Source organism: Homalodisca vitripennis, chromosome 6 (assembly GCF_021130785.1).
Source record: "Homalodisca vitripennis isolate AUS2020 chromosome 6, UT_GWSS_2.1, whole genome shotgun sequence".
NCBI classification, from domain to species: domain Eukaryota; kingdom Metazoa; phylum Arthropoda; class Insecta; order Hemiptera; family Cicadellidae; genus Homalodisca; species Homalodisca vitripennis.
In genome coordinates, this window is record NC_060212.1 from 152,168,955 (window position 1) to 152,241,043 (window position 72,089).

The 72,089-nt window shown below is 32.9% G+C and overlaps 1 protein-coding gene and 1 pseudogene across 1 annotated transcript in view; both read left to right on the forward strand.

Annotated features, from left to right (window-relative positions):
• Nucleotides 1-26,965: 26,965 nt before the first annotated feature.
• On the forward strand, nt 26,966-49,317 carry LOC124365024 (annotated as a pseudogene).
• Nucleotides 49,318-61,629: 12,312 nt separating this feature from the next.
• LOC124365600 (protein l(2)37Cc-like) overlaps nt 61,630-72,089 on the forward strand; it is a 19,452-nt gene continuing 8,992 nt past the window's right edge. Inside the window, 3 exon segments of the mRNA XM_046821590.1 lie at nt 61,630-61,648; nt 61,753-61,772; nt 61,774-61,924. Coding sequence (XP_046677546.1) covers nt 61,630-61,648; nt 61,753-61,772; nt 61,774-61,924 — 190 coding nt within the window.

Sequence of the window (72,089 nt, forward strand, 5' to 3'; positions counted from 1 at the left end):
CACACAAATTATTATTTATAATGAATGTTAAATAGATTACTTTCTATCTAAATTAGAACATTACCATTTTTATTGAGTGCACAAACAAACTTTAAAGATGTTGAAACATGGTTTTCTATATTACCAATATAATGTACAGCTGAGGTCTACGATAAAACAATTGGCATTTTAACTGAAAAAAATATAACAGATTCTTAAAGAAGGTGGAATAAATATTTGAATCACAGCACTTTTAATCTCCATAATATTTGGTATTTTTATTTTATAGCAAAACCTTTGGGTTCTCTGCAGATCAGTCATGTTTTTTTTTACTACAAATAAATACAAAATATTTGCCATGGTATCCGTATCAAGCTTATAAAGGATTGATAAGGTTCCAAAAGATACAAAAATTTTTTACTTTGCCCTTGATGAAATAACAAATACGTTCTGACAAGGTCCTTGAATTTGATATGTCCAATGGGTAAATTGAGACATTTTAAAATGTTATTAGGTTGTTAAAAACAAATATGTGACCACTTTACAGAATTTAAGTTAGGGTGTTCCTAACCAAAGTCAGCCATTGCCATTGTGTACTACATAAAAAGTGAAAATAGAATATTCATATCACATGTAAGGTTTTCCCTACCTATTAATTAAAGAGATTAAATGTAACGGATGAGTTGTTTTAAAAGTGAAGAACATTTCATTACTTGTTTCATAAATATTTATGTGAAGGTGGAAAATCCCAGAATTATAATGAAGATAACATAACAAATCATGAAATCATTATTTTTCATTATTAGCTTATATGTAAATTTAGCATTCAGGAAATTGTAATACAATGAGTTTTTAGAGCATGTCCAGCCAAATCGTTATCTGGTAGGGCCTCTAGTCTAAAAGTAGCGTTCAAATAGTCTGCTTGAGCTTCAAGTTCTCTTATACACATAAAAATAAAGTTAACTGTTTGTATCTGGAGTTGTAAAAAATGGAAAATATTAAATTCTGGAAATCTGTTTGTATTAAAGAAAAACTTCCCACCTACAAATAGGGGTTGTAACCACTACTTGCAAATTATTTCAACCACTAGTCACTTGGATTTTTTCTTCACAAAATCATTACAACTTCCCTTTATTTTGCAAGTTTGTACATCCTTTATTGTTTATTGCTAAAAGTATACAAAGTTGAATAGTTAGCATTTAAAAATTATAATTTTTCATATGACAAAGAAATATTTTTGTTTCTAAAAAGTTGTTAATTAAACATATTATTCATTAGGCATAATCTGTTTGCAAAAGACATTTCAGAAGTTACAAATAAACCAAAGTACAAAGATTAGAGACCCTAATTAATTACAGATTTCATAACCCTTTTTATGTGTAGCCTATAACTTGTAATTATATTTATATAGATAAGAGTGTACATTTTTATTGATATACTAGTAATATAGTTTAAGAATTGTTTTAATACCTCTGCAATTTCATTTTACTATTACCATTTTGGAAGTACTTGTCTCCTTTGATACACAAATATTGAAAACGTTTTTGTGTTAATAAATGGGTGTTGATTATTTATTATTAATCCTTTCCACCCATACACCACACAAATTATTATTTATAATGAATGTTAAATAGATACTTTCTATCTAAATTAGAACATTACCATTTTTTTTTGAGTGCACAAACAAACTTTAAAGATGTTTGAAACATGGTTTTCTATATTAACAATATATGTACAGCTGAGGTCTACGATAAAACAATTGGCATTTTAACTGAAAAAAATATAACAGATTCTTAAAGAAGGTGGAATAAATATTTGAGAATCACAGCACTTTTAATCTCATAATATTTGGTATTTTTATTTTATAGCAAAACCTTTGGGTTCTCTGCAGATCAGTCATGTTTTTTTACTACAAATTAAATACAAAAATTATTTTGCCATGGTATCCGTATCAAGCTTATAAAGGATTGATAAGGTTCCAAAATATACAAAAATGTTTTACTTTGCCTTGATGAAATAACAAATACGTTCTGACAAGGTCCTTGAATTTGATATGTCCAATGGGTAAATTGAGACATTTTAAAATGTTATTAGGTTGTAAAAACAAATATGTGACCACTTTACAGAATTTAAGTTAGGGTGTTCCTAACCAAAGTCAGCCATTGCCATTGTGTACTACATAAAAAGTGAAAATAGAATATTCATATCACATGTAAGGTTTTCCCCTACCTATTAATTAAAGAGAATTAAATGTAACGGATGAGTTGTTTTAAAGTGAAGAACATTTCATTACTTGTTTCATAAATATTTATGTGAAGGTGGAAATCCCAGAATTATAATGAAGAATACATAACAAAATCATGAAATCGCATAAATTTTCATTGAGAAATTTCTTAACTATATTATTACAAAAAACCAATTAGAAATGTAATATATATTACAATATATATATATATATATATATATATTATATATATATATATATATATATATTATATATACCGGGTGAGTTTTTTTAAAGTGATCCAATAGCTAACTTTTTAATTACACGACTTAGCACCACACTTTTAAATTTGGAACTTGCTCAAATTTTAAGTTTCACTCAGAGATACACTTTCAAATTTTTTTGAAGATGGCCCGCCATTTTCCAATTATGGCAGCCTTTAACTTTAAAATCTTTTTTATGGAACACCCTGTATTTTATGTTGTTTTTAGATTTTACTCTACACAATAAGACATTTTTGCTTTTGAGAGTTTTTCAATATCTCTAATGGTTCAGAAGCTAACGTGGACTGGAAGTTTTCATCATCAGTCCGAAAAAAATCCGAAAAATTCCAGTACCACGTAGTTCCTGAACCATTAGAGATATAGTAAAACTTAAGTACTCAATAAAGAATATTCTTGTAAAGCTTTATTAGTTATGAAATTCTGTATTCCTCACCCAAGGCCACAAACATTTCAAATGGAGAACTGGCAACTCTACACTCTACACCAAACGCTTCAACTCAATTTGCCTAACAGTTTTTATCTAAACATTCAAATTGGACTAATTCACCAGGTTTATCTTCTTCTGACTGTTGTTCTCCAAAATCAAACATATACGAATGAAAGTTAAGATGTTATTGTTACACAATGTTTCAAATCAACTTTCAGCTCCTCCAAAGAATGACTTCAAATCATTTGATGAATGAAAACAGTGTTTGATGAATGTATTAGAAGGGACTACTTAAAATATTGTGGCTCAGGGCGTTGTACATTTAGTCATTAATTTGTAGTAATATGAGTCCTTTTGTATTTCGAGTAGGATCTTGTACAAATAAATATATATTTGCTTAAATGAACATAGTTTGATAGGTGTTAATAGAAATATATTTTAAAACTGCAACGGAAATATTAAGTCTCTCATTTGAAAAAAGTAAACTAGTTTGAGATAATTGCAAAATAGAAGCATAGAACAAAAGTAACCTTCGGTGTTCATTAACATGACTATCCTTCTGTAAAACTATTAGGCATAATTTAAATTCCAGTTGCAAAGCTTCTATTACACAACTGATTAGTGTATCAGTTATGTAATAGTATTGTCACAGTTTTTTATAACAAAACAAGTGAATCACTTGTGTAACTAGTAGCCTTTTTTATGTCTTTCTTCATATGCATTAAATTCATTACATGGTGCAACTCTCTGAGGTAATCTGACTGTAGCAAGAACGTTTTAAAACTGCCAGAAGAGTTTTAAAACCTTATTAAAGTGTTTCTAATAATATTTCTTATGTTTTCTGTAATCATTAATATGTTTAAATCTTGTCTTCTATTTTACTGCATCTCAAAAACATTATACTGATTTTATTTTAAGAATGAGATATGTATTTAATATACCTTTAACACAAGAAACAAGGAGAGAATCCAACCAGATTAAGTTAAAAAATTAACTATTAGTTAATTATTAGTCTATTAGTTTTTTAATTTAATTAATTACAAATTAGGAATTATCTTATAATTTTATAACTTTTTAGTATCATACCTTACTGTACGTAAGTTTTGTTCTCAGGAAAAAATTGGTAAAGGTTTATTTACTGTGTGCACATAAGCTAAAAAACAGTTTTCACACACTTTTTCTGGTAATTTTATTTTCAGTTTAATATTACCTGCCTAGACCTAGGACCAACTCCAGCTGCCTGTTATTACTTGTTCCTTCCATTGTATTAAGTTGTTTAAAATTTGACATCCAGTGTCTGGCAAATTTGACCATCTTAAAGAGGTAACCAAAGCAGTTCACAATAATATTGAAAGATATCACTACAACAGACACTCTTCTGTTCCAGGAATCTCATAAAAAAAGGATACCTGTTTAATGGATTACATTAAAATTTACAATTTTTCAGTCCCTTTAAAGGCAAAAACTGTTATGGCATCTATTTACAAAAAAACATTTATAATAAATGAAATGGCACAATTATTACAAGGTAGGAATGCCACACCACATATTGCGTAATGGCTTCACTGAAGTTGCATGTAAAATGTCAGACCTATAGCTCATTTCATGCTCAAAATGTTCTGTGAACAGATATATAAACAATCATACTGAAAGTAAATGAGTAGATCCCCCAGCATACAAAAAGATATTGCAGCTTTACTAAAAATTGATAGTCCTACCTAAGTGCTTCAATGATGTTTAGCCAAATTCCATGGTTGGGTATGCACCATAACAGAACTCATTTTTGTCCATGTATAGATGAAGTTTCATGCAAAAATTTAAAACCTCCAGATAATCTTTATCAAAATATCTTGTCAAATGATATTCACTTTTTTGTGCTTAAATAAGTGCTTAAAAATAATAAAAGTTTCGGTGATGTAGAGGGGTATTTAAATGCAGGAGTGCACTAAAATGTGATATTGTCACCAACTTTTTTACATTAACTTTCACTATATTATTTTTTAAAGTAAATAAGCTACATGTATTAATGTCACATGTCATATGATTGTATTTAGCTTGTTTACTCTTCTATATTATTGTTGCCATCATGGTTACTTATAATACCAATGTAAAAATGCTCAGCCAAATCCCATGGAATTGCATACACCATCATCAAACTTAGTGTTCCTTTTATATATATATATATATATATATATATATATATATATATATATATATATATGCATATAAGTGAAGTTTCATGCAAAATTTAAATTTTACAGGTCACTTCGTTTTTGAGATATCATGCAGAGAGACTGATAGACAGAAATTAAATTTTTCCAGACCCATGAGTGATGAGTTTTGCTAAAGCTCAGCCAATGATAGCTCAGTAAATTCTGTTACGGCTGAAGCTTGCGGGAGTGGATGGGCTCTAGAATCATCCTAAAAAGGAATTAAAGGCAGACCAGAGTTTCTTGTAAGATCATTCAATTGGAGATAGTAAACATGAAAAACGGACCTTTACTATATTGCAAAATATGTTCCAAAGATTGAAAAGTTATATTGGATAAAATATGTCTGTTCTCCCACACTAAATGTTAAAATTTAGGAAACTATTAAAATTCTATAAATACTATCCTAATGTGAGAATTATACCAATTTAAAATATATTTTACAAATTTTGTATAATATGATTACTAGTAACCACCTACCTATACAATCCCTCAGTCATATACATTCCAAAACATGGGCATATAAGATTTTTAATGACTCATCTGTGCAGAACCTGCAAAAAAACTGTGTAGACCATGTATTGATGTAACTAGAAATTTCATCGTCTCTAAGTCGATTTCAATGGGCTCAAGGTGTGAGCCTATGGATTGATGTAACTGAAAATTCCAGTAGTATTCGTCTCAGAAGCGTAAAGACCATGGATAAATGTGAGATTTTTAGCAACTCTGACAATGAGTCAGTTTCACAAGGCTGAAAATTCCAAGTCCGTACATTTTTTTTACAGATAATTTCAACGACTTTTGTACCAGTAGCCAGATTCCCTATGTTCATAAGTGCAAAAATAATGAATTTCGTAACTGACAAATTCAACAGTCCATGGATTGATGTAACAGGATTTTACCAACTCTTGTTCAGATATTCACTGATGTTGGAAAGTAAACCGAATTAAGGGACTGTTAGGAATTACAGGAATTTTTGGTCCAATCCTTTCTCTACTGTACTCTTTCTTGATGCCTTAATACCATCTCTGGACACCTTGAACCATAAGTGGCACATCTTCTAGATCCATTGAAATGGAAAATGGCTTCCACTTTCTAATGTCTTCTTTAGAAAGCTCATCTACACTCCTTATAAAAATACTGTACAGATCACAACTGCAATTCTATTTCACTAAATTGTGAATCATATGCATTGCTTCAATATTAAATTTAGGATAAAATTCTCATGGTGATAACATTCTGGTCAATTGTAATGAAATACTGATTGTCTATTTTTGAATATCACGCATCATCATTAAATACTAAAATATCCTTGATCATTTTTTTAAATATCGCCTAAGGGTATTTCCCAGATTATGAATCCCACTAATATTATAAATGCGAAAGTTTGAATGTTTGGAGGTTTGTCCTCGAATCACGCTGAAACTGTTATACGGATTGTGCTGAAATTTGGAACAGGTATAGCTTTTGGTCTGAATTAACATTTAGAGTGCTTTTTACCACCCATAACACATTCATTTCACCAAATAAAGTCGAATTCAAATTGAAAAATTAGTTTGTTTACATTTGAATGTTAAGATAAGAACGAAACGTATTTTAACAGCTGTTGACAGCTATAGTTCGACAAACTTTCTGAAACATCTGTTTACATTTGAATTTTATCAATAATAAGTAAACAGTGCTTGATCGGTAGTGTAATGCAGATAGTAAATAAAACATTAATATATAAATTTTACTCCCGATTGCGCCAGTGACGAATTAAAATCATCTAATGCATTAAATACTGTTATAAAACTAACCTTAATAAACAAAGTTATGAATGATTTCACATAAGTTGTTTTAAACTGACGGGCTTCCTTGACATAATGATATTACATTTTAACAATGGCTAATGGATAAACAGAGAAATGAATACTAACATGCCTCAACGATTCATTCTTTCCCTGGCTACAGTCCAAAAAACAAGTGCAACACAAAACTTTAATAACGATTATTTTGGAAAGTTGCAAAACCTTAATAAGAATTTCCCTCTTATACCGAAAGTACATAGTAAGTAGGTAGGACTCTCCCCTAGGTCGTAATAGGCTTTTCAGCGATACTTATGTGTGTATTTTCTTCATCAGGACAAGGTAAACTCAACTATGTCAACACGAATTTGACCAAAGTAGATTTCTGAGAACTAGATAATCGAACATATATAAAATTTGATCGAGGCAATATGGCAAGCTAAACTGTGACATAGTAGGTAAGTGAATTTAAATGGTCTTAAGTAGGCACTATTTAACTGAAGTAGGCATCTCGGTCCTACTTAAGTGTATATATATAAATTGGTAAAGGTTTATTTACTGTGTGCACATAAGCTAAAAAAACAGTTTTCACACACTTTTTCTGGTAATTTTATTTTCAGTTTAATATTACCTGCCTAGACCTAGGATCAACTCCAGCTGTTATTACTTGTTTCTTCCATTGTATTAAGTTGTTTAAAATTTGACATCCAGTGTCTGGCAAATTTGACCATCTTAAAGAGGTAACCAAAGCAGTTCACTATAATACTGAGAGATATCACTACAACAGACACTCTTCTGTTCCAGGAATCTCATAAAAAAAGGATACCTGTTTAATGGATTACATTAAAATTTACAATTTTTCAGTCTCTTTAAAGGCAAAAACTGTTTATGGCATCTATTTACAAAAAACATTTATAATAAATGAAATGGCACAATTATTACAAGGTAGGAATGCCACACCACATATTGTGTAATGGCTTCACTGAAGTTGCATGTAAAATGTCCAAACCTATAACTCATTTCATTTCAAGATGTTCTGTGAACAGATATATAAACAATCATACTGAAAGGAAATGTGTGCATTCCCACAGCATAAAAAAAACGATATTGCAGCTTTACTAAAAATTATAGTCCTACCCAAGTGCTTCAATGATGTTTAGCCAAATTCCATGGTTTGGGTATGCACCATAACAGAACTCATTTTTGTCCATGTATAGATGAAGTTTCATGCAAAAATTTAAAACCTCCAGATAATCTTTATCAAAATATCTTGTCAAATGATATTCACTTTTTTGTGCTTAAATAAGTGCTTAAAAATAATAAAAGTTTCGGTGATGTAGAGGGGTATGTAAATGCAAGGGTGCACTGAAATGAGATCTTGTCACCAACTTTTACATTAACTTTCACTATATTGTTTTTTAAAGTAAATAAGCTACATGTATTAATGTCACATGTCATATGATTGTATTTAGCTTGTTTACTCTTCTATATTATTGTTGCCATCATGGTTACTTTATAATACCAATGTAAAAATGCTCAGCCAAATCCCATGAATTGCATACACCATCATCAAACTTAGTGTTCCTTTTATATATATAATATATATATATATATATATATATATATATATATATATATTATATATATATCTATATATATATATGCATATAAGTGAAGTTTCATGCAAAATTTAAATTTTACAGGTCACTTCGTTTTTGAGATATCATGCGGAGAGACAGATAGACAGAAATTAAATTTTTCCAGACCATGAGTGATGAGTTTTGCTAAAGCTCAGCCAATGATAGCTCAGTAAATTCTGTTACGGCTGAAGCTTGCAGGAGTGGATGGGCTCTAGAATCATCCTAAAAAGGAATTAAAGGCAGACCAGAGTTTCTTGTAAGATCATTCAATGGAGATAGTAAACATGAAAAACGGACACTTTACTATATTGCAAAAATATGTTCCAAAGATTGGATAAAATGTGTCTGTTGTCCCACAGTAAATGTTAAAATTTAGGAAACTATTAAAATTCTATAAATACTATCCTAATGTGAGAATTATACCAATTTAAAATATATTTTACAAATTTTGTATAATATGATTACTAGTAACCACCTACCTATACAATCCCTCAGTCATATACATTCCAAAACATGGGCATATAAGATTTTTTAATAACCCATCTGTGCAGAACCTGCAACAAAAACTGTGTAGACTGTGTATTGATGTAACTAGGAATTTCATCATCTCTAAGTCGATTTCAATGGGCTCAAGGTGTGAGCCATGGACTGATGTAACTGAAAATTCCAGTAGCATTTGTCTCAGAAGCGTAAAGACCATGGATAAATGTGAGATTTTTAGTAACTCTGCCAATGAGTCAGTTTCACAAGGCTGAAAATTCCAAGTCCATAAATTTTTTTTCAGATAATTTCAACGACTTTGGTACCAGTAGCCAGATTCCCTATGTTCATAAGTGCAAAAATAATGAATTTCGTAACTGACAAATTCAACAGTCCATGGAGTGATGTAACAGGATTTTCCCAACTCTTGTTCAGATATTCACTGATGTTTGGAAAGTAAACCGAATTAAGGGACCGTTAGGAATTACAGGAATTTTTGGTCCAATCCCTTTCTCTACTGTACTCTTTCTTGATGCCTTAATACCATCTCTGGACACCTTGAACCATAAGTGGCACATCTTCTAGATCCATTTGAAATGGAAAATGGCTTCCACTTTCTAATGTCTTCTTTAGAAAGCTCATCTACACTCCTTATAAAAATACTGTACAGATCACAACTGCAATTCTATTTCACTAAATTGTGAATCATATGCATTGCTTCAATATTAAATTTAGGATAAAAATTCTCATGGTAATAACATTCTGGTCAATGGTAATGAAATACTTATTGTCTATTTTTGAATATCACGCATCATCATTAAATACTAAAATCTCCTTGATCATTTTTTTAAATATCGCCTAAGGGTATTTCCCAGATTATGAATCCCACTAATATTATAAATGCGAAAGTTTGAATGTTTGGAGGTTTGTCCTCGAATCACGCTGAAACTGTTATACGGATTGTGCTGAAATTTGGAACAGGTATAGCTTTTGGTCTGAATTAACATTTAGAGTGCTTTTTACCACCCATTAACACATTCATTTCACCAAATAAAGTCGAATTCAAATTGAAAAAATTAGTTTGTTTACATTTGAATGTTAAGATAAGAACGAAACGTATTTTAACAGCTGTTGACAGCTATAGTTCGACAAACTTTCTGAAACATCTGTTTACATTTGAATTTTATCAATAATAAGTAAACAGTGCTTGATCGGTAGTGTAATGCAGATAGTAAATAAAACATTAATATATAAATTTTACTCCGATTGCGCCAGTGACGAATTAAAATCGTCTAATGCATTAAAATACTGTTATAAAACTAACCTTAATAAACAAAGTTATGAATGTTTTTCACATAAGTTGTTTTAAACTGACGGGCTTCCTTGACATTATGATATTACATTTTAACAATGGCTAATGGATAAACAGAGAAATGAATACTAACATGCCTCAACGATTCATTCTTTCCCTGGCTACAGTCCAAGAAACAAGTGTAACACAAAACTGTAATAACGATTATTTTGGAAAGTTGCAAAACCTTAATAAGAATTTCCCTCTTATACCGAAAGTACATAGTAAGTAGGACTCTCCCCTAGGTCGTAATAGGCTTTTCAGTCCTACTTATGTGTGTATTTTCTTCATCAGGACAAGGTAAACTCAACTATGTCAACACGAATTTGACCAAAGTAGATTTCTGAGAACTAGATAATCGAACGTACATAAAATTTGATCGAGACAATATGGCAAGCTAAACTGTGACATAGTAGGTAAGTGAATTTAAATGGTCTTAAGTAGGCACTATTTAACGGAAGTAGGCATCTCGGTCCTACTTAAGTGTATATATATATATATATTTCTCCTTCATCAGAACAACAAGGAAAACTCTACTATAGTACTGGAAATATCTTAGACCTGAAATATATGACAAGGACTGGAAATATACGCTTTTTGACCGAAGTAAGTTTCCGAGACCTGTGTGATCTGAGATTTGTGTTTTCTTGATCGGGATGAAAAGGCAGATTCAGCTGTAACGTTATGTATATAATTAATTAGAACCAGAAATGCTCCTACACGTGCCAAACATGATATAATAATTAAGTTAAACTCTGATACTATTTACCACAAATTTAAATAATATCTACCTGATGTATGCCTACTTACGTTTTAAAATTTTTATAGGACTCCCATCATATTACATCATAATTGCTTTTACTAAGTAATTTATAAGGATTTTGGTTTTAAGATTGCGTGCGAAGCCGCGGTTAACAGCTAGTGTAGCAGTAAGTTAGTCCAGACTGAAGTAATTAAAAAAATTGTAATATTAAAGAATTAATTTTGAAGGTTACTAAGATTTTAAAACAAGACAAAAGCCTATATACCTGAAAAGTGTATCTAGAGAAATTATTTTAACAAGGTATAACACAAGAAGTTATATTTACTTCATAACATGAACCAAAATATCCTGTTAAGCAAAATATGTTTTAAAACATTAAGAACTATTTCAATATTATATCTGTTGTAGGAATATACATTATTATTTTGATTTAAAATATGACTAAAAATGCAGGTGAGTGAGGCAGCAGAATTCTATGACATGGAATTTCAAAGTTTATCCCCCACTATTATAAGTGCCTGGATTCGTATGGGGATTATGTAGAAAAGTAGTATTGTAGTCCCTCTTTAGATGTATATAAAACATTTTCTTCTTGTACTTGATGTTTTTATGGTTCCAAAGCGTTCCTTACTTTCTGAATGGCCCTCGTATTTTAATATTGTGAGTTTTATTAAATTTTATTAATTAAATTTTATTAATTAAATTTTAAAATTATTCATTTGAATTACTACTATTGTTGTTGAATAGTTTAATATGTTAAGTGAATACTTTTTAACAGTTATTTTCGGAGTTTATAAATAGGTTTTACGAAGTTCATGTAGCATAAACCAACTATAATAAAAAAGGCCCTCTCCTGTTTCCTCCTTTAAGATATATATACCTTTAAGGTAACAGATTTTAACATTGGTTGCAATATCTTCTCTTAGCGTTGCATAATCAAAGGTGTCACTATCAATTAGTTTTTATTAATAATTTGTTTATACTATCGTGTTAATATCATTCAGGTTCCTAAGTAACCAAGTCTAACATGGAGTTTCCACTTTTTCTGAGCATTAGCCTATCACGTAATCAAAGTTGTTCGTATCTGAAACATTAATAAATGAGTTGTGGAAAATGTTTATTATTTATCATAAGCATGATGGAGGGGTGAAAAACAATTGATCTAGATATTAGAATGTTCTAGTATTTGCAATCGAACAGTCTATTAATAGTTACGGTACTGTCAAGTTTTCTTTATCTTACAATTATTACGAGATAAGGAGATATGGGGCCACTCTGTTTGAATTTCTTTTTGCTTTACCCCTAATTTGAAACTCGGTGAAGGTGTTCACTCTGTCTTATCAATCATGATGACTAGAATAATACACAAAAGGCAAATTCATCATTTACATATTGGAGATTAGTAATGTGTCATATAGCTACATCAATTATAAATAATTTAATATAGTGTCTTCTTTCAGTGTTCCTCTTTTATAAATTCATCCATTGAGAAGACAGGTCTCTTCAGATGAAGGTCTTCTACTGTTCTGCAGATACAGTAGGTTTTGCAGTTCTTCTGGCAGTAGTTTGAACTGTTTATTGGTTTTTGCTGTACAGACTACTGTAAGGTGGTGGGGGATATGACAAGGTTTGAGGCATGTCTTATGTTATGGCGGTGAATGGTTGAATGTGTTGGTTGTAAAGTAGACACTGTGTCAAAGATATAAAAATGCACCACATCTATAAGACGTCTAACAGCTCTATTTTGAAAGGATAACAGGATTTCGGACATTTGCCATCGTTATAGGTTATAAAAGGTATAACAACGTTTCGAGGAGTGGAATCTATCCTCTTCGTCAGGTGGGGAAGATATTAATACATATAAAAATAAAGAACAGGAAGAAATAAAGAAGGGAATAGCATCCTGGACTGGACACCAAGCAACTTTTGGGTATGTTTGAACCCTTTTCTTTCCCTTCTTTACTTCTTTCTGTTCATTATTTTTTATGTATTAATACCTCCCCCACCTGACGAAGAGGATTGGAAGAGGATTGATTGGCCTCGAAACGTTGTGTTATACCTTTATAACCTATAACGAAATACTGTTATCTTTTCAAACCTTCGATCCAGTAACAAACTTTAAACAAAGAAGAAGGTCTATTTTGTTGAATAAGGTTTCTTTCTAGATTTGAGGAAGTTATTTCTCACCAAGAAGCTATATCACCGTAACTTACATGTACATGAGACTCTAGAAAACAGCCAGTTCTTGTTGCCTACAGACTGCTTCGCTCAGCTGCAGCGTGTCGCCTGTATTTGTTTGAGCTATTGCCCGCTGGACTCTCCTGCCCAGCTCGTAGCTGACTGCATTCATCAGGGTCTTTACCTCTCTCCAACGGCATCTTCGGGCCGCGCTGCGCCGTTATCTCTGAGATTAGGTTAACAGTTTTATCACAGACTATAGATATTTATTTATGTTCTATATCAATATCTATAGTCTATGGTTTTATAAAAAAGTAAGCTTAATCTCTGATAACAACTCCTACTCTATCACAAGGAAAATCACATAAATAATTGCAAAAAGATTTGTCCTTAGCCTATTCTGCCACAATCAACTTATTTTGAATACTGATTTTTTTACACTCGACGATAAATACAGTTGTGTGCACTGATCGGAAGTTAGAAAAAAGGATTTTTGGTTGTGCGTAAGTCTCTTAATAACATAACAAGTTTTGATGTCCTGCAAAATATAGCTGATTTTAGTACTTCAAACTAAAATAGTTCATAACGTGTATTGTACGATTCTCATATTTATTATCGGAAAAGCTTTCATGTTGCTAGCAATTCCAGATATTATATTTTTTACCGTACTTTGCCATTTGCAAGTTTTAAAAGAACAAATCTTTTTCTTGCTTTGGGCGTTTGCAGTTGAATAGGCGTCTTCGGTGATGTAGATGATTGCTGTCAGGCTTTGCTATTCAATTCCTTCTGCTATTTCATCCTGTCATCAGAGTTCAGCTGCTAGAGACCCTTATCAGTGAAAATGCTTAAACATCTATGGAACAGTAACAAAATAAAGTTTTTAAAAATAAAACATGAAGTTCAATTTTAATTTTGGAAATAGTCTGAATTCATCCACATCGCAAAACACATTTTTAGTAAAAATTATTTTGATTTAGCACTAAACGATCGAGAATTTTGTTCATTCTTAACGTTTTCAGGCAAAAAATTAAAAAGGACATCCTCCAGAATAAGAGGGGAGATTTTCATACACGTTCAGTCTATGATGATGTGGCCTAACATGTCCATTAAATCTGTTATTATGTGAATACACATCCCTGCCTGTTGTTAGCGTGTTGTAACGAGAAAACATAATTGTTTTCAATATGTCCAAAGAAGGCGGAGTGAGAATTCCAAAATGATGAAAAGCACCTTCTACATGATTCAATATTTTTAAGATAGGATATTACGTTCAAAGTTTTTTCTTTGTTATTAAAATAAACAATCTTTCTAATTCTCTTGCTGCCCATTTACTCCTTACCTCTATACTATATCATAGGCATGGGAAAATCATTCCATAATATACAGTTAATAAAATATTTGGATGGCAGATCTTTGATAGATGTGTGATAACATATATGTTACGAGGCACCTTGGAACATAGATAAGTAATTAATATTTTCATTCCAGGTCAGTTCCTTATCTAGGAATATTCCTAAGAACTTATTATCATTGACTACATTCATAATTTCATCATTACTGTTGGACCTATGTCATCAGTAGGACAATTACATTTTAATAGCAATGAGGATAGATTAAAAATTCAGTAGCCCAAGGTTTTGACACTATTTTGCGTGGTACTTAACTCAAGAAACAGCAAGAAATGAGAAACTAAATCATAAATTCCTAATATTGCTAAAATAAACCTTGATTGTTTTATGGTGATTTCAGGCAACTAAATCTACTGTTTAGTACATAATTAGTGTCAATCGAAAGCTCCTATCCTCTAGATTTGCCTTTTCTGGATCGATCTTATCCGTCATTATGAGTCCATGGGCCAACTCAATATCAGATGGTTAGTTAAAATTCACTAATTAATCACCTTATTCCTTTGTAATGGTTTACACTCATATCTTATATTTTGATAGGATGTATACACAGCTATATTTTGTTACACCCTTCTAACCAATTATCAAATCAACAGAAAAACATTTACATGACTTATTGACCATAACAATATACAGAAGACTTGACTTATTAATTTTAATTCTCCATTTTACTTTACACGGCAGTCTGTAACCAAAGTTTACAACTAGTATTAACTTTGTTCGCGACATTTAGTTTCAAACTTTTTATTTTTAAACTAATATGTTGCAAGCGAGCTATGTTTGTGCTTTAAAAGTGTTTGAAACACCTTTTTATTTGAATGGCTAGTATTGCGTATTTAAGATGAGTCAGAATGGATGACGTAATTGCAGCTATAAGTGTGTGTTATATTTTGGCTGCCTAACGAGCACAAAGAAGATATAGACAAGACTGTCACTAAAACGAGCAAAAACGAGAAATAGTGACACTGCACTTTTAGCAGATCTGAACAGGAATGACATTGATCTACTGTCAGGAGAACTGAGGACAGAAATTGGGGGACCTGTCTAATAAAGCAACAACAGCTGATTGGGAGACAGACGGCTAGACAATACGTCAGCAATACAACCAGCTGATCAACTGAAAAGCTGCGCAGGCGCAGAAAGGAATACAGCCGTTATGCAACTAAAAGATAGCAACGTTTGGTGCACTTTTGAGTTTTAAGCAAAGATCAAGGGAAGTTTCAGTATTGTACCCACTACTAGTGGAAACGCGAAATTCGGTTTGCAACGATAGGATTTTGTTCAATGCCAGAAAGGTTTGTAGCAAATTTACAAATTGCATTTAGAACAATTTCAAATTCTCTATAAAAGTTGCAAACTTACAGTATCACACTGCTATGTAAACTGCTCATCGTCCAGGACTAGATCAACTCGTATTATTTGTATCAAAACTAAATCTTAATAGTTAACGGAGGCATGCTAAGGATCATTATTATTTTGAATGTGTTAAATTATCACAAAAAGTTTAGACTGCTTGGTACAGAAAAGCCTCATTCATCATAGCCTACTGAAAGATGAATTAAAGCCGTAATCTTTGAATATGGCGCAGATTGTGTTTGAAGCTATAGAATTATATGGACAATGGTAAACATCTTCCTGGACGATAGAGCATTGTGTTCACGAGACTTATGGACAATGCCAGCAATTTCAACATCCTCAAAGAAGACCCTATCGAAGTATAGCCACAAACGATTCAGTAGTATGTCGTCAGAAAAAGATGATTGCGGAATTCCATAGAAGTATCCAGGGTGGGGGCGTTTGGGGTTTTAACCCCTCCCCATCGATACAAACATTCAAGGTGTGTTTATTGAACTTGCAATAAACTGAAGGTATACTCGTAATCGAACCATAGTAGTAACAAACAAAAGTACAAACCCTTTAGTTCGCTGATTTTACTATTTTAAAATATTTTATTTCTTAACATTAATTAAATGTTATCTTGTACACTGTTACTGTTTTACTTATCCAGTGTTGTGTTAACAAAAATTGTTCGAAACATATATATACTAAATTAGATGGTTAGCAAAACGTGTTTTACAGTTGACCTATATATAATACTGACTGTCAACTCTTCGGCGGTGACTTCTGGTGCAGTATGCAATAACCTATTTAATTGATCTTATTATATATTTTAATCAAATGTTCACAAAAACTTTTAGTCTACAACCAAAGCAAAACAATACCGTGATCTTTTAAATAATATCTGACTGGAGTTTGTATTTTCTAAATGTTTTATTTACACACTAGAAACATGTTTTGTTTACTATTTATTCCACGAATATAATAAAAATAATTAATAATGATAAATATAATTAGAAATTAAATGTTAAGCTCGTATTAAAATAAAAATCTAGAATTTATGCAAACAGTAAAATGCCTTTCCGACAAGATAACTTACTAATTTTGAAAAGTTACATAGTTTAGGACAAAAGTAAAGAATTGTATTCTTATAAATGTGTGACTTCAATGTCCTCTGTTTTTGGCTAATTTTATCTTCTATTGCTTGATTTATGTTCTGGAACTGTTGTAATTGAAAACAAAATCATTTCAATGATAAATCAATAAAAATAGGAGTGAATAGACGCTATCTGACAAAAAGTATTCTCTGGAACCTTCTCGCAGTCTGAGACTCCAAGTCTGCGGAATAAACATTCTATTAAAATTATGAAGAAATTAGTAAAATCTCCAGAAAACTATGCCATATCTAAAATATTCCAGGTTAAGTCGCTCTGAGGGTCTCGTGGTCAGCAAAGTTAAAAGCCTAAATTAAATAGTAAAAGAGAGTACAATTACTGCGAATAGCTGAAAAAACTAATTTTTACTAGTGAGAAAAAACCAATTGTAAGACTCTTTTTAAGAGATTGCATCCGGACTCTGAATTAACTGGACTTTGTGGAAACAAAATTGAATAAAATATATTAATAATAGAAAAGTTTAAATGTTTAGATTGAACAGTGGTAAGACTGCCCAAGTTTACTGGAATAAAAGGATTTAGATTTTACTGTGGCAGGGTCTTCGATAAAGTCAGTATATAAAACTATACAAATTTCTTGGAGATCTTGTGTGATAATCCCGTTAATTTTCAATTCACCCACCTCAAGTTTAGATTACGAAAGTTATACGTTTAAATTGGTGATAATGTTCCAGATTGCCCTCAAAGGGTTGCCACCGGAAACCATCAAGCCTTTGACATGGTCGAATTTTACTCTAGAAAGAAATTATATGTTATAATCATGTATATAAGTTAATAACTATTTAATTTTCGTCGGGCATTGATCTGTAAAATATCAACATCTAAAACTTATTTCTAATTTTACGATTAACAACTTTGGCTTCATGTTGCAATATTTTTTAATAGATACTATCACTTTTATTTTATAAGGTTCAAACTTGCTTCTAGGAAACTGCTAAATAAAAGGCTAATTTGATATGTGAAAGATGAACAAAAATGTGTATATCGTCCGTCCCGTCAGATCTCTGATTGATGCCTCTTATAGTTTGTCTAAAACTGTATCCAAAAGGATGTCTAATATGACATTGGAGTCTTTTTTATGAATAGTAGAATGACATTAAAATCACCAACAAACAAAATAGATTACATTTCGTCGATTTATATTCGTGTACATTCATTAATTCTTACAATAGTTATTTACCGATCACTATAACGTGTTCCTGTCGCTCTTTGTGAGTGAAAACCCAGAATTAGACAGTCAACGTTACGAAATATCGTGCCTTGTAAATTATATTTAACTGGAATTTCATATTTTCTATATCTATATTTGATCGCCGAGCGTCTGCGCATATATGCACAATGAACGCAGTGGACGTCATCCGCTCATTGGCAGTAAAAACGGTAAAAACACACAATTACTTTCATATCTCAAAATTTAATTAATTATGTACACAGTAAACATATCTTGTATAAAAATATATGAAGATTTATATCCCAGCATTTCTTATAAGGGACGGTATGGTTTGAATATAAAAAGCGTTGAAATATAAAATATATATTATTTACGTAACACTAAAATATACGCCATATTTTTAAGTAAAATATATGTATCCTGGAAGCCCATTTTAGAATGTGTAAATTCTAGGTAAAAGGTGGAGGGTGTGTCTTGTCGTTCGTCATTGCCAAAATCCTCATTATCCCATTGACAACACCTTATTATTTTGTAAGATTCAATATATTGTGCTGAAACGTATTTAAAAAAATTTTATTTGTATTTTCAACTGAAGTAAATAAGTACCTACGGATTTCCTTCCCGTAATTTCGTGATGTTTGAAGGTAAAGTTTATTTATTTTCATATACAGGGTGTCAATTAAGTCTGGAACCTCTTTTTTAATTTTTGAACCATAATATAAAAAAATACCAAAGTTCACACGTGCTTACTGGTGATAGTAACGCACACATCTGCCCAATTACCGAGCGGATAATCCCTTTGGGGGACGGTCCACAAGGAGTCAGACAAAATTCTTAAATAGCAGCATAGGTCAAGTGTGGTATCAAATTAAAGGTCTTACTTAGCAGAGTACAATGCCGCAAACCGAACTTAAAAAGGTGGATTCATTCAGTAGTTATAGCTATTTGAATTTTAAAACAATTGAACAATGTAAATTATTAAGTATTACAAGTAAACACCAATTTTTAAGTACCTGTGATCAAAGTAAGTGTTCAAAATGTTCCCCTACCATCGTTTGGCAATGTCCTAGGCGGTTGTAAAAGCCAACCACTGCATTTTGAAGGTAGTCACGAGGAATATCTTGAGCTTCTTGGACTATGAGATCACAGGTACTTAAAAATTGGTGTTTACTTGTAATACTTAATAATTTACATTGTTCAATTGTTTTAAAATTCAAATAGCTATAACTACTGAATGAATCCACCTTTTTAAGTTCGGTTTGCGGCATTGTACTCTGCTAAGTAAGACCTTTAATTTGATACCAAACTTGACCTATGCTGCTATTTAAGAATTTTGCCTGACTCCTTGTGGACCGTCCCCAAAGGGATTATCTGGTCGGTAATTGGGCAGATATGTGCGTTACTATCACCAGTAAGCACGTGTGAACTTTGGTATTTTTTTATATTGTGGTTTAAAAATTAAAAAAGAGGTTCCAGACTTAATTGACACCCTGTAGTTTCACGCATATATTCATATTCAAATATTTACCGCAACAAAAGCCACAAGAATCAATGTTGAAAGATTTAATTAGAGTGTGTTGAATGAACGTTTTAAATACAAATTTATTTTTTAACACGTCATCTTTCTACAAATTTGTAATATACAAATATCAGCTGAAACAGAGCTACAGCATTTGTTTTAGGGATTGGGACTAATGTCTAACCAATGTGTATTCTAGATGAAATTACATTAACAATACAATTATACCGCGCTGGTGCATATCAATATAGTAATACGTTCTTAAATGAACATAGTAGTACGTTCATAAAAATAAATAATTTTAACACTATTAATTTTGAAGTAATGTTTTAGCCAGTTTCCAATTTTAAGTTATTTCAGTATTGATTGGAGGTAACTTACGTACTTAGAAATTTATTTGTGTTTTTCTTGTATATCAAAAAGTATATATGAGCAAACTTTGAACTTTAGGTTGATCCAATATACTCGTTACTAAAGCGCAAAATTAAGTTTCTGCCTATGCATTTGTTTTAGTCGTACCCCCATTTCCTAACATGTACTAGATAAGAATAATGTTCTAGCTGAAAACTATTATTAGTTTTATATTAACCATACTTCAAGTACAATCTAACACATTTCTTACTTTACCTTATTTTAAAAATAAAAAAGGTAAAAAGGCAAGTATTGTGATATAATGGAATAACTATACGGTGTGAGTTAAAAGTACGGATATATTCTGTTTAGTTTTTTATGAATATAGATAGAGGGATGGAACTAGAGACACCTTTCTATGAAATAGAAGTGAACTTCTTAGTCAATGATGCAACTTTGCTCATTTCTCAAAAATGGAATTTGGGGGGCTCGAAATTTTTAAATGAAAAAACTTATTAAGTAACACCTCATTTGAAAAGTCTTGATAACAAAAGAACAGTGGAAACTAGAGCCTTCTATCACAAAGCAGTACAAAATGGCAGCTCATTTAAATTAATTAAGTTAACAGCATAAATAGAAAAATGAAACTCATGAAACTCCTCTAGGAAACCAAAGCGAACCGTATCCCCAAAATGGGCTTTTTGGGGAGCAGTTTAAAAGTAAAGTTACAATAGCATTATTATTTACAATGACGTTAAGCAATAAAACAGCAAAAACTTACTAACCTGTGTATATATCAGATGTTCAAGTTGCTGTTCTATTACAGTTTGATAATGTCCAAGCCGGTTGTAGGAACTTGAAACGGCAAGCTGTATGGATTCACGCGGGATTTTTTGGATTTCTACAACTATTCTGTCCCTAAGGTAATTTTAATGCACTCAAGGTAATGCACTGAGGTTTCGTTTTATAGACGTTTTTTAAGTGATCCCACACAAAGTGGTCAAGTGGAGATAGATCTGGCAATCTTGGTGGCCACTCAATACTTCCTCTTCTCCCTATCCAGCGATTTGGAAAAATATTATTTAAATACTCGCGGATATGCAAGCCATAGTGTGGAGGTGTTCCATTCTGCTGGAACCAAATTTCATTACAGCTTTTGGTTGCTACTTGGATAGCTAGATAAAACTGATTTTGTAACATTTCCTCATATACCTTGTCATTGAGGTTTCCATCAATAAAAATGGCCCAACAAACTGATCCCTTACAACTCCAAGCCAAACATTTAATTTTTCAGGGTGCTGGGTATGTTGCTCTCTCATTCAATGAGGGTTAACATCAGTCCAATAACCAGCATTGTGTCTGTTAACGTTACCGTTTAAGATAAAATTTACTTCATCTGAGAAAGCAATGTTTAATCTAATTGTATTATTATCAATGTTTTACATAATTATTTCACAAATTGTTAATCGACGCTCAAAATCGTCCGCACTTTGCTCATGAACTAAACGAATTTGGTACGCTTTATAACCACTGTCATGTAAAACTTTACAAACTGATGTTTGAGATATACCTAATATTTGAAAAACATTTTTTATTGAGGCATGAGGATCTTCTACAACAGACTGTATAACGTCAAGTGACAATGGTTTGCAGTCGATCTTGGTCGTCCAGGTTTGGTGCAGTCTTTAACGATGCCTGCTTCCTGGAAACGTTAGATTGTTTTTTAAACTCCTGATTTAGATACAGGGGTTTGATTGGGATGATTGTCATTAAATACATTCCATACTTCATCATAAGATCTTACCCGGTCTCCGCAGCCTCGCGTCATCAGGATCATAATACGTTCTTGTTTACTTAAACACTCCATTTTAACGTAAAGTATCACAAAACATGTCTTAACTTTGTTAATTCCAACTAGAGACTGAACATGATACTTGACTTCCTCAAAACTGATGAGATAAGGGAGGTCTGCCCTACAGCATGTAATAACTGTAAAACAGGTTTGAGTTTGTAAGGAAGGTGTTTGTCTATTGAAGTTATTTACCTTCAGGATGTGAATGTTCATTTTTGCCTCAGTTAATTTTTAATTAATTTTAATGAGCTTCCATTTTGTGCTGGATTGTGATAGTGGCTCTATCAATACCTGTCAATTGAGGTGACACGATGGGGTCTCTACATTTAAAACTTTTGATCCACCCCCCCAAAATCCCATTTTTGGGAAATGGGCAAAATTGTAACAGTGACTAAAAAGTGTACTTCTATTTACTAGAAAGGTGCCACGAGTTCAATCCCTCCATCTTTATCCACCAAAACCTAAACAGAGTGTATTCATATTTTCAACTCACACTCTATTATATTTTACTTGAATAAGTCTGCAACTGCTGACAACGTTTTAAGTGTCAACAAATTAAAAAGACTGTTTTTTTTCTAGTCTCATGGTTTCAACAATACACTATAATACGAGTTCTTTGATGTTGCATGTGCATGAAATGTGGCTGAGCGTAGTTAAAGCCTATCACCAGTAGGCAGATACAAAATCTTTGGGATTTAAAAATGCTTTTGCCGTATGATTGTTTGTCGTTCTGTCAATAATGGAATTAGCTATAGACTTACAATTTTGCATTGGACCTCAGAGGAGCCTGTCACGTGACACGATGGCGTGTACTTCTACCGTGTGTCACTCTACCATGTGTCACTCTACCTTGTGTCACTCTACCTTGTGTCACTCTACCATGTGTCACTCTACCTTGTGTCACTCTACCATGTGTCACTCTACCTTGTGTCACTCTACCTTGTGTCACTCTACCTTGTGTCACTCTACCTTGTGTCACTCTACCATGTGTCACTCTACCTTGTGTCACTCTACCTTGTGTCACTCTACCTTGTGTCACTCTACCATGTGTCACTCTACCTTGTGTCACTCTACCTTGTGTCACTCTACCTTGTGTCATTCTACCTTGTGTCACTCCACCTTGTTCACTATTAACAATGAATGCAAAAAACCTAGTATCAGATAGTAACCCAGCTTTTCGATATAGATATAGACACTAAAGTTGTACATGAAAAATATTGCGTTACAACTATTCCTGCCCCTTAGGTATCGTACGGGAAATACGCATTTGTAACAACACTGGCGTGTGGATATAGAACAAACAAGTAAACGAAAGTTGATTTTCTGACCAACCTGCACAAAAGTTTTGCTTGCACTCAGCTAAATTAAAAACTGTAAATCAAAATTACCTTAAATCAATAACTTTTGAGTAGATTATATCTACCACCATCTATTATTCATCTTGTCAAGTGAAGATAATCTGATTTGTTCGTTTATACGATGAGTATGGACTATGATTTGAAACAAGACTGTTTAACTAAGTTTCACAACTTTTATAAACTGCCTTGTTGTAACCCCGAAACAAATAATATTAAACTGATTCAGCCATATTCCACTATTTACTTCGAAATAAAATATGTACATCAAAATAAACCGAGCTGTATATATTTTAATGTTTTAATTACTTATACAGAGTAATCCAAAGTCAGTGGCCACCCCTTTTATTTCTAGAGGGTTTGACCAATAAAAATAAAAATATGGAAATCATTGTAGGTTAATACATACTTTTTGGCGTATCAAATAATTGTGCACACCAACACAAAATTTTAAAATATATCAACCCCCCCTAACATGTGACACAACGTTAGAAAAGGAATAAACAAAAAATAACAATAAATCAAATAAATAACAAAGAAAAATGTATTATAAAATATAATACGCATTTTGGTCCAACAGGAAGTCGCATCTATTACCGTATCAAGATAGTCGCTAAATCGCTAGACACGTATAAGTGATATCACAAGATGGTGGCATCAAACAAGGGGGAGAAAGGGGTTATCCTTTGTCCACCGGTTATTTTCGGTGTATTAGAATGAACATCGGTATCTGAGGGGGTTTTTCAGATCCAGAAGCACGAAATTTAAATCCGTTTTCAAGAATACCTACCTGTTTTCAAAGTAGAGGCGTTAGATTGGTATCGTCATTTTTTCTACAAGGACGTCTTTGTCCAGATAATTTAGTTTAGATTTAGTTTAGATTAACTATCTAATCAGTTAATTAATCATAGACTGGTTGCTGATTAAGGAATTGTAATTTATATATGTTTGTAATTGGCCAAACTACTTGTAAAATTGGCCAGTTTTTTTTTTCTCAATGGTTCAAATGATTGTATTGTGGAATTTCTATATGGGAAATAAATTCATTTATTCATTTAGTTCAATTCCGTCTTTTCAATGTTCATGCTACATCCATTAATTTTTAATTATTTTGATATATTTTTCTTTAAAATTGAAAACAAATTCTGCCATTAATTTTATTTTGTGTGTGTTTATGCTATCGTCACTATTGGAACCGAGTAAAGGCTCTCGTGAAGTTATGATATAAATTACCTTGCTCGAAAGTAACTTCATTTCCAGCACATTTATCCTGCGAAATATTTGACTTGAACTGTAAACCGTGTAATGTCCAAGTAATGTTTGTTCCCCTATGACTAGAATACCATTATGATTTTCATCAGATTTCAGAACTTCTCCAAGTGGTCCTCCATCAGCTCTCAAAACCTAAATTACACTACGAGAATTTGATTTTGGAATGTGCTAAATTTCCCAAGCTACAGAGCTTATAAGAGTTACGTCCACCTAAAATTTACTACTAATCCTAATCCTAATAATATTTTAAATGCAAAAGTGGCTGTTTGTTTGTTACGCCTTTAAGCATAAACTATTCAACCGATTGTACTGGAACTTTACATGGACATTCATAAGGTCCTTGGTATGCATATAGGCCTGCTCTTATATCGAAATTCCCTCTGGGCTACACCCACTGGTGTCTAAATTTATAAAAATACTATCTTGGCCTCTAAGTTGTATTAGAGCAAACAAATATTATTAATTGAAAGAGCCTATTGAGTTTATTAAATTTTGTTGTGGAAACAATGTTTTATAACAGCACAACAGCATGGTTATTAATTTAACCACTATATCTAATTTGTTTTCATTTATAGTTTTGAAAGCATAGAGTAAGCTTGATAATAACAACACGTCTTATTTCAATCTTTTCTGCAACCGCTGGTGTTCACATAGTAAGAAACTAACCGGAGAAGAAAACTAAAAGTTTTAGTAAAAATATACTTTTTAACTGTACGTTTTAGCAAATATTAAGTATGCAGTGCTCAGTCAGTACTGTAATGCAGATATAAAAGGCAAAGTTATTATCAAACGTTTATTGTGCATTAAGGCTGTTAAAACACCAATTTTTGTTGTCATTTGACAGAAGTAGGTTTCTCAGATATGTATATATGTATTTTTTGGTCGGGAAACAAGGCAAAAGCAACATTGGAGTTGGAATATAATTCACTCGAACCAGAAATGCTCATACGCGTGAAAAGCATACGAAATTGACGTTAGTCACACTATGTTTGATGAGGTTCAAAATGGGTAACGAAATTGAAAAAATACCAAATTATTAAATTTTTACGAGTACTATACTTGTTAGCTCGACACCCTTATGTCCGTCAGGCATAACAATAATAAATATATGCCACCAACCGACGAGTTATATAGATTGAAAATGTCACATTTAAGTGTCAAAATCCAAAATAGGATCTGTAAAAAAATTTATATTTTGGTATTTTATAACTCTTTTTCTAACCCCACACTTCATTAACTGTCCAAACTAGTGTGACTTATAAATTATCTTTATTTTATTGGAAGAAAAAGAATTTTTCTATTGATTTCTCGAAAACAAACTTTGCGTTCCTATAAAATTCAAGTTGGCTCAAGCTGCCCAGAGTATTATCTTTCAGAGATTGTGACAAAAAATATAATTCTACGTTTCGAGGATTGGCATTTATCCTCTTTGTCAGGTGGGGGAGGCATACTGCAGGGGTAAAACTTCCGTATTCAACAGCACAGGACTGCCACGTTCGAACGTTTACCATCCGAGATCGGTGTAAGGTTGATAAATAAGCTCCCTGATGAAATAAAAAATTTTAATGATCCTAAAAACTTCAAATCTCGATTGAGAAACCTATTGGTGTTGTGGATGTTCTACTCTGTTGAAGAGTTTACGATGCGCCGCTGAGATCAAACTTGAAGTTAATTGAAATGAATTGGTCAAGTCCTTCAGTTATGTTCTAAATTGTAATCAACATATCTGAAAACCTTTTTAAAAGTGAAATGACGTGTATTTAAATTGGTTTATACAGTTCAATTTATTTACTACATGTATATTGACGATTGTATACAATTTTCTTAAATTGTGAACGCAATAAAGATTTATTATTATACAAAAACAATACCTCCCACACCTGACGAAGAGGATGGATTCCAATCCTCGAAACGTTATATTATACCTTTTATAACCTATAACGATGGCAAATGTGCGAATCATGTTATCCTTTCAAACCTTACATCTTCAATAACAAACTTTAAACAAAGAACATATGATTCTTCCTAGCATTTTATTTATTTTGTAGAGCAGGGGATAGAGATGAACTTAAAAATAAAACTTTGTTTTGCAATAAAATAAATATTCCAGGTTAAGTCAGGTACTTGAGGAGAAGCTACAGTATACTGTACCAGCTGGAGTGGTGTCACCGCCATGTGACCGCAGGCACCTGTGGTTGCATATATACAGCGGGCGACCAGTTCTGCCCTCAGTAAGCAGCAGAACGCGAGATGCAGCAAAAGAAGCAGTGGTCGGTTGGCGCGTCCAGTATCGCGCGCAACACGCACAACCCCATCCGCGCCATAGTGGAGAACTTGCGCATAGAACCCAACCCAGACAAGCACATGATCGCGCTCTCTATAGGTAACTACTTATAACTTGTACACTTCACGTAGTATTGTTAGCATGTGATCCATCGACTACATAAATTGTTGAACATTCAGTGACAATATTTTGCAAATATATGCACAATATGTAAGTAAGGAAATTCAACTTCAACGGTAATTTGACTTTTGTACGTTTGCACATTTAAAGGAACCATATGTTGCTTAATTTGTCTTGTGAGATAAAATAAAATGATTCCTTATCTAATTTTATTCTACGATGGTTTACAATAGTCCCGTGCTTCTTCAACTCCCACCTACCGTTTCATGTGTTTTAATGTAAAATTGCAACTTAAAGCTAATTATGTTTGGGATTTTGTATCCCCAAACAAAGACATGAAAACTGTTTTTATTACATTGCAGGTAAAAATCCTTAATGGCTGCTATCTTGTATTTTACAACACACATTTTCGTTTTAACTTTTTCTCAAATTTGTAAATAAAAATTATTTATTTATTATACTTCAATTTCAATAGATATCTACTTTATTTTGAAATGTTCAAATATATTTTCAGCACTCCAACATGAGATGTAGTGTTCTACACAAATTAATACATTTATCTAAACTTCGGAATTAGGACATTAGATCAAAGAAAATAGTTTTTGGACGTAATTTACTATTTTGTACAATTTCTCTCTGAGTCCATGAGATCTAGAGGTTACGGTGCTTATAGAGTAACACATCTAATTATGTAATACTTTTTCAAGTATCGTCTGAAATACAAGAAAACTAGAAACATATTAACGTAAAGGCAAATTGAATCAGAAAGTTGTTGATGTCTCTCACCAGCTTACGTTTTCCTCAAATGTAAATAAGAAAATGGTTTAATATAATTAATTATTTTGTAGTAAGTGGTATTTTGCGTTATACAAATTTTTTAAACTGCTATTATAACTATAACTGCAAAGGCATAGATAGCATAGTGATACATGTATTTAGTGCAACTTTTCGTATCAGCTTATATGTATTTATTTTAACGGATTCCTATTTGTTATTTGTTATTGTCTTGTAAAGATTAAAATCTCTAAAATGTTTCGTTGCACATCAACATTTCTTTAAACGACTTATTTATGTTTTCATGAGATAAGGGTTTGAATATTTACACTATGTATTTGAAACATGGCTAGTGGGAATTACATTATATTTAGGGCCTATATATTAAGAATTTCCGTGGGATTTTTTTATTTGAACATGTGTATTTAAGATTGTATTTCATTAATGCGAATAAATTATTGTTTCTTAAAATTATAAACCATTAAAATATATACGTCTCTGCTTAAAGGGATACATTTTTACATATTTTAAAAATCGTAAAATATTCACTTTTTTATCTTCAGCAATTTTAATTTATTGAATTATAACATCTTAAAGAATTTCGTATTTTAATTAGTATAATAATATCCAATTGCAAAAAACGCACGTACAGTTAACTATAATTGAAAGTTATTATAGTTTTATTCCAAATTTATATCCACAAAGTTTGGTGATACAAATCTCTGTTAACAGTCGCCTTATTTGTATCTAGGTTTTATTTGTACTAGTTACTATTATAAAATTAACTAGTAAAGGTTTAACGTGGTTCAGGCTTTGGTTTCAGACTTCGAAATAGGATTAGGAATAGGAAATATAGCTAAACATCTCGTTAAACAATTAACTTTATTTCAGTATGTGAAATAGTATGACAATCAGAGGTTCAGGAGTTCGACATAGGTCAGACTTTGGTATCGTACTACGACATCGTTCACACATGGGTCAAGTAGCTAAACATATCGTTAAACAGTTAACTTTATTTCAGTATGTGAAATAGTATGACAATCAGAGGTTCAGGGGTTCGACATAGGTCAGACTTTGGTATCGTACTACGACATCGTTCACACATGGGTCAAGTAGCTAAACATATCGTTAAACAGTTAACTTTATTTCAGTATGTGAAATAGTATGACAATCAGAGGTTCAGGGGTTCGACATAGGTCAGACTTTGGTATCGTACTACGACATCGTTCACACATGGGTCAAGTAGCTAAACATATCGTTAAACAGTTAACTTTATTTCAGTATGTGAAATAGTATGACAATCAGAGGTTCAGGAGTTCGACATAGGTCAGACTTTGGTATCGTACTACGACATCGTTCACACATGGGTCAAGTAGCTAAACATATCGTTAAACAGTTAACTTTATTTCAGTATGTGAAATAGTATGACAATCAGAGGTTCAGGAGTTCGACATAGGTCAGACTTTGGTATCGTACTACGACATCGTTCACACATGGGTCAAGTAGCTAAACATCTCATTAAACAGTTAACTTTATTTCAGTATGTGAAATAGTATGACAATCAGAGGTTCAGGAGTTCGATATAGGTCAGACTTTGGTATCGTACTACGACATCGTTCACACATGGGTCAAATAGCTAAACATCTCATTAAACAATTAACTTTATTTCAGTATGAGTTATAAGATAATCATCAGAGGTGTGGGAGTTTCGCATAGGTCGGACTTCGAAATGGGGTCAGACACGGGTAAGATATTAGAATATGTCGTTAAATAATTACTTTTATTTCAGTATGTGAAATAAGATGACCATCAGAGATTCAGGACATCGATATTGTTCAGATTTTTGTGTCAGATTTCAACTAGGACAGACATGGACAGATAGCTGAATAACTCGTTAAACAATTACCTTTATTTCACTATGTGAAATAAGATGACCATCAGAGGTTCAATATGATTCAGACTTTGGTTTCATACTTCGGCATGGGGCGAGACTTGGACAGATAGCTGAATAACTTGTTAAACAATTACATTTACTTCAGTATGTGAAATAGGATCTGAGGTTCAGAGGTTCTACATGGTTCAGACTTTGGTGTCAAACTTCCACATTGGGTCAGACATGGGTCAAATAGCTGAATATCTTGTTAAACATCGTATTGAGTTTATTTCAGTAATTGAAATGATTACAAATAGAGGTGCAGGGGTCTGAGTTGGATCAGACATTCCAAGCGACCCGATAATACTGTAAATCTCAATTACCTTAATCAAAGGAAATCTGAATTTAAGCGACTTATAACAGGGCAAGAAAGAATTTGCAACCACAAGTTACATTATTTAAACAAAATATATATGACAGCTCGTTAAGTTACCATTTTATGGTAAATCAAACGTTTGTTTATGTTGAATATACTCTGAACATGAAAATATTGTATGAAATGTAACGATGAAGGTCTATCACCCAAGTTGCTGCTTCTGAAAATTCAGAATGTTTTCAGTGCTTTCTTATCGACATAGCAAAATTTTAAGAAATTTGCTATGTCGATAAGACTAGTTTATATAAACGGCTTTTTGACTAAGATAAAAGTCGACCCAACACTTATTTCAAAAGGAAACAGTTACTCTAGATACAATTTTAATTAACCAAGAGATAATCCGAATGAAGGAAGTTTTGATTAGATCCTTCCTTGAATCAGATGGAAATGGGTGCCGTTTAAAAGAAGGTAAAATTTTAACTTTCTTAGGGTCCTTTATTTCATGGGGTCCTTTTAGATACCTCTAATTTTTACAAATCTTTAATCTACATCTTTAAAATGAGATAGCATACGATGCGGTTACTGCTACAATACATTTACATAGAAATGCCCTTCAAACATCCATTCTTGCAAGAGATTAATCATTTTTGAAACGCCAAAAAACACCGGCTATAATCATTCACTGAAATACTCATCATTATTTAAATTTTGTGAAAAACTAACATTAGAGGGGCGTATATTGTGATATATTATAACCTTTTTACCCCTCACCCAAACATGTGGGTTTGTAGGAACAAGTAAAAGATTTCTCATATTAAAGATCTTCATAAAAGATGAATAATCGTGAAAAATAAATATCCAAGTTGACTCCGACATTTTTTTTAGGTAGGCCTATCACTCAGTGGGACATTTCATTTAAAATCTTTCGTTTGCTACCATCCACCAATCTAGAAGAGAGTATGATCATTTAGAATCTCCAGAAAAAGACAAAATAAAATCATTAAATAATAAGGAATGTTAATCATAAAGCTTTGAACATTCTCAACAATGGAAGAGAGTCTAAAGGTGAAGTTTAATGATAATAGGCAGTCTTATGTCGTAATACCTTTTTAAACGAAGTACTCGTATGTAACATAATTCTCAACTACAATACATATAACTTGCATCACAGGGAGAATTTCATCATGTCAAAGAAACAGTAATTATAAGTTTATAATAATATTGAACATTAATGTGATCAACGTATTGCATCAATCAACACCGATAACACGATTCTTCTGACAAGGTCACTGCATTTAATAGTATATGCAATCAGTTATGTCGCAATCCTTGCTTGCAGACCCTGTACACTGCACAGGATCATAAAAAATTGAGTTTTCCGACTGGATTATACAACAAAATGTATTATATAATGGATGACATGTAGGTGACTTCCCTCAAGGTTCCTCGCACAAGTTCAGGCCAAGGTTGGAAACTTGATTATTCAGTCTTCATCGGCATTCCTGATCTCGTCGGTGAGTAGTTTGTACTGAACTAGGCTGTTGATAGCCCAGTGGAAATTTACACCACAAGAGATAACACCGAAAAGAATCTGGATTCGTCTGGGACTTTCTATTTTGACAGACCAAATGACTTGTTTAAGAAAGCGATGGCTATTCTTCTGCATAATATATTGCAGCTTGTCCATAAAATAGTACCCAGAAAGTAAATAAAGCAAAAGTGTTGGGCATTGGCTGAAATAGTAACAACCGACCTAAAATCAAAATTGGAATAGTCCTGCCCGCTTTGCTGAGTTTCTCGATCTTCTTGCCTTGTGGACGGGTTTTCTTTTACGAAGAGGGATTGAATCATATACTGTTTTTTGAGTTATCCAAAAGCTAAAGACACATTCATATTCAGACCATATCTTCACAATTCGTGTCGAGAGGCCTAATAACAATGTTTTATTACGTGTTATTTTATTTGTGTTTACTAAAACAGGCATTAAATTGCGCATTTGATTCCTCGTTGGCTTAATACGTAGAACAGCTGAAAAGAAGAAGAAAATTGCCACGTTTGGAGGTCGTGGATGGGGGAGGGGGAAAGAGCGAAACGGGTTTGATTTCTGGGCAACAAGAAGGACGTCGAGTTCAGGTCATCGACCTTTTGCAAATTTAATTTTTTTTTTTTTTCAGATAAGATTTTAACCTACATTTTACTTATATAGTGTAGAATGTTTTACCATCCATTTTACATGTACGTAAGAGTGGTGCCATAGCGAGGCCGACGAATTCGCTTCGCATTTCTGTAGTCATTAGTGCCAAGCAAAATGTCCTAAATGTTCCATTTTCCCAAGAGTATATTATGTCACACAAATTTAAATGTTAACTGAATGTTCAATAAATTAATTTAAAGTATAATTAATAAGGACTTTCATATCTTTAGTTAATCTTAAGTATCTTAAGTTGTGTTAAGGTGTCCTAGACTTAAAACAAGAGTTTTTACTTTAACAGGACCGTTTAACGTTTTAGCATACTTTAAGTGATATACCTTATTTTTGATCAGACTCATGTTTTTGATCTTGCAGTCCTCTTACACTTCCTATAAGATAGGCTTTTTCTAATTACGTTACCTTTGACAAATACTTTGATTAGCGCTGTTTTCGTTGTTATTTGTCTTTTGGGAATAATCTAAAAGCGGCAACGTACTGAAATAATTTTGAAACCAAAGCATACTGATACGAATACAGTTTTTGATATGGTATGTTTTCGGTATTTGCAATGTTCACATTTTTTTTAGAAATGTAATATAAGTTGATAACAAAGCCACCACTTTAAGTTGAATATTCTTTAGATGTTTAATTAAAAATAAAATCATTACATATTGTATTATGGGTACAACAATTGTTTAAGTCAAAGCATAAGTATCACTTAATCAATGATATACCAGGGTCAAGTCTACAATCATTGTTACACTCTGTTAATCCTATACCTAATCAATAAATCTGATGGTTTCAAATGACGGTGATATTTGGGGAAAATCCAGTCCAAACATTATGCGGTACTGCCGGTACTGAGAGTTTAAAACTTTACTAAACATTTATTCAAACCCCACATAGATATATTATACCCCCAAAGCTATCACAATGTATTGACCGACATGTGTTTGAAAACTCCCCTAGTCTAAACGTTTGACAGTACCCTTAAGCTGGATTTCGAGGTTTATTTTACAGAAACAGCTCGTACAGAGTACAACATTCCAGGTTGTCCAACCCATGCTCAGAAAATTTTAGTTGTCTTGGTATTTTAATTGCTATGCCCCATATTCTAATTCTATAAATAAAACAAACTATTTTGCAAATCATGTTGTTAAATTGGTATTTTGGCAGATACGCTTTGGTATTTTCTTAGGAAATCGACACCATAGATTAAACTACAACGTTGAAACTACTTATTAAAATACCTAATCTCGCAAAATTACGTCATCACATGCGTAGGTAACTTACTGAAATATGTAAACAACATACATGTGCGCATTTGCTAATTTGTTTATTCCACGTTTGTTAGTATACTCGTAGGACATGTTTAGGCTTTCAATAAGCCCAACGTCAAATGTTTACAATTGTATAATCTATTATTACTTAAAAAAAGAGTTTTACTACAGTAAATGATGACGCAGTTTTTATGAAGGCCAGGACTTTGATGAATCGTTCTGTTGGACAGCAACGTGTAATAATCATTTTAAAAGATTGCAATTCCAAAAGCAGTTATATATTGATGTTTTCACTTTTTGTATAAAGTGTTATTTGTATTTTTAAAGACACTTTATTATTTAAAACGTTACACAAACAAAGTAGAATAAACGCCCACAAAAAAGGTTATATATGTAGTTGTCTACGAAAAAGAGTGCAGGAAGGAGGGAGTTGTTACAGTCTGCAATGTGCGTAGTATTGTAAACATACGGTAATGCGCATCTGCGTAATACACAGGCTATGGCAGTAGACTATTCATTGTCGTTAGCTTGTGGTTGAATATAGGAATGAAATTATTCGCGCTAACTTGCAGATTTTTGTGAAATCTGCGAGGATGCAAATGAAGTTGGAGCAGCTTGGCAAATGCCACCGACAGGCTAGTCGACCGACAGGTTTCTGGAATGAAGTACTGGAAAACTGCCAACAAACATGTTCTGGCCCCCGGAGCTGGAACTGGAACTAACTACGGACTACTGTTGCGTTTTAGATGTGAGCAAACAATATCACTTAGCAAACAGGATGTTAAAGTAAACACAATCCATAGAGCTGTTTACTATGTATAATATCTGTTTTCAAAACACCTCCAGCGCTGACCTTGAGATGGTATGGAAACGCACTGGGTCACAAACAGAAACTCTCTGGACAAGGTATACCGCGTTATTGCTCAGATCAAGACAAACATATTTCACCATATTATCATGGGTCTCCGATGCTTAGTTTCCTATCTATCCGTCTGTATATGTTTTTAATAAACAATTTCATATCTTAAAAACCAATAAATTAAATTTTAGCAAATCTGGCTCAAATGTTTATAACAAGGCCAGTTACTAAAAAAATATCATAGAACTATCTTTAGTATTTTGAAAATGGCGGCCATTACAACTTTTAAACTTTGAATATCCAACAGTTTTTCTCAAGAACTACAAGAATAACACTTCTTAGTGGATATTATCACAAATCTAATGACGCCAAAATTATTTAAATCGAATAATAAATCATTGATTTAGAGTAGATTTACTGTGACACGACATGGCCCATATTGAGAGCTGTTTTTCATTTAGTTTTCGTATTATTGATTATTCCCTGTTTATTTAACATCACGTTGAAATAAACCACTACTGAGAATACCCATAAAGCGGATGACGTACGAACAGAGGCTTCATACTCTCTCTTTCCAAAACGTGACATGCACTGTGGACTCGGTTCCAATTCGAACAATGCTTCTTAGTTGCTGTAGACCACAATATACCTGTAGAGGGCGACAAGGGTCTCGGGGGCTTTGAACTTTCACTTAACTTTAAATTTAACAAGTAAACCTTTTCAATCAAGTCCCTCAGAAACAGATTATATAGATTAACCGATCAACGAAATCTTTGCTCTTTGATCATTATTTATCACTTTCAAAGCATGCTTTAATCTTTAAAAGGAATACTTAACGTCAACTTTTAAAAACGTAATACTTAGACCTAGTATATAGTCTAATAACTTTATGACTTAAATAAATATGAGCAAATATCGTATAAAAACGCAGTGATGTTATAATATTCCTAAAATTATCTCCTTTAGACAACCTAACAGTGAATGGCGGCAATAGCTATATCAGTTCCTCATCTCCAACTCAAAATGTTACTAGAAAAGCTTTTGTTGTGGTAATATCACAGTAACACGTATGTGAAGATACGTGTAATCTGTTTGTTATTATGTTCTGATGCTTCTAGATCGCATTGGAAGGACGAACTAGAGATACTCAAAATAACTTCGTCTGTCAACGTCTGAATGCACCTCATAGCTGCGCCCTTTTCAAGTTCAATAACATTTTACTTATAAACATCCAGGGCCGTACTCAGCTTTGACGGGCCCCGAATAAGATATTCGAACGGGCCCTATCATGTCCCGACACAGCGCGTCCGCGCTGAAGATGTACCGAATCCGTCGAGAAGTACAGTTCGAGGACTTTAGCTGTGCGCGTAGGGCCCTAATACTACCCTTTCAACAAATAAACGCTATCTGTGTGGCGGGTTGCGTTTACGTGCTAGCCGCTGAGATGAAGGCGCGACAATTTCTTTAACAACTTTAAATTCACGATTTCGATTTGCAGATTAGTATTGACAAATACGTTATTTTCAAAAACACATTAAACAACACTATAACAACTGAAAAATAAGGATAAGTCCTATTATTGCTATTATTTTAAATTCTCTTGTTTTTTAATTCCACCACAATCAGCACTGTCACAAAACAGACTGATTTTAGCGAGTGTGATGAGTTATTTGGGCCAATACGATTTCTGAAAGGAGGGTTTTACCTATGTGTCACAGGAAATGTTTTCGGGACGCAGCGCATAATACTACCCCGCCACCCCTCCCGCATAACACCTTACACTCAAGGTCACGCGCACAGCTAGTCCTCGAACTGTAGACGTGGTCTCTTCAAATAGACGTGTGGCGAGGCCCCGGCAACGTTGTCCGAAAACCCGGTCTGAGCATAACACTGATGACGACTGATAACACTTTTATTATTATTAGGTTATAGTAATCTTAGTATTTTTATTTGCGTTTATCTAGATTTTATATTATCACTATCATGAATAATTTCTGTTTTAAACCCCCCCCCCCGCGCTAACCTTGAGATGGTATGGAAATGCACTGGATCACGTAGGATCAGGAGCATCAAGTATTTCTGTGAATTTATTAACTTTTATATTTTCCTATGTACTCTGCTGAAGTTACATACCTGTTTTTGTGCATGGATGATTGGAACTTCTAACACGGCAAGGATGTAGCCAGCGAGGGAGTCCGAGGGGTCCGGACCCCCCACATTTTTAATGGTTTGAACAACTTTTTTAGTAAACTATTATTATTATTACTTAAATAATTCTGTATTACTGACATGTACTGTTGAAAGATCGTTCTCAAGATACTTAACGGGTCAAGAACTTTTTAAGGAACAAAATGAGGCCTTACTTTCTGTCCACTTTGGAAAAATATCAGTTGTCTTGGCCCCCTTACCCCAAAAGTTTTTCCTGGCTACGTTCTTGTTACAAGGAACTATTTTATTACACTATTTCACGCTTCCACTTTAAAATACAGGTATTAATCGAATATAAGGCTTGGTCCAGATGATTATTGTTAGTGTGGAAAATGCCGTGATCAAACCGGGGTTCGAACCTTGGTTCCTGGAGTGATAAACCGAAACGCTAACCTCTCAGCTTGCAGCAACTGTTGAAAATGTGAAAAAGTTCGGCATGTACTCGGTTACAATCCTGTAGCCACCTACAGTCCTTTAAAAAACCATATACCGTATTAAGAATTTGATCAGATGATTCCTCAACTGCAGTGTATGTAATTAGATTTTTAGTATTTAATACTTTTGGTGGATTGGTGTAAAATCTTTCTTCTGGTATATTATTTATGTGTTTAAGTAAATATATTCTCTATATAAACTGTAATATCATGTTAGGAAATATTTAATTTTACTACCTTATCACATTATAATCTTTTCTTGCATTAATGATGTACATAACGTATGCTCGAAACAATATAGTTGAGAGAATTATGGTACATGACAAACAAAGGTAGCCATTTTGTGTCATCAATTTGATGGCAAGTGCTTGTGTTTTGTACGCCTTTATCATTGCAGCTGTTCTCTCAGCAGCAGGTCTGCCATGTAGCCTCTCTTCTCCCCAGTCGAGACAAGATTGAAGAGTTTACGACTGTGCTGAGCTCGGAAGGTACAGTAACAGGTCTTCTCAAGTACTTCAAAGTGTGTTTAACTGTTCCAAATTTCATATTAGTTTGGAATATTAACAACTGTTAATAGTTTCTTTGGTAAATTAGTATTACAGTATATTACTATGGGACTTTTAGGTATTATTTAACAAGAAGTAGATTATTACTTTATACAAATACACGTCCCTAGTTATAATTAAATTACTATATAAAATTTTTTCTATTTTTTATATTCTGCGTCCCGTTATTTTCTGCGGGGCAGAAGTCGAAGATGAACTGCAGTGTTTACTGTTGGAGGATGTATTTTTATATATTTTGTGAAGTTGGTAGGATGTAAGGTAGTACCCTCTATAATTACAGTACTAAGCTTAAATTTAATGCGTAAATAAGCCGTCAGCACATATAGATACGTTAATATAAAATAGCGCATTTTGTAGGCAGATTCTAATGTCATTATATACATATATATGTAATGACCTTTAGCTGCATTTGTTTATAATTTACCCCAAGAAGCGTTTATTATTATCTACTTAAATGTACGTTTGGTCGGTAGAAACGGTAAAAGAAATCATTCTGTTGGTAATTGACTACTTTATCTATGTTGACGGTGATTTAGGGAAATGAAACTGATGACACTGCTAGAATGTGAAACAAATATCAATAATTTAATTTAATGGCATTGTCACCTCTTGTAAGCTTGGTGCTCTCAGTTTGCTTATGTTTTTGTTACGATCTTTCAAATGTCATCCATCCAGGTCTCGTTTCATCTATTCTTTATCTCTCTTGTGTTTGTCTACTAGCAGGAATTTTGTGATGTGCGTTTGTAAACTGATACCATTATTTATCAAAATCAACAAACTACATTTGGAGTAGTATTATGAAAAAGCAAATATAATCTAGATATACTACGTATATATATCTTAAATATAATTGAATAACATAATATATATATAGGATTTTTAGAAAACAAATATGTGTAGTTAGTTCTACACATATATATTCTTCAAAACAACGTACAAAATATAATAGTTTCGCTTTTTGAAGAAAATATTAAATGTTTGTCGTTATCAATGGATTCTTGAGTATAGGTTCTGTCGAGATTTTTTTTAATTTGTATAATATGTAATTATATACTTCGTATTATAAATACAATACAATAAATATATAATAATACGCTAATAACATTTCGTATATGGCAATCTATTAATTAAATAAACCCATCAAGAACTGATTACATTACATTATTATTTATTTTAACCTGAAAGTTACTATTGTAGTGCTAATTATTCGCTTGAATGGATGTTGATGGTGCTCATTGGGCAGTATACCTGTACATTTTAAATCGTATATACTAGACAAACATGCGTACTCGTTTAATCGTAGTGTTAATAAGTTGTTATTAAACCTCAAGTCAACCTAACAGTTTCGACTTCTAGACTAATGCTATTCGCCAATGTGCATGTATGCTAGTCGCAGATCCATAGCGTCGAAATTATCAGTCTTAACACTCTAGGTGACATTGTGTAAGGTGCTCTAATAAATCGTAAATTTAATTATTTGTAATATCTGTTTTATACCACCTTTAACTTTGTGGATTGCAACACATTTGTGTCGGTGTAGCCAACGAGTTAACAAAACAATTATTATCTTACAGGTGATCCTACAGTATTCGGCAACTTGTCACCGCCCAACGAAGCGATCTCAGCGCTCCACGAGAGTGTCGACAGTCAGCGATACAACGGATACGCTCCAGCCTCAGGTAAGGAGATTGTTAATAAATTACATGTAACCTAAAGGTTTTACAATCGGTATTTGGATGGTTACATTATGCTCTGAAATTTTTAAAATTTTTTATTAAAACCTTCTAAGATATAAATCGTGTGGGGCCAACTCCTCAAATCAACATGAAAGTTTAGCAGGAGGACTGGGATGGATCTATTCTACTATCTAAATTCTATTGTATAAAACATATTTTGGAGTGAAATCGTTAGAGGACTTCGCCGTGAGAAAGAACTCGAATTTCAGTCGCTCTAGCTTTTGAGGAGTCAATACAGGACGAGGAGTTATATTGAGGAGTTTCAAATAACTCTTTTTTGACAGGTTATTATGTTTTACTGAGATGTTTAAAACCAAGCGTTCAACATGCAAATAATAATTACATCAACGTCAACCAACGAGATAAAGAAAATAATGACCCAATTTTAAGTCACAATAATTTTCAGTCCCTCAAGTTTCTGACGGTGTCGTGGTAAAAGATAGTAGTATCTGAAGGTCGCTTTTAAGTGAAACAGATATATGTTTTGGAAACAATTATAATTTGATTGTTTTACCAATTTGTAAGCCTTCCATTTTGTCACAAAAAACTTATCAATACGCATTAAAAGGCGATTTAGTTTTGTTTTTGTATCGTTATGGTTTTCTACAACCAATAAATATTTTGAAAAGCTACAAAAAAGGCGTTTGGATGCATATTATATATATTTTTTAAATAGTACATCTCGGATAATTCTATCACTACAAAGAAGGGGCTAAAATCAGGATGGCCGCCAATACACCCTGCTCTTAAACAACGGAAATTGGTTTTCGTTTCCTGGACTAATACTAACACCATTATGCTAGAACTTAAGCCTATCAATATGTAGTAACTAAAGGATTGTGTTGTTAAATAGCTACAGGTCTGGCTTGTTCACCCTGTGGCTATATATCAAGAATGCTCATTAGTAGCTAACTCTAATTCTTTCGTAGAAACTTGATGGTTTATTAATGCTTCTTCTAACATATCACATTTGAACAGCTTGTAAGTCTTGTCTCAGTGAACTATAGTTTTTATTGCATTATGTTATATATATCCGGTAGTTATTGTTCATCGACTGATCATGATGACCAAAAACTGTTTGTCCTATGTTTCTTTATATATTTTTTCTATAAATATACTACAAATCCCATTAAATGTTGTTATTATTATGGAAGATGTGGCATATCTGTTAATGAACTAAACAATCCAGAAAGAATGTTATTACTTCAAATAATATTAACGTCAGACTTGTTTACACATGTGTCAGATCTAGCAGACACCCCTGTCCACTCAGTGAAACCTCTCGACGTTAATTTTTTAAGAAACTTTACAGTCCAACTCTTTCCTTAGTTTATGTTCAAAAATATGATCTTCTAATCCAAATTCTATAAGATCAATCACTTAGGGGACACAAATCAAGAGCATGTATGCATATCTGCCTGATAAAGTTACTTGTAAAAACATTACTCTCCTAATACAATTAATTATGATATAGACTTATTGTAAAATAATTTTACGTAATGGAATATTTACATATTACGCAAATACAGTCTGTTTAGCCTATATATTTTCTAACTATTGTGTTTTTGTAATACAGGGTACAAAGAAGCAAGGGAAGCAGTTGCCAAGTACTCGTCATGTTCAGGTCTACAAGTTAGTCCTGAGGTGAGCTGAGTTTATCATCAGAGTAGCGCTAACTTTTAATTATCTTAAGCTGGTGCAATAAATTGTACAGTATACGTTGTATAGAAGCCGATAGCCAAGTGGTTATGGACCAGCATCGTTGGGTTAGTGTCAGCATCAGTTAGCTTGCAGGTGACCTGAGCTTGTTATCGTTTTTGACAACCCAGCACCACAGAATAGATAAAACACAGAAGTTTCACTGAAACACTGTTTACAGCATGATCTAGCGGCCAGACAAAGGAACTAGCATTTGCAAAACATAGGTAGCGCTCCTGTAGCAATTTCTGTTGGCTGGACGTGGACGTAGTCATTAATCTCAGTGAAACTACAGTTTTTGGTTTGTCTTCACCCAGCACTGCACCCTTGATTATACTCGTAGATCCGAAGGACTGTACACTTTTCTTTCTTATTAGATTCCATAAAATCCTCACAGAGGCTTGTTATTGACTGCAAGCATGAGGTTGGAATAAAGTCGAATCTTACAAAAACAAAATTCATTCTTTCCAGATAAGGTACAAGGTCGGAAAAATTATATTATTCTTACATTTGCAACTGTAAATTACTTTTATTTGGACAAAATATTTTTGATTACTTCTTAATTAATTGTACTGTGGAAGGTGAGTTGTACGTGATTCTATCAATTCCAACTACAGGTTGAGACAGATATTGAATAATTTTTTAAGCTGACAATAGTTCTGAACAGCTGAAACTGATAACAGCTGATGAAAAAATTACTGGCTTGACCGTGGTGCTTGAGTTACTTCATACTTATGAGATTCTCAATGTTCAGTTTCTTTACTAATCTCGTGGCTATTACCTAATAAGTATTTTTAAATCTTAATAACTCTGTGATTTTTAATGAATGTAGATGTTCTGTTAGAAAGGTTTAAATACTTTTTAGATCAATTTCTCTACCCTTATTTTCTAATTCTGTTTCTTTACAATTAACCAGAGTTTTTAAAATAAAACATTTCTTGGAGAAAAGTAAATGTTATCCTATATATTACATAACAACATATTATTTTAATTCTTTTTTATCACAACTCATGATAATGTATGGTTCCTTAATGAAAAAATTTGAAATAAGGCGTAAAATTAAATATGTATATTTACTATTTTAAGTTGGAGGGGTAAATTGTGAGTTTTAGTTTTGTAAGACAGTTTATTCAATACAACAAACCCTATTCATTTCAATTTAAAACACATCAGTTTGTTTTCATATGTGCTGTAAATTTGATTTGTTATGTATCATTTTTGTAAACTCAAAACTCATTTTCTTAAAAATCAAGATCTCTTGATTTTTAAGAAATATATTATTTTAAAGTTTGTTCTAAAACATTTCAGACTAATACTTTTTAACTAATTTAAATCTGATGGCAGTTTTACCTCAGTCCTTGCAAGATTTAAAAGCGAATTTGCAAATATTTTTTATATAATATACCTATATCTAAAAATAAGGTTGTAATAGGAGAACCATTGCACACTAAGATTGAATTTGAGTTTTGCAGTCGTGAATATAGCTTAAAATTTGTATTTGTAGTTTTAGAAACTTTCTCATCTATTTCTTCAACATGATACCCTAACATTTTCTTTTTTTCTTCTTTAAAACCCAAACACCAAACTTTTACTAATTAAGGAATTAAGAAATTGTATGCTTGCCCTTAGGATGTGGTGCTCTGCAGTGGATGTTCATGTTCCATTGATCTATGTATTACCGTGTTGGCAAACCCAGGCCAGACTATCCTTGTACCCTGTCCAGGCTTCTCTATTTACCGCACTCTGGCTGAAGGACTGGGTATCAACGTCAAGACCTACCAACTGCTGGTCAGTATTGACTGTTACCTACTGTGTTATATAAAGGATTTTTGTATTTTAAAACAGCCCCAATCAGGTTTTTGTAAACGTGTAGGTAGTCTAATTTTGTTTGCTACATGATTGCTTAAACTGAGAGGGAATTATAAACATTATTTTATTAATCCAAACACTTATTCCACTCTGGAGAAACCAGAGCTCCCATCTAAAATTATGAAAACTTATCAATTTATTTATCTTATCAACAAAATTTTTCAACCAGAATGATGAAAACAATGTAGTTTTTAAGTAAAAAATCTTTAAAAAATCTAAAAAATGTCAAAAACAATCTGGAATTTAAATTATTGACGGATTAAACTACATGTTAAACAATGAGAATTTTATTTTGAAAAAGCCGAATCCATCTTGCATACAGTATTTTTGAGGGAGACATTAACTTGCTTTTTTAAGTTATGTATCTTACTTATTATGTCAAGGCATGTAATGTATTATAGGGTAGAATATGTTTGGAAAATGTGAACCAAAATCTTGACAAACAGTTAGGTAGTTTAAATAACAAAATATTTTTATGACATATATTTTACAGTCCACTTTTATCATCATTTTCCATGAGTCTGAATTTTAAAATTTGTAATTAAAACATCATATCCAATTGCAACCGAATATTTAAATATCGTTCCAAACAAAACTTTTATAATTTTATTAAATTTATAAACGAGTGTTTAAAATCTATGTCTATAATTAGAGAATCTTTTCTGACAGAGGATATGGAAAAATTACCTCTATTCCCTTTATACAAGGAGTGCACCAAACCACCTGTCGCATAATATGCTTCCTGAGATTTCATGCAAAATTTCTAGTTTATAGGTCAGATTATTCTCAAGATATTGTGCAGACAGACAGAAATGAAACTTTTCCACTCCCTTCAGTAATAGGCTTTGCTAACGCTCAGTCAATTATGTGACAATAATTTAACGTGAACCAACTAGCATATTTATTTTCTCTACTCTTATAAAATAACCTTCATAGGTAGTAATACTATTCAGAAAAAGTCCTAAACCTTGTTGCTTTAAGTCCAACTTATAAATTTCACAATACATTTAATTAACACATATGCTTGCCTCTGGGACTAAACAAGTCAAATAAAGATAGGTTCTTACTTTCCGACTCAAATCAGTGCTAGCATGGTTTTAAATATACTGTAGTATGCAATAGGATTCAACAAATTTAAGTAATAGTAGTGTTAATATTAATGATTTGTATAGCAATATGCTTATCGTCAAAACATTAGGGCTCTGATTGAATAGTTACATTTTAAAATCTATACTGATATTTCATTAAAGTGTCGTGATCCGTGATCCATATGCAGGCTCGCCAACCTTATCTCAGTTACTGCTGAACCTGATTACAGCTATTTCAGGGGTTTTCTTAGCTATGTCAGATCGAAATAAGCAATTCAAATCTGCAAAGTATATGAACAATTTCATTTTCATTTATTTTATCTTCTTCCTACGGTTGAGGGATAAGAGGCAGACACGCCATTGATACCAAAAGTCATAAAAAACAGATCATCACAAAGTATCACAAATTGCCTTAAATTGACTATTTATATTGTATTATTTTAACAATTAATTTTCATTCATTACTGATTTACCGTTATAGCGAATCAGATTGAAATAAGCAATTCAAATCTGCAAAGTATATGAACAATTTTATTTTCATTTATTTTATCTTCTTCCTACAGTTGAGGGATAAGAGGCAGACACGCCATTGATACCAAAAGTCAAAAAACAGATCATCACAAAGTATCACAAATTGCCTTAAATTGGCTATTTATATTGTATTATTTTAACAATTAAGTTTCATTCATTACTGATTTTACCGTTATAGCCCGACCAGAATTGGGAAATAGACTTGGATGATTTGGACCGTCAGATAGACCGAGGACACTGTGGCTATTGTGATCAACAACCCCTCCAACCCTTGTGGCTCTGTGTACTCGGCAGAACACTTATCAGCCGTGTTGGAAGTGGCCAAACATCACAGAGTACCCATCATTGCAGATGAGATCTACGAACACCTGGTACGGAACTTTGGTGGTAAACAGAGGTTATAGTAGATATAATGTGCAGTTATCCCAGCCAGACCCATCTGTGAACCACTTGCAAACGGAAGGGAATTCATCATTCTTCAGGAAACAAAATGTTTGAACTGATCATCTACTGTACACTTATATGATCTGATTTTTAAGTACTGGTTCTAGTTTATTTTTTTCAGTTCACTTAAAATAATTATGAAATGAAATCACATAAGTGACAAATAACATAAGTGATAAAGCAAATGATGCATATTAGATAAATGTAACTTGGGCAACAAGCTGCATCATCTTAAATATTGCATTAATTATTTTGTTTTGAATTACGTATAAGATTATTATATTTAAAAAACTACAGATTATTATATTTAACTGTAACTTTTGGATTGGAGACTATTAAGAATTTCGGTTCTGCTATTTGAATTTTAAGGACTGGTCTCCAAAGTCACCTTACCACTCATTTTGTGTTTTGTTACTGATGAGAGAAGCACACAAAATGTATGGCCTGGTTCATCTACTCAATCTATTCATTAAACAAATCCTTCACACTGAACCACTGTTTATTGTAAATATTATATGCTAAGCAATATCAAAAACGAAAAATTTAATTGCACTAATTTTGTGCCAGTCCTAAAAGTCTAATTTCTTTAGCTTATTACTGAAGCCTCCTCTAATAGAAACTAATTTTGATTGGTTTTGATAATACGAATGTAAGAGCGATTTTTTAAAATCCATTTTTTATAAACCTATTTTTTATATTTTCTATCAAGGTTTTGAAGTTGTATGAGCAACTTTTACTAATATTGCATTTTTTAAACTGTTCAGGATCAAATGTTTCTTTCTGAATTTACCAGTACAATACAAATAATAATTATTCCATTGTATTCTATAAATGTCATTGTTACAAAAACTCCAAATTATCATGTTTTATTTTTTTAATTAAACCTTCAGTTCGAGACCTGGAATGCACTCATAAAACATAATAATACTAATGGGTATTATAGGTACATATCTTGAACTTTTAATTGTCAACAAATTAATACATAATCATTACAATACACATAAATTACTAACTATATCATTGATACAGGTATTTCCTGGACACAAGTACCATCCGATGGCTTCTCTCTCCACTGATGTGCCGATTCTATCTTGCAGCGGTCTTACTAAAAGGTAATATTGTGTTATCACTGAACTTTGCGATGTACTTCAAGTTTAAAAACCCCCTTTTATACTCAGATTAATGATTAACATAAGTACAGCCACAATCATACTGAGCATATCAAAAGTTTAATTTTAATGAATAATATATCCAATGGAACTTTTTAAGTAATATTTAAAACCGAAATTACAAATTATTTGCACAGTAACAATTAAAACTTGTATTGTAGTATGTGATACTGTGAAACTAATTTTTTTTTCTTTTAAATACTTTTAGTATCCTGAGATTAATTGAAAACTCTCTATATGATGTTTAATAAAAAATGGTGATTTTTGTGATCATAAAATAAAAACTAACTGATGATGTGATTTTTTTAAAGGTTTCTAACTCCAGGCTGGAGAATGGGATGGATTGTCCATCCATGACCGGAACAATATATTTGGAGAGAAGAGGTAAGCTTATTTTAATGCAGTGAATGAAACCGAAATAAGATACATCACTACTGTACAATGTTCAAATGTAGAATAAAAGATTTATAAGATCACTGATGGTTTTAGATTCGTACAGGACTACAAAACCTGAGCATGAGGATAATAGGAAGTAATACTCTAGTGCAGGGAGCACTGCCTAAGATCCTCAGCGATACACCCCGAGTCTTTCTTCAATAACACAATAAATACCTTGCAGGTAGGTTGTATATCAGTACTGTAGAGAGCTTGCTCTCTTTTTAGAATAAAATAGTTATACTAGTTATAGTTATATACAAGTTTTATCAACAGACTCTTTAAATAATTGTTTGATAACAGTTATGATAGTTTAGAGAACACAACAAAAATACAAGTTTCTATTTGGTTATGTTCATGGAAATATTACACATATTTAGTACACAAGGGGTTAAGATTTGCTAGTAGTTTCTTTCATGGAAAAAGCGATTTCTGATCATTACAATGTTATTTTCAGACAAATGCCTCATTAGCTTTTAAAATGCTCTCGGAAATTCCTGGTTTGAAGCCAACGATGCCTCAAGGAGCCATGTACATGATGGTGAGTTATTACCTTTAAAATTGATTTGGTTTATTTATTTGGTTAATTGTATACTAGTTTAAATTATTAAAAACTGAGGGTATAACATTATTAACATTTCAAATTCTTTTATTCAGTGGCTTAAGATATTCACGACATGTACCCCATCGGATACACACGATAATATCATAACTGCTGTAGTGTACCCAATCGGGTACACACTGAGCTTTTATAAAGTCCCTGATGCAATACACATTAAGTATTTTACTATGGGTGTTTTCATTGTTTGCCTTACTTGGTTTGTGAAATATGAATTCGCACTTAAAGAAACACTTCAGACTAATGTGTACCCTGTTGTGTACTGGATTGCTTAATTTTTTAGGTAAATTAATTTTTTTAATATCACTTGGGGTACAAATAAACATTGAAAAAACATACTGAAATATTATTTTGTGCAAAATTGCGAAGCCCACAAACTTTTCTCGTTATACTTAGATGTTTAACGTTTAAAAAATATTATGGTTCTCTGTAATAAAATATCCAGAAATTAGCCGGCATCATAAATGTGTTAAAATCGTGATACGATCAAAAATTTGTAAGCTAATTTTTTAACAATAAACAATCAACATTGGAGTATCTTAAGTGGATTGATCACCAATTCTAAATTGAAACGTATCTGTATTTTTGCCTTAAAAGTCCTTATCATTCAGAACTTTAGAAATCTTTTAATAGAAATCATTATTAGAAAAAGTTCAAATTTTGTATCTCCAATATCTTAAAAACGAATTAGATAAAGACCAAAATGCACCAAACTAATTGGTTTTTGTTCCCTTTCCAGTAATGTATCACAAAATAAGCGTTACCACAATTTTGAACTTCAATAGACAAAAAGTGTGTCTCATTGATCTAGATATGTTCTTTTAGTTTTCTTCTTCTATAATGCTATTATAAAAAAGTAGCATGAAACAGACTTTTAAATTCCTCTTTTTATTAAAATGTGTTCTTATTTTTGTTTTGAAATAAATGGTTTAACAACCTAATTTTAATATCAATTATTTTGGACTACATTTATGTAAAATAATAGTCTAAATTTTCTAAAAATTTAAATTTTGTTATTTGTGTTGCAAAATAATACATTGGTCCAATAAAAAAAGTAAAACAACGTATTCTTCAAATAATTATAGCTGAATCAAGGATATTATTTTACAATTATATTAGTAGAGTTTATTACTGTTTCCAAAAGTACTCACTTCTGAAAATACTATACAAAATTAATTATAATTCAAAATGTTCAAATTGTAATACCTTCATTTTACTTGAGGGTACAGTTAATTTAATTTATTATGGGCATAAATAATTTCTTTATGAAGATGAAATTTACTTCTGTAGTCCTTACAGGATAGATAACTCACAGTGACAAATTTTTAAACGATTTACCGTACTCACATATGGTAATAATATGTGTGTAAGAGAAATATGCGTTCTCTAATGATCCAAAAGTAGTAGACACTCAACTAAAGGTAAGGGACTATGTCTTCACTCGTATTAGCAATGTTTGTGACTCGTATTGACAGTATGGGAGTCTCAATTAAGATTCATGAGACCTAAACCCCCAAAGTACTGCTTAGCACTGAAAATTAATAAAATCCCACAATTCATTATAGTATAGCCAGTTTTGAAAATGTACAACTACAGCAAAAAAAACCTAAAAAGACAATATTCAATAATTAATATGACGCCAAAATATGAGTTTAACTTTTTTATTTTACACTGTATAAAATAAATATAGCCTACCTTTTTGTGTAGATTACTTAATGTAGATAAAAGCAATTAGTGAAAAAATCTCTCTACTAATGCTTGTGTCACACTCTAGGTCGGAATTAACATGAACCAATTCCCAACAATGACATCAACTCTGGACTTTGTTGAGAAACTGGTGTCGGAGGAGTCTGTGTTCTGTCTACCGGGAGAGGTGAGTTGGAGAGTATTTTTAATTAAAAAATACAAAACAAATTTTGTGAGATGTTGTAAAAATCCTTTTAATTGTATGCTTAAAGAAAAACATAATTGGTACAGAAAGTATTAATAGTATAAAAGCATTCTCGAGTTAAGTTTTTAAGATTTAAAAGCATGTCTTCTTGATTAAATGAGTTATAGCATTTTAAGTACTTCTATTAAGTTGTTTAACGGATGGACTTGAGGTCACTATGTTTGCAAATGGAAACTAAAATTTAAATAGCAATGACCATGAGTACGAAAGGATAATAATTGAAGGAATAATACAGACTACAACAGAATAATTTAAACCAAACAGAATAATATTTTTATGTCTACTAGTAAGTCAGTTGTAATTTCCAAAAACACGAATTGTAATGTAATACTATTTTAGGAATCAGTGTACTACTACAAAGTATCCACTCATGGCAAATTCGTCTCCATATAACTATGCAGAAAATATAATTACTTTTATCTGATAAAATACAAATTTCCACGTGACGTTTAACATTTAAACAATCAATCAAATTGAGCTGATTTGAGTGCTCAAAATTGTTGGTTATGGTCATCCTGTAACAAGAACAATTTAACAGAAGGCTACAAAGACTTTAAAACTAATTTTAAGACTGATATTTTTTTAAGGTAAAGTGCAATAAGCGGCCTATGGATTTAAACGAAGGTTAGTGCATTACAGACTAACACGTTTACAGCCTTAAAAATGTTTGTTAAAAAAACCATATTATGTTAATTTTTTTCAACAAAAATAATTTTATCTTGCATCTAATTCTGTGTTATGAAATAGTGCTTTTCTAAGGCAAAAAATGTTTCTTTACTAACGCTTAAAAAAAATAAATAGCCAAGAGAAAATAATTTTAAGTTTCATTTAACAAAATAAATATTGAATTTTTACATACATAGTAATAAATTGAAAGATATATTTTTGTAATAATAAACAAATTTGAATAACCAACCCTTTAACGTGGAGAAGGTAACAATAGGTTTATGTGAGAGTTGACACTGTGTCTTATTTAAGAAAACATTGCTTGGATGTTTCCGATTCCATACATTTTATAGTTGTAAATTCCACACTTATAATGGCAAAACGACGGATCTTTACAGGAGGTGGCCCTTTCCCCAACCTCACCCATAACCTGTTATATCCGGAAAGCAGCACAAGAGGCCCTTTTAGGACTAATTGTAATTTCTCAGCTGTCTTGTCTTAAGAGAAGAAAAAAAGATTTTAATTTTTCCATAAAAACTTTTTGAGGCCAATATTTGCATATTAATTGCCATTGTTCTTTTCAATGTCACTAACCTTCTCCTGCATAAAACGAAATAACAACAGCTGTGTAGTGACTTCACTAGTCTAGAATAAAGTAAGCTTGCGATGATTTAATTATGAGGGGAGACTTTAATAAGCGGCCCTACACTCATATTCGCTTGTTTTAATCGAATGGTTTTGATTAATTATCCAACTTCGATATAATAAAATCGTCCACAATAAGTTGTAATAAATTACTGTAGCCAAGAAGAATCTCGATACATTACAATTTTAAAAACAGAAATTTAACAATAAATCAACGTACAAAACAACAAAACCACACTATGGCCTACTCTTAGATATCAAAGAAACCTTATACAATATTTAATAACTTATCCAGCTTGATATCAATAGAGTAACCGCTTTTTGTGAAATGGGAGAAAGAAAGGAAATTTCTTTCTCCCCATGGGGTTACTACCCAGGAGCCAAAAACCAAGCATGTTCGAAGCCACTTAAACAAATCTCGTCACTTGATAAGAAATACCATCACAATATATTCCTCGGTATTATTTATCGCCAATTTTCGAAAAACTCAAAATATTAGTTACTTTTAGCGATATTATTGTTTTTAAAATTACTAATAGCTAATAAGTAGAAATCATATGTTAAGTTAAATAAATTGTAATATCGAATTATTCCGGATAAAAACATTGAACCATTCGATAAAAACAACTGAATAACGGGTATAGGCCGTTTATTAAAGTCTACCCAATTATGAATATCTATAAGTCAAATTTTGTATTCAACTATTGATAATCATCATCCAATGATTGGTATGTAATAATACATACGACTTGGTTTTGAGATATATTATTATATCGACTATTTTCTTTACCCACATTATATCTAAAACCACTTCCAACAATTTCCTTATTACCTAGTAATATATTTTGATTTCCACAAAAGATTTTTTAGCATACACAACAAACACCATACATTTTTCTAAAAGGGAGTTTTCCTACCTAACAGATAATAGACTATTTTTTAGATCTGTCAAGCATTTGTGATAAGACTCTAGAATTTTGATATTTTATCAATACTTACTTCTACTTTTAATATAAAATTTATGGTTTAATATTATCAATCATTTGAGTGTTGGACGAATATTATACAGCAGCCATAGACAATGTTTGGAATTTCTTTTAACTAGCCTATTTTAATATAAGTACAATATTTTCTAGATCTCTCATTTAACATGTATTTAAAATTATATGTTTTGTATCTCACTATTCCTGATTCACAATATATCGTTAACTAAATAAAATAATCAGTTAGACCTAAATCTTTTAAAAAAATTATAAAGTTACATCAGATTCCAGACCATCAATACACCGGGTTTTACATAATTTTTCATGCTCTAGGGATTATACTAACGACCTTGTTGTAACACATAAATATGGACAGAAAACAAAATTTATTAAGTATTAAAATAAACTAATATATTATGTTATAACATTAACTGACTATAAAATACAATTTACCTTTTATTAACCTACAAACTTAACCCCATGCAGTCTCTTAACAGCTATTCACTTAGGCAGAAGGCATAAGCAAGAGAGTACCTACCTACCTAGTAGATAATGAGAAGACCCAAGGAGAAAGAATGAAAACAGCTGTATAGGATTGTGGTTACCAAAGAATATATCATAAATAATAATATATATAATTTATGTTCAACTGTATAAGCCAATTCCTTATTTGTTACAGTCAAACCCCATTCACACAAGTTTTTCAAGTTCAAAGTTTTTTGAAAATAACTTAACTGCGGCAAATATTCTATCTCTGAGGTCACTTTTGATGGTGTATTTTTCACTCTTTTTTCTAATGATCAGTTTCCTGCAAATTTTGACGACAACATCTTTTCTGCTTTTCTAAGATGTCGATCGACGTAATGATGATTTATTTAAACTAAATCCTACATCCTAATGTAGTACATACATTGACTGTTAACGTCCAGGAATTTTTGCCGTGTTCTGAATAAAATCAACACTTTTATGGCTGCGGCTTCGATTCTATTCCCTTTTCAGCTATTGCATTTTCCCGCAACATTTTGAAACGTCCTATTACCGGATTTTTAACGGATAATTATCAGGCATAATCATTCTAGTATTCTCAATTTATTATTATTACATTTATTATTCCCATACATAGAATGACCTTATTAATAATGTCAAGAACTATCGACCGTAAACACCTTGAAAGTGTTCGCTTTACAGGACCATAATAATTATTGAAGGAACAACTTCTTTTGGGGGGCTAAGGATGTATGTTTTCCATGGGGGAAAACTTTCGTTTCGAATCATAGGACGTAACGCCACGCTTGTTCGCTCTGTAGCCACTAGAGGCGGGATTTTGGGGAGGACGTTTCTCCGTTCAGTGGCTATCCAGATGTGAAAGGTTACTGTCGCTCCATCTTCAAATGACTACGTCTATTGGCGGACTATTGATATACCGGGTGTCCCACGAAGAGGTTTAAACGTTTGATTTAATATTAGTTGCCCATTTATGCACCGAAAATTTCAAACTCTACACAATTCATTAACTAGGTTTTAAAAATATTCTATGAAAATTTCAGCACTCTAGCAATTGTTGAAACAAAAGGGTAGCATTTTGAAAAACTATACTTTAAAAAACAGCTAAAAAAAACAATACTTTTGGTTTTGTAAAATCATTTATTGTCATATTCTAGAGAAATGAAGCATTTCAATCGGAAAATTACAACATAGCTTATACATAGCAAAACCTACAATTATAGTCCATAATTATTCGAACTATAATCCATCCACAGCTATAGACTGATTACAGTGCTTAACGAATGAGTCGTAAGTTTTTACCAAGAAATTCTGCGGTATTCGGAGAAGTTCCTCTTCAATTGGTTGTTTTATTTCCTCACAATTATTGAAGCTACGAGTATAAACTTGTTCTTTTAAGTAACTCATATAGAAAGGAAATCACACACAATTAATTCTGGAGATCTGAGTAACCAATATAAAAATCACTCCAACCAATCCAACGGCCATGAAGGTTGTCATTTAGTAATCGCTTAACAGGAGGGAATCGCACAATCTTGTTGGAAAGATTGCTTGATCTATTTCTAGGAACCGTAAAATGAGGCAAGGACTTGTTCACTTAAAACCTGTTCATACCTATTCTCAGTCATTGTACTGTCTGAAATGTCGTAAAGATAGCACCCCATTACAAGTGGCAGCTGCCCAAACAGTATTTCCTTTTGATTTGAGTAGAGTCTTCAGTGGATTACCGGTGTTGTAATAATTACAATTATGCCTATTTACAGCACCGTGACGGTAGAACGTAGACCCGTCTGCAAAAAACAATTTGAGTATAACAATTAGGATCTAGCCTCATGGTGGTATATACTATATATATATATATATATATATATATTATTTTTTTTTTTTTTTTTTGCCGAAGAAACGTCAGAAATATTAATTACCTTTTTTTATATAATTTAAATTTAACAATTTCAAACGATGAAAATATAAGTACAATGGGATGTGAACAACAATAAGTGCTGTGTTTACAACACATTTCGCAAGATTTTATTCCAAAATTATTATTACTTATTTCAGTTAATATATGCCTAAACCCATAATTTTATTTTTAGAATATGACAATGAAAATGAAGTAATTATTGTGGAAATACAAAATTGTAGGGAAAATGGTAATAAACAAATTGTAGGAACTAATACAAACAATAATAATGGAAATTGACAAATATTTATTACTTTAATATTTTAGAAGTTAGTGATCATTGTACTAATTGAAATGTAAAAAAAATATTTCTAAAAGTATGTGTAAAATTAATGAAAAAATATGACACATTTTATGTTAAAGAATTGTGTGCCTCACATTATTTTCAAATATAAAAAAATAGTGTTTAATAATTAGCAAAGTTACTTATCCAAGATATATATTCACAGACCGTTATAAAGAAAATAGTCACTTCCGTCGGTCAATCTCACGACGGCCTTTCCATTTTTTATATTGACAGAGTGGTTTTATACGATAATGTTTTTCTGCCATAAATAGTTTGAACGTTCAAAGTTTATATTTTAGAGGCATTATTAAAGCTTAAGAGGAGTTTTAACAAAATAGAGTATTAAAAAGACTTTTAGATAATAAAAAGGATCTGATACCAGATTTTCTTGAAATTATTCTTGAGTAACAATTAAATATTTTTCCAAATCTCATTTTAATCTAACATAATTTGCGAACATTTACAGGTTTTTAACATTTGTCCTTTACAAATTTTTATTTATAGTTTATTTTTGAGCAATTTGAAAGATATTTCTCAAAGCAGAAATTATTCATCAAATTGAACTAATATGTTTTATTTTCTTGAAGTTTGAATCCAGGCTTTACGATATATAGGCCTGCTAACTTAACATTGTTGGTGTCTATAATAATAATTTGTTAAAACTATTATAATGGTTATTTTGTAACTGTTATTAAAACATGCTTCTGTACCACTTATATTTTCTGAAACAAAACTAGATTTTGCTTAAAAATACTGGTCATATAAAGTATTAAAAGTAGTATTGATCGCATTAGGTCTCAAATTAGTCTTAGAGAAATTAAAGATAACATGCTAATAAGATGACAAATTAATATTCGGCAAATACGTAAAAAATCTGTTGCGACAACGCTTAATCGCTTATGTTATAGTGGGTAGGTTAGAGATTTCAATGCGTTTTCTCTTCAAATACTGCGTTGTGCAAGTGCCGTCTGCAGCAGTGCAGTGTCGGGTCGTCGTCACATCTTCTAACAACAAACCATAAGAGACGTAGCGCGTAGAACTATGGTCGTATATTGTCCATGTGTTCCTATGGTTTTGGAGGGTTATGGGATTTTCTATTTGTATTTGAATTATAATTTATAGATACACTTAAGTTATTAATGTGGTTAATTTGGATGGTTCTGGCAAAATAATTCAATCTTTTTTGGGGAAGCGTTAAGTTTAAAGGAAAACTCTTACCAATAATACAAACTGTTATGAGGAGTGGTGGTAGAATATTACTTAAGTCTTTTGCAATTATCCCTTTTTATGAAATAGCCAACAAATTAACATTTCATCAATTTTTTTAAATTTTGGTCAAAACTAGGTAATGTTGAGGTACCCTTGTGGTCACAATCAGAGAAAAATATTTTAAAAAGAGTATAATTTATGGGCTATCGTAATTTACTCTGGTCATTAGTATTGTTCCTATACTTGAATTTTGTCTTGCTTCCCCATCAATCAAATATATTCTATACATATATTCTGAGAAGCCTACTTCTGTCCAAAAAGGACAACTAAGATGTGTTTTAGGTGTATAACAGTCTAACATTTATAGCTAAAGTTTAGATAAGTAATTTTTGAATTTTAATATCTACTCCTTTAAAATTTCAAACTAAGGTAAGTGCCACCAGTAGTAGACACTGTTCCAGTAGTTGTCAGGTTTGATTTTGATTGCTAATAATAAGGAAACCTATCAGCTGATTGTTTTTTATAAGACGGTAAAAAAAAATTATACATATTCATATGTTGCATTACAACTCCTTGCAGCAGTTCAGTTAATTGTTTCCCTTCCGAAATTGTTATTGTGTAACATACTCTACAAGGAGCTTCTGCCGATTTTACTGTTTTCCTAGGAAGATAACATAAGGAAGGTAAGTTCATCTTTATTTATGTTTGTTGCAATAATGTGCTATTAGAATTCAATACTATTGAATTTCAGTTTATTAAAAAGTAAAGACTATTTGTTTTTAGTTATACAGTTTGATTGAAAATATTAGGTTAGGCCAATTAGGTGTGGCAACCTACTAACACACAAATTATGCCATTTTTTCAGTAAGTTGGACACCCACCTGTCAACTACCACAAACATAATTTTTTTTATAAATCTTTGAGGTCAGATGTTATTGACATACAGTTCATTTTAATGAATTCACGCCTTATTACAATTGTCCAAATTTGGCCCTTGTTCCAGTATGTTGGGACATGGGGTGACAACTTACCCACTCAAGTCATGTCAAAACTCAAAACAACACTTTCGTAAATTTTCAATTACATTTTGTCAGTGTTTTAATTTGTTTATAATGATTAATCTTTAATCAAATTTATTTTTTGTCACTAATTGACATTAAATTCATAGCAATAACACCTACTAAAAGGGTCACTTTATAATCCTAGGCTTATGAATATAAATACACCCATACTCTTCTTTAAAGTTCAAAATCTTGTGTTGAAGTTACAAGTTATTCAAACATGATGATTTTTTTGTTATGTTTTCTAAAGGTTACATTACGAATAAATATATTCTGCTTTTTTGTAGGCCTAGTAATAAAGGGTTATTGTTTCTGATCAAGATGCCACCTGTTAAAGGACAAATGCATTAATATTCTGAAGAGCAAATGCTAAAAGCTATAGCTGATGTAATCGAGTGGAAGATCATGTTGCTTCTGCTGCTAAAAGGCAAATAGTGTTCCAAGAACCCCCCCACTTTGCTTAGCAAAATTAATGGAAAAACAACCATACCATCGCCGTCGATGGGACCAGAGGCAAATATTATCAAAATCCCAAGTAAACTTACTTGTTCAGTGGGTTGTTCGAAATGGCAAAGATGCGGTTTTCCCGTAGGCCAAATACAATTCTTAGACACAGTCCAGTGTTTAATAAAACATCTAAAGAAGGAAACCCCATTCACAGATCGGTATAGACCTGGTTAGGTCTTGGTTTGCAGGACAACACCCTTTTGTAAGAGAAAATCCTCAAGTAAGTGCAAGAATAGCACAGATATTTGACCTGCATCAAGAGCAGCAGTTTCCAAAATTTAGTTTGGGATAACTGGTTTATAGATGTTTATAATCATCTCAAAGAAGAAGGCAATGACATACCATAAGTGGATATGACCCTTTCTAGAATTTTTAACGCTGATGAAGCAGCATTTTTCTTAAACCCTAAAAGCAATAATGTTTTGGTGACTCGGGGATCAATGATCGTTTATCAAGTAGTTAATACCGATGAGATGGAGTGTGCTTACAGTATTAATAATTTGCAGTGCCAGTTGAGATATTGCACCCCCCATGATTGTATTTAATTATGAAAGAATCCCTACAGACATCGCTGAAAGTGGGCCTTCAGACTGGGCAGTAGGAAAATCAGACAGCGGGTGGATCGACAGGGGAGCGGTTCTTTGAGTACATAACGTAAATATTCTATACATGGTTGTTGAAAGAAAATGTTGCAAGACCAGTTATACTATTCATAGATGGACTTGTTTCTCAACTCACTTTACCTACTAGCACATTTTGTTCAAAAAATGGAATAATTTTAGTGGCTCTATTTACAAATTCCAATCACCTTAAACAGCCAATGGATGTGGGGGCGGGGGGCTGTGTTTTCGAAACTTTGAAAGATGGCTGGAAGGAAGCAGTGAAAAAGTGGAGGATTGATCACTTTGAAAAACCCGTATTTAAAAAGTAGTATTTTGCTCCTGTTTTAAAAGAAACAATAAAAAGGATAGTGTTACAGCTCCTGTTCTGAAGAAATGGGTTTAGAAAATGTGGTTTGTACCCATGGAACTCTCAGGCTTTAGATTTCTCTAAAATAACTAACCACACAGCAGTTGAATAACCACAAGTACCTCAAGTAAAACCTGCAAGTGCAACACCAGCTTTTCCCTCCAACAAGAGGACAATAACTACAGTAGGACTAAAAATTTTTAGAAGAACGTATAGGAGACATTAAACTACAACAGTTTAAAGCAACTCAAGGGCCAGTGGGAAGGTGATGTCCGGGACATACTCGTTATTTTACATATGAAGGGGAATTGTCAACCGAAGTAGAAAAAAAAGGGTGAAAATGTGAACATAGCACACACACACTCACAATTGGAAGATGTTGAACACTTTGACAATATTTGAAGCTATAGGTATCACAGGAAAATATCCCTCTTGAAAAATCTAGATGTAAAATTTGTCAGGAGACTTAGAGTTTGAAGAACATCTAGATTTGGTAGAAGATACCTCTCTTGCTAATGTTTTTATTTTGGACGAAGGATCGGATATTCAAACCTGTGGAAGGAGCTATTGGGAAAAGGAGAAAAAAATGTAGACATTGTACAAAAGGAAAATAACATTGATCGTAATGGAGGAAGAAAAATATAATGGTAATTGAGGATGAAGATCTTATAATGCAAATTATAGGGAAAAGACATGATCAATAGTAATGAAGAAGACCAAGACTAGTGAACAAAATGTATTGTGGATGGTGAAACGTAAATCTGAAGAGGACATCCCAATACACCTAAGAGTGGCAACGAAAATTGTACGAAGGGTCAATTTATTCCATCACCTTTTAAAAAGGCTTTATTTTTGGCCAGAACCCAAAAAGTATAATAAAAGAAAGAGAAGAAAAGAAAAAATCACCCTGTGTTGCTTCTGGAGAACAATGGAGGAAATAACCATCAAAAGAAACAACTTGTAAAGAAGGAAAAAGAGGAAGCTAAAGCTAAGCGAGCAGCAAAAAGGAAAAAGCAACTAGAAGAACAAGCCGTGCAAAATGAATAAAGTGCAAATCGAAAGAACACTAAAAACAGGGATTAATTTGTGTATGAGCTGTAATGCTTCATGGAATGAAGAAAATTTTTTAGGCATTTAAATCTGTTGGGATTGATTGCGATAAATGTCATTGGTTAGCGTCCACGTCAAATGCGTTACCAAAGAAACATCGGTCAGTTAAATTTTGCGTTTGGATGATCCAAGTTTTTGGAGATTCAGAATTGTGATTTTTGCTGTGAAAATATGTGAAAATTTTGATGACCTAAACATTATTCTTAAATTAGATAATATTATTTGTTATATTTTGAAATTGGGGTTCAATGTTGCATTACTGGTGGATAATAAAAAAAATTTAAAAAAGTTTCCCCCCCCCCCCCACCCCCCCCCCCCCCCACCCCCCCCCCCCCCCACCCCCCCCCCCCCCCACCCCCCCCCCCCCCCACCCCCCCCCCCCCCCACCCCCACAGCGACAACAATTACCGATTCACAATACCTGGAAATGCTTGTAAGTTTGTAATTTTGTAATTGAAGAGTTGTTTTTTCGTTCTATCATGTTTGTTTCTATAAATTTCTATTTTTGTTGTTCTTCATACTAGTGTGGTCGGTATAATCCCAAAGTACCGAAATTTGTTTAAATAGTTTGCATCAATGTAACTTTTCTTTTTCAAAATATCCAGCTTATGCGATTTCATTTGCTATATTGCCCTTTTTTAATATAATAACAGTGATTGCTTCCTAATAAAGGTAGTTTTTAGCTTACATTAGTTTTTTAGTGTAGAGAATGTCTTGGAAACATAATAAACTATAAACTGTCATAATACCCAAGCTCGAAAATTTGTTTTTGACTTTATTGTTCCAAATCAAGCGTCAAAATACTACTTTTTGTAGTATTAGTATCTCTAATTTCAATTAAATTTGTATGTAGCTTTATAAATGTATAAGCCAAACACAATTGCAGAGTCTACATAAGAAAGTAAAGGAGTCTTAAAGCATTGATTAAACAAATTTGTGACATTCTGTAAATTACAAAATAATCCGGAGGTAATTTTTTAAAGAACTAGATCAAACATGCAAATCCCAAGTTAACTGATTTAAACAATGTATCTTTAAATAGAATTACTGGCTTATTGATTAATTTGTTTAGAGGAGAAAACAATAAAATTAGTTTCACTTTCATTAATCAATAGTTGATGTTCATTTAGAGCTAAATTTGGCATTATCAAGATCTATAAAATATTGTCAAAGTCAAGTAGGTCACTGAGCTTAAACATTAGTATCATCAGTAAATAAGAAACATTTATTTAGTGAGTAATCATTGACCAACTGTGGCAAACCCTTTAAATAAATCATAAGTAAAAGAGGTACTAAAATAGACCCTTGAGGTACACTATGTTTAATTTCTAAGGTACTTTGGGATTATACCGACCACACCCAGACATGAATCGTTATTTCCACATTTCGTTTCTACTGATTACTAGATTAGCGTAGAACAATATTTCGTCAATATAAAACAGGAATTGTCTTATCGCAAACACCTCCCCATCCTCAGACAGAGGTCAAAGTCGAGCGTCTAGTAGATAACGTGATTGCAGAGCTCTCGCCGCCGTTCAGCTGGTGCATCGCTTTGTGTTGTACTTCCGTGTTTGTAACCTCTACATTTCTCCAAACACAAAAATTCAACAAAAACAAACATTTACCAAACTAAACTTTTTATTAAAAAAAAACACTCAAAACTTGTTTTTATTCTTGATCACATTCCGCCACCCAAAATGCGAGTGCCTCCGGCCATCAGCGCGGGCTTCGGCAGCACCTTCGGTGCTGCCCCCGCGCTGATGTCGACGAAAGAAAAACATCCCTCGAGATAGTACCCTATCAGTAAAATATCAAATTCTAGAGGGGCTAATCAGAAAATATGAAATTGAATTGTAATGGAAAGGCAATGATGTACCGTGCAAATCACGTGATGCCGCGCGCGGCCTGCCGTAATCAGGATTCTCGAGAAGATAAGATAAAGAACAGCGACAACAATACCGATCACAATACCTGGAATATGCTTGTAAGTTTGTAATTGAAGAGTTTGTTTTTTCGTTCTATCATGTTTGTTTCTATAAATTTCTATTTTTTGTGTTCTTCATACTGGTGTGGTCGGTATAATTCCCAAAGTACCATTTCTAATAATGGAGATGAATTGTTTGTTATTGTGTTGTTAACCTTAGTGTCTAATTTCAACATATTGTTTCCTGTTTGTCAAATGATTCTTAACCATCAGCGCTCGCCAGGGTGGGGTCGGCCTGCCGATGCATTGTTTCACCGAGTTCTCGCAGGACAGGGCCGATCTGCCTACTGCGTAGCTAACCGCCTTATTGCGTCATAGACAGAATATTTCAGTGTGAAAACCGTAGTAGAATCTATCTTAACACATATTTCAATACATGATAACAATCGAAATAATCGACTTTGAGAAAACTGGTAGCTTCCAAACACTGAATAACTTAATTTCCAAATCAGTTGTTTAGGTTTATTGCCGCAAACGTCATGTGGATTGGTAGAAAAGGTAAGAGAAAGAAAAAACACAATTTTCCTACTAGGCCATCATGTTTTACGTAAGTATGTAATGTATTTTTTACCCTGTGTACAAATGTTCTTGTTATGTTTCAGTGGATGGAGGCCACAGGGCTGGTCATCTTTGAACAGGTTCAACGGCGTATCAAGCAAGGAGTGGTGGGAGAGGGAATCACACTTTTTTATTACCCTGGGTTGCAGAGACCCCTCATATTTGATGTTCGTCGATCACGCCCAAGAAACGTTCCTGTCATAACTGGAAGCAAAGGTTTGATATTAACGAATTCGATCTATTTTGTAATAATAACATGGTTACGAAAATGTGGTAGAGGTTAAAAAAGGTGGATGTGCAGTAGACATGTGATGTCACTGGAGTTAGCCATTTTCGTATCATCATTATAATAGTTTGAAGATTTATTACTTTTATATCCATTCTAAGATATCCATACTAAGATATCCATTCAAGATGGCCGACAAAGTAACATTCAAGTGAAAGTTGACCTCTTAAAAAATGTGCAGTATTAGTAGTGTTTTAACCAACAAATATTCATGAAAATACTCACAACATTGTAACTAAGAAACTGTAAGTTTATTCCATTATAATATATAACAAATACTTACTCAAACATACAAAAAAAAAAAACAAAATCTTCACATGCAAGTCAAGAAGACTCTTTTCAAGAGTTTTATCCACATTAAGTAACAATTAAAACTATTAATCAATTATTTATTTTAAAGCTTATTTAAACACTTTATCCAATTACATTGACATAACTTTTTTTCAATAACATTACTACTACAAAATTTAGTTGTTGAAAAATCACCAAATCTGGTGTGACGTCATAATAGCCAACTCACTGCTATTAAGCTTCCAACGCTACACCAATAGAGCGACAGGTGACAGACAGACTGCTGGAATAAGTAGATCAGGCAGTGCCAGGAGCATTAACCTCTAGTGCTGACAGTGTGTCTGCTGTAACTGACCTTCCACATCTGCTCACTGTTCATTACACTGACTCTAGTATAGTACTGTAAAACTGCTTGATTTCATAAGTTTACAGAAACTGTCTGTTCCACTCAAATTAAATATCTGACAATACATCTCTACTGTGTAAAAATGCCAACTACTAAATATCCCCTGTGGTGTATGTAGCGTTGGAGTAAAGTAATGCAGGGATACAGTGTAAGGGTAACTGTCAACTGTGGTTTCATGCACTATGTTGTTGGATTATCTAATAAAAGTCTGTCAAAGATGTGCAAGTTAGATGAGACCTGGTCTTGCAATAACTGTAACTCTTTTGAATCAAAGAGCAGTGACCAGGTCTCAGAGCTGGAAGGAGTGAAGTCAAAGGTACGGGCCCATGAAACACTAGATGAAAATGACACTTGGAAACTTCATTGACTTTAGAGCTGCAGAGGCGGGAAGGGAAATGCCACTATTACATGAAAATATTAAACTGAAGCAAGATATCGAAAATATACATAATTATAAGACAACCCTAGAAGCCAATTTAGCCAGCATGGAAGCCAAAATGGAAGAACTTTTAACAAGTGAGGAAGGAAACTATATAACTAAAATTGAAGCACTTCCAAGATAAACTACAAGACACATTTCTACAGCTAGAGAAAAGTAAAACAAGACCAGGTTAGAGCTACAAAAATATTTTTGAGGACCATGATCAGTCTCAAATTAAACTGCTAGCACAATATACAGCAAAGATAAGCAATCTGGAAAAAACTGTTGTAAAACTTAAAAATGAAGAAAATAATTTATTTTTCAGTACTGAAACAAAAAATCCAAAATATTACAAGACAGTAGAAACCCAAACACATGACGGAATTTTGGCTTCTGTGTCAGCCATACCCCTACTCTTTGAAAATGAAGCAGCTAGGTAAAAGGCAAGATGAAATGGAACTAAAGATTAAGGAACTTTCTGCTCAGCTTAGTGAAAAGCTCAGAACTGAACATGATCAAAACAGTAAAATTTCTAGTCTAGACCTAGACCTAAGAAAATTAAAACAATGTAAAACAAAACCAAAAGTCCAGGCAATCCCTAGGTTAATTAAACCTAAAACATCTGATTAAAAAAGAGAATATTTTCAGTGTCTCTCTGCAGGTAGCAAAAAGTAAAACAATAGTAGAGATTTCTAACAACCTGAAAAATTTAATGGCAACAGGAATTATCAGAGAAAACCAGCCAAACCCTGTCAGAAAAACTGCCTTCAACTATGACAGAGACTTCTAGCCACATGACAACTTTTCAGGCAACAGAGTTAACTGGGGGAATCAGTCAAACCCCGACAGAAAAAACTGTCCTTAAAAACTCTGACAGAGGATTCTAGCCACAAGACAACTTTTCAGGCAACAGGGTTGACAGGGGGAATCAGTCAAACCCCGACAGAAAAAAACTGTCTTTAACAAACGTGGAACAAGATTTTTATCCACACGACAAATTTACAGGCAATAAAGCAGACTAACTCATTGACCAAAGACACTTACTCAAAGGAGAAACCCCTCTCTCCTACGAGTGATCATAAAGATTATGACATCATAGTTGTTGAGGCTCAGGTTCATCACCCTGCTCCAGCATTTAGAAGGGAGTGTAAGCCTCCTTCCTCAGCCATTAAGTTAAGGAAAAGGGCAGTCACACACGAGGATTTCTTTAGAGAACACATTAAACAATGTGAAGACAGCTGCCTCCTGGACCAATAGCTCTAATCAAATAACTACTAAGGAAGCTTTTCAGATCCAGTCTAAAGAATCAGATGAAGCTGCATTTCACGCACCTAGAAACTCACCATCTCATTTTTTATTCTATCGCCAGACAAAGAAATCAAGAGACAAAATGATATTCAACACCAGAACTATAGTAAATTCATCACTGAGAACATATACTTAAGAGAAGAACAATTGAGACAGGTTGTGAAACCTCTGAACTTGCGTAGTACTCTCGAGAGGCTATTCACGAATTTAAACAGACAAACAGAAATGGGCTTACAATCTTTCATCAAAAACACAGATAGAATAAATAATAAGATTGACAGACTCAACCATCTGCTTCACACGATGTCTCCTGATCTACTAATTGTTACTGGAACATGGCCAGAACAATATTGAGATGGCTAAACACTAGGCTTAGTGACTACAGTTTGGTTTCATCTTTCTGTCGGCAGAATATCCTAAAGGGTGGAGTGGCTATTTATAAACACATCAGCTTGGAGGAATGAAATAGAATCGTTGGAAATTGAAAATATAAGCATTCCTTTAATATGTGAGGTATCAGCAGTCACAATCAAACTTAATAAGAGGGAAACTATTAACCTACTAGGAATTTACCGTCCTCCCAAAAAATGACAAACAATCTTATACTGCTGCACTGCGTTACTCTTTCCTCAGTGCTTGACAGGTGGATATCTCAGGATAATATTATTATTGTCATGGGAGACTTCAACGTAGATTCCATCATCCCATCTCCTGAAGGAAGACAGCTTGTGGAACTTCTGGCGACCTACAACATCCATAGGTTGGATCTCCCTCCTACACGAATTAACTAACACCAGCAGCAGCACCTCTATAGACATCTTTTGCATTTCTGCTGAGCATAAAGATTATGTAAATATCCAAATCACTAATACCGGAATCTCAGATCACACTGGGCAACTATGTACATTAAATTTCAAGATGAAGAGGACACCTACAATTTCATCAACAGGCAGATGCATAAATAGCAACTTCCTTGGAAAATCTAAGGATCTTCCTCTCGTTGCAGTCCTGGAAAGAGGTCTTGGAATGTAACAACTTGGGATAGAGCATATGGTTGTATTTTTAATGATTATCACCCTAGCTCTTAACACTACTTGTCCATTAAGGAAACTCCCGACAGAGACCAAACAGCTTCAGTAAAGCATATATTCGATGCTGAAGCAAGTCACCTCAAGAAACAATTTCTTACTGCACTAGATACTTATACACTAAGTGGACGAAATGAAGACAAAAAAATATTCATCTGAAATTAACGAAATTGTATGACTTAAAACTCAGGACCCTCAGGAGAGGGGCATGTGCTGCTTTTTATTGCTGATTCTGACAACAAATCCAAAGCAGTTTGGAGAATGATCAACAGTGAGAGGAAAGGCAAAGCTGAGCCGGCGGACATTAGACGCCTAGAGTTTGGAGATTTATCGTTGACTGAACCTGTTGATATTGCCAACCAATTTAAACTCCTACTTTACCACTATTGCAGAGGAGGACATTGAAGGCGAATCCGGCGAGAGGGTGGACATCGCTTTCAGTTCAAAGACTGGGAGGGTGGAGAGTCCCACATCAACATGGGCGCCAACATCTGGGAAAGAGCTCCTCGGGAGGATTATCTCTTCAATGAAAAGCAAAGACATCTGCTGGCCTGGACGATTTCTCTTCACTGATGCTCAAGTACTGCCGTTATGAATTATTGACCTCCATTGTTACATTGTTTTGCAATCTCAGCCTTGACCAGGGTCTATTTCCGAGTAAAATGAAGACCTCTAAAAGTTGTACCCCTACATAAGAAGGGCAGCAGACACAGGTTAGAAAACTACAGACCCATTTCGTTGGTGCCTACATTCTCCAAGTTGATAGAGAAAATAATATTGGGCAAGAATATCGGTCCATCTGGAGGCCAATAACCTACTTTTTATCAGGGCAACATGGGTTCATCCAGCAAAAGTCTACTACAACTGCACTCGTAGATCTTGTAGAAGAACACATGATAAATAAGATCGAGGAGGGTGTGGAAAGCGTCGTAGGTTTCTACTTAGACTTAAAGTAAGGCCTTTTGATTGCTTGGATCATGCAATGATACTGACTAAGCTTGAGTACTTGGGCTTTAGGAGCACTGCTTTTTGTCATGGTTTGCAAACTATTTGAAGGATCGAGACCAACTGGTTGAACTTAAGCAGAAGCATGAAAGGAATAAAAGTCTTGTATAGATCCAATAGACTCCCTGTAAAGAGAGGTGTACCACAGGGGGTCTGTCCTAGGGCCTGTTCTGTTTGTCCTCTTTACATCTGACTTTCCAGGATACATGGAACCCTACAGTAACACCATAATGTATGCCGATGACACGGTTCTTTTTGATTTCTGGAAAGAATAGAGAGGCACTTGAAGTACAGTCATACATTGCATTGAATGTTGCTGTTGAGTACTGTGCAGTGAACGACCTTGTTTTTAACGAATCAAAGACGAAAAAACAATGACTCTTGGCAGCTTGAAAGAACAATTGCCAGGATTCCCCAACCTTGACTCTGTAAATTCAGTGGAGCATCTTGGTGTTGTGGTTGACAACAGAATATCGTGGATGGACCATGTTGATAAACTGTGCAGCAGACTGAGTAGTGCCATCTTTGCAGTTAGAAGAATCAAGCATGTCGGCACAGAGGATACAGTGAGAATAGCTTACAACTCTCTGTTCGAGTCCTATCTCAGATATGGCATTGTCTTGTGGGGCGCTACGGCGAGTGGCAACCTGGAGCGTGTTCTCATCATTCAAAAAAAAGGTTATAAGAATACTGGCTGATCTTGACTGGAGAGACAGCTGCAGGTGTGCTTTTAAAGAAATGGGAATATTGACAGTCACTAATATTTACCTGCTGGAAGTGATCTACCTGGCATCCTCAAGACAACTGCAGCGCCACATGGATACTCACACCTACCAAACCAGGAATGCCACAGACTTTGCTCTGCCGATTCACCACAGTGGTCGCTTTCAATCAAAGCCTTCATATGCTGGAGCCAAGTTTTTCAACATCCTTCCTGACACAATCAAGAGAGCTGACCCAATTATCTTAAAGAAAAAACTTCAAGCTTGGTTGCTCCAACGACCGTTCTACACCATAAATGAATTTCTGGACTGGCCAAATTTTACTATGTAAAGCAAGTTCTGGACTGAAATTACCATAACAAATGTATTGTACTAAGTGACACCATTTTCAATCTTGAAGATTGTAAAATAAAGATATTCTCTCTCTTCTCTCTCTCTCTCTCTCTCTCTTTGTGGCTAAATGTCAAGTGTTTTCAATGATAATGTAAATAATTCTCGTACTTCGTAGTATCGTTTAGTTTAATAAAAGTACATAAATATGTTAGCACCTTAAAAAGGCATTACCATAACATTAATTAATTGATACCACAGAGCAGCGGTTTTCAACTAGGGGGGTGCTCCCTGGGGAGGTGTAGAACATTTTTAAGGGAGGTGTCAGTGTATTACAATAATAGGAAAGTGTTGGAGAACACAGTTTGCAAGCGATTCTTGTAATGCTACTTGTCATTTTGTTTATCGTGTGATTCATGATGCTTGTATGGTTTATTAATTTAGTTTACTCCGCTTTGTTGGAATAAACATAAAAAGTGGGACAGAAAACTTGTATATTATTGTAATATGCCTGCAAATTGGTAATTAACTGCAAAAAATACTGTATAGTGACGATTGTATTAAATATGAATTAATTTTCATTCACAAAAACTGCTGTTATTTACCTCAGAGCGTTTTTTTGTAATGCTATTTTGAGTAATTAGGGCCATTCCACGCCAAATCATCCAGCCAAAAGTAGAATTGACACCCAAGGTTCTCTGATTTCAATAAAAGTTTACATAGATAATATATACATATAAATAAGAAGAAATCCAAAATTGTAGCTTATTCTAACAAAGGGTTTCAGAGATACGGCCATTTGAAGTTTTATGCTAATTCAGTTTCCAAGGCCCATTTTGCCGCCAAGTGAGCGTACACGTATTCTCGTCTTTCCATGTAGAATGGACAATTATGAAGCTAGAGGCTTCAAATTTTACTCATATGTTCAAAACTTAATGCAGAATCATATAATACTATTAAAATGGGATTTATTATCTTCTATCACCATAAAAAATAATTCATAAACACAAATAATTTGATTTTTCTGAAATCGGAACATTAAGTTACAAAAAGTGTTGTAGCAAAAATCTCTCTCCACCTACCCTTATAAAAGTATATATCACTGGAAAGAGGATAGAATCATCTTTCAAATGGTATAATAATATGAGTGGGGTTTTGAGTATTAACATTTTTATCATATATCAAAGTCAAAAATTAAATTTTAAGACACTAAAATGTGATTGTATACAAAATATTTATGTGATGAAGAAAAATTAAATTCTAAGGTGTAAAAATGTATTATATTTGTTTGAAAATATCTGAAAATATATGAAGGTGAAATAAAATATTGTGTTCTAAGTTTTTAAGTGTGTATAAATAAAAAAGAAAATTAAGTTTCTTTAAAAAATTTAGTAAGTCAATGAATTAAAGTATTATTTTACACAAATAATTATTGGCCTAACTAAATTGGCCTACAATACTTTTACCTACAACATGGCTAATAATAACTTTACAAGCATTAAAATAATATTTTATACAACATTTAAAACTTTAACATTCTGAATAAAAAAAAAAAACAACACTTTATTAACTATTAAAGGTCAAACATCAATATTACATTATATGCTAATTACTAATATTTTATAAAACACAAAACCACAATGGGTGACATCTAGACCAGTTCAAACCAGTGTTTGAAATTACTCTTGTGGAGACATGAAACATTCATTCAAGTCTCAACATGAAAGAAACTTACTCTTGTGGAGACATGAAACACACAAGTCTCAACATGACTCAGTAAGTCACACTGCAAGCTATTGTCAGTATGTGAGGATCTGTGGTTCAGTTAACATTGGTGCTGTGTACTACATATTTTTGTGAATTGTCTATTTTAAATGAATGAATTAATTTATTTATTATAAATATGTAATTAATTGTGAAGTGTTTTATTTTTATCATGGAAGAAATTGCTGGACCAAGTCAAGTGAGACCAAATTTAATTTGTACAGTAGGTAAACTTTCAGACTCTTCTTGTGAAAACTTTACTCTGACAAAAGATAAAAGTGTACATTTAATTTTTCAAAAGCTTTCAAGTGAAGAAGTAGAAACATTGAGTTGGCGGACAAATAATCAGTATCGTGAAAATGACACAATTTGTTCTCATCATTTTTGTTATTTTTTTGAAATATTTTGAAAAAAGCCAAAAATCATGTTGTGACCCTTTTCAAAAACATGCTGTACCTTTGACAAAGAAAAAAGATTTAAGAGTAATTACCTTAGAAAAGGCGAAAGATGTTAGAGAACATAAAGACATAATTTTAGTCCCAGGAAAGCTTTTGTGCAGTAATTGTAGAAAGTTATTGAATGTAGAAAACAAAGGTTTAAATAATGATGAAACTGCATTTCATGAGAGTGATGAAGATATTGGCAAAGATCTTACGACTGCCAAAAGAGTAGTGGAAAAAGAAGTTCTAAATGAGTCTCTGTTAGGTTTAGATGTGACACCTCTGAAACTCCAGTCCTTATCTACTCATTCAAAAAAAATATATGCCAGGAAAAAGTTAAAGCAGGCAAAATTACAAGTCAAGAAGAAACTATCTTTTGTCCTACAAGTAAATGATGATTCTTTAAATGAGTCTTCGAGTGATGGCGAAGAAAAATTTCATGATGAGGAAAAGAAAAAATCTGAAGATCTTGATTATTTAATGGATGCTATTAAGCAAAAGCTGAGGACCAATATAACCAGAAGGGAAAAAATACAATTACTAACAATTGCTCCTAAGTCATGGTCCCGCAGAAAAGTAGCTGAAAAACTGAATGTTTCAGAATACTTAGTACGAAAAAGCTAGGGCTGTTTGTAATGAAAAGGGCATTTTGGCGATGCCAGAACCAAAAGAAGGTAGAAAACTACCTGAAGAGACAATTGAAGCAGTAAAACAGTTCTATGAAGATGATGAATTTTTCTTATATGTTTCCAGGAGCGAAAGACAGAGTTAGTGTACAAAAAAATACCTACATGCAAAAAAGACTACTTTTATGTAATTTAGAAGAACTGTTTATTGCATTCAAAGAAAAAACATCCAAATTTAAAAATAGGATTTTCAAAATTTTGCTCTCTGAGGCCAAAATGGTGTGTACTGGCTGGTTCTCCAGGCACGCATTGCGTTTGTGTATGCCTATACCATCAAAATGTCGAGCTTTTGGCTAATGCCATAAATCAGCATGATAAAGAAGCCATACATATTATGATGGAAAAATTAGTCTGCAACAGACAGTCCAGAAATTGTATGCTGAAACGTTGTGATGAATGTCCAAAAAACAAACGAGCCATTAAGACAATACTTGGAGGATATTTTAGAAGATTTTGATGATGAGGAAGAAAGAAATCAAATTCTCACAGTGGATAAGTGATGGTCACATGAAGCTGCAGACAATGCTTCTTCCACGCCAAGAGTTTATTGGCTTTGTAATTGATAAAAATTGAATCACTCATTCCACATTCTTTCATAACTAAATCACAAAACACCTATATGAGGGAAAGGAAGGAGAATTTACAATATGATGTAGCCTTAGTCCTAATGGACTTCGCTGAAAATTACAATTTTGTCCTACAAAATGAAGTGCAATCCTATCATTGGAGTCATTTAAGTTGTTCAATTCATCCTGTTGTTGTTTACTCAAGAAGCGAGGGTGAAATAACAAAAGAATCCTCTTTGTGTTTTATTTCCGATGATTTGAAACATGATGTACCATTCGTCTATTCCGTTCAAGAAAAAACCGTTGAGTACATTAAGTCCAACTTTCCTAACGTAACCAAAATTGAATACCTAACAGATGGTTGCAGTGCCCAATATAAAAATTACAAGTCAATGGTAAATTTGTGTTACCATAAAGAAGATTTTGGGCTAGAAGCAAGTTGGTCATTCCATGCAACAAGTCACGGGAAAAACTGTTTGTGATGGGATCGGAGGAACAGTTAAGAGGACTGTAACAAAGAAAAACTTACAAAGTGCCAGAGATTCAGACCAAATCATAAATGCTGAAGAAATGTACTCATTTTGTGCAAATCAGTTCTCGAAAATTAGTTTTTTCTTTTTGAAAGAGAACGATATTGAAAACAAAAGAAAGTCTCTTGAAACCCGTTTTGAATGTTGTGAAACTATTAAGGGAACAAGAAGTTTTCACTTCTTTCAGCCAGCAACTAGTGAAGTAATTACAGCGAAGCGACTAAGCTCAGACACTGATGTCTGTTTAAAACAAAACATATTCAAGAACACTTTTGCCAACTCTAGAGCCTAATATTCATTCTTTTGTAGCATGTGTCTATGAAAATAATTGGTGGATAGGAATGATCCAGTGTTTTCAATGAAGTTGAAGGAGATTATGATGTAAAATTTATGCACCCTCATGGACCTAGTGAAACTTTTTTTTGGCCCCAAAAAGAAGATCAGTGCCCTGTTCCAGCAGCTCATCTGTTATGCATTGTTAATCCACCTGAAACAACCTCTCTTGGACGTTCGTACAAAATTGATTCTGTATCTCGGA